Genomic DNA, 72,089 nt, shown 5'->3' on the forward strand with positions numbered 1-72,089 from the left:
CAAGAAATGCCAAGAGCAAACCAGGGTTCAAAGCAAAGGGTGACTCTTTTTAAACTGTTTTACTCTAAACAAATTTTTAGTTATTCCGAGTTTATTTTTGTTAGTTAGGTTCCATATGGCATTCGTAGTTTTGATGCCTTCAGTGAAACTACAATGCAAATAATCTTGGAAATAAAGAAAAAAAAAAACATACAAGAAAAAGTGTCTTCAAACTTTTGACTGTTAGTGTAGTTGTAAATGTAATTTACATTTGTAAAAAGCAAAATGTTACAATTAGTCAACTGTCTATGTATAGTATGTAATTATGTATTGTATATTATTAGTATATTAGTGAATGTGCTTTTGGGCTGTGAAGGCTGTATGCAACATTACTGGAAATGAAACAATAGAACACAGTAGCACAGTTTTGAACTGACCATTTATTTCAAGTGAATAGCATATGGGTACAAAGTTTCTACAAAGCTAGAAAATATCTACCTTACCATACTTGTAGCCATGAGGGAGGGGTTACAAAGCGAAGATCAGACCCTGTGCAGTACCAACACACACACCACTAGGCGGGGATTCTTCTAAAGATACTCTCACAAAATTGGATAAACATTAGTATATCAAATATACACAGCATCTGTAATAAAGGTTATTGTCACTTTTATACAAAGCACCATAGAAACCCTCTAGTGCACACACAGGCTGCACTGGGTCCGAATATTCAAGGCCATTTTGGATTTGTGATTACAGACAGGACTTGAACGCCACATTGAGGATTTCAGAAAAGCAGATAAATATGCAGCGGGCACAGACAAAACAGTAACAATACAACAAGGAAATATCGACAACTTCAAAAACAGTTTCACTTTTAAACAGAAAATTAGAGCATCGCAAAAAGATGTAACTGTTGGTGGCTGTCTACATGCTGAATGAGATCTGTATGTTTTAAGACCATTGCTATTAAGGAGTCATTTTATTTTATATTCGGTGCTGATTATCTTCATATTAACACATCATTGCAAATTCATAGTGCCCTTTTCCTCTGTTGATAAAACAATACTTTTTTATAGTGCTTTGAAATGCACAAAACTCTCATACATTTTGTCAAGAATAACCTTACTAACATGACATACTAACTTGATTTTTTACCCAATCTTCAGTGTGGCAAGATGTTACTGCAGTATTGTTTTGGCATTCATTAGCATCCTATTCATAACCTATATAGCTACTTAACACTGTACACAAATCTGATCATATTTTCAAGTAAAAAAAATCTTGAATGGTCAATTGTGATGTAAATGACCCCTTAATAGCAGTATGTAGTGCCAGTGTTTTTAGGTTTAGTGATTTAAAAATGGGAGTCTTTGGTCGGGCAGGTGAAGATAAGAGTCCAGGCTGTCAGCTCAGTCCACTGTGAGTCCCAGCTCTGTGTTAGCTGACGCGATCATGTGACCTCACCACAAACTCCTGCTGCTGCGTGGACCTTTCCAAGAACAACCAAAGCTCGGATTTAGTAGAAACTTCCCCCAAACCACAAACAAATCCAAGAGGAAATTCACGGCTTTGGGGTGGACCGCACTTGTCCACCAGAGGGCCTCAAAGAGCACTTGTAATTTCAACTAAACTTGTGCTTAACATCAAATCTGCTCAGGCTTATGTTTTTCACACACAGAACACATAAGGCTGGCCCCAACACAAACCAATTAGCATGACATTTGTAAAAATTATCTTAGCACTTAAAACATGTACATTTGTCGAATATGTTTTTTAGAATCCCAAAATGACTGCTCCCCTTCAAAGGCACTTCATGCAGCTGAAGCATGTCTGCTTTTTGGTAATTGATAAAAGAAGTCTGTTTGTTTATTTATTTATTTTATTTATTTATTTATTATCAGAATTTGTATTGTTCTTTATATAATAATCTATCAGTTCAAGCTTTGTACTCTTCTTAATTTGTTTTTAGAGAAGGATGGTTAAATTCTGTTTTGGGCAAATTATTAGTGATCTGTATATACAGTATGTTAAAGCTTTATTTCTGTCTGGCATATAAAGTTGATTCATCGATACGCGGTGACTTGTGTCTGTTCTAAATGGGCCTTTCATATTTTTTGACATGTATTTTCCCATCTAAAACAATTTGAATGATACCTGAATTGTTTTTAAATCTCTTAATTACATTATTTTAGATATCTTATTAGAATTAAAATATAGTCTATATGCAACTACTGATAATCCTGTTCAGATGCTTCAATAATTTCAACATACAAGAGGCGGGTAAAATGCGATTCATCTCTTTGGGACAGTCCTCCTTTTTGTGTTAGAAGACACACATTAGTTTCTGTACAAAATCACTGCAGATAGTAGTGTTACTTCTTCTGAATATTGGTGAAACACAGGGTCTGAACTTCAGTGTCCATAGACAGGTTTTTACGCACACACACATACATATATTAGGCCAGTCATGTTTTTCCAATCACCTGAGAGGAAATTCCCAAATAGGACCAAGCCCCAGTGCACCATCATTGAAAGCAAAAATACAAAATGGTTGCAGATTTTGGGGGTGGTGATGTTTTGGACATGTTTGAGTTGCGAATCCTCTTGGTCGATTTGATAGTTTTGCCATCCTGCCATGTCCACCACTCAAACAGGACTATAGGGCAGCGTTAAACAAGGCAGCTGGTTCCTTCACTAAAGTATTTGGCTGAAAGACTCTTCAGAAGGCCATCGTTGAAACATGGGATGGGGTAAGTTTGTGTTATTCCTTGACCAGGCGGTAAATGTGGTGTTGAGCTCCATGTTCATTGTTGGACACTTCGAAAACACAGGCCATGCACAGCAGCGTCTCCTGGGTCTCTCTGTTACTCACCACCTGGGAAAAGCAAGTAAATACTGTTACTAATCAGAATATCCAGGTTGTATTCCTTGTATACACACTTTTATTGCTATTTGCACTTGACAATGACAAACCTGTTCCATTTTGAGGTCAATAGAAGTTTTTTTATATACTTAAAGGTGCATTGTGTAACTTTTCTGGTGACCTGTTTTTCCTGAGGAGATGTGATTGCTTGGTCTGGATTGTTTCAAACCAGATCAATTTACAGGTCAGATCTGTGGGAAGGCAACCCCATACACAGTCAAAATGCCTGGTTTCTGAGGTTTTTGTTCAATAAAACCATCTGTAATTGAATAAATGTAAGGTAGAGCTGTTTAATGTCACACTATGGAACACTCTAGGCAGAGTAATGACATCCATAGAAACAAGTAGGTGACGGACAAAACCAAAAAGTTACATGGTGCACCTTTAATAATTTGCAGTAACATTACTTTTGTTAAACACAGTAGAGGTGTAGATATGGTATGGGAGGGCGTCAGGTTTGTGCCTGATGAAAGCTAGCATCTGTTGGGTGATGTCAAATATAGACAGAGAAAAAAAGGATTTTCACATGTTTAATCCACACATATGGGCCTTGGATGAATCCTGTTAATCTCCTTTTATCATGTGAATGTGGCACTGTATATTGTGTAGCTTTTAAGAGATATATTACCGGAAAAACAGTGACTTCCCATTTTCTAACTGATAAACAGACTGCTCTAAGCTGTATTTTATCTCATTTTTTACATGTAAGAAAATATTTTGCTCTAACAACTTTTAGAACTAAAAGAGGACAAATCCAAGTCTAAACTGGTGTGTACCCATGTCTACAGAAGTTCTAAATGAGCACAAAAAAGAGGACAAAACATTTCCGTGATCTCAAATGAATCATGCAACTGCAGAGGACCCAAAGTTCATCAAACGCAGTAACATAAGGGCAGGCAATTAATCACATTCATTTAATCAATTCATGTTTTTAATAATCAAAATTTGCAAAATCATAAAATCGAGGATTATTATAAAATGGCTTTACTCTGACTTTCTTACTTGTTATGCATGTTATTGTGCAAGTTTAAAAAAATAGTCTCATTCTAATTTAAACCATTAAAATTAGATGACATATCTATTCAAATATAATTGAGGCAGAATAAAATTAAAATGCAAAGAGCGTCCCTATTTGAAGGATTATAGTCACTGCTCTGCTCGTACATTTTTTTGGCCATGTCACCCAGCTCAAAAACTACTACTCGTACCACAATTTAAGACACACTAGCTTAGCATATACTTTTAAAAAAACAAAACTGCTTAAACTACATTAATAGTTTCCTTACCAGCAGAATAGTGAAGTTCTCAAGCACACTGTTCATCATGTACTTCTCGGGCAGGTGCTTGAGTTTGTGGATGAAGTTGATCATGTATTCACACATCGGGGAGCGGCTGATTCTGTACACGAAGCGGCCATTTTCAAAGCGGGCGTACTCCGTCTAAAATAAAACAACTTAGTATCTACAGACCCTTGTGGTACCTAGACCTGTCAAGATAATTACTATATCGACTTATCGTTCAATATATGAAACCTGGGGCAATATATTTTAAAAACTGGTTGACTGGAATTATCTTACATTATTTTTATTGTGTCAGTGATCTAAAGTAATTTGAAAGGTGCATTGTGTAACCTTTCTGGTGGAGGGTCCATCAAATGCTTTTCTCCATGGAAATGTTATTGGTTTGTCTTGAATGTTTCACAGTATGCTAATTAAACCTTCCTATTTACATGGAGACCAAACCAGACCCAGTTACAGGCCAGATCTGTGGAGTGGCGACCCCACTCACAGCCAGAAAATGTTTACTTAGATAAAATGTATTATTATTTATATTTTGGGGTATTTTTGAGCTATAAAACCATCTGTTATTCAATAGGCAGAGGTGTCTAATATCACACTATGGAACATTCCAGGCAGGAAAAAAGACATCCATAGAAACAAACAGCTGATGGATAGCAACCAAGAAGTTACAAATCACACCTTTAATATTATCATTTATTGTTATATTTCTCTGTACCAATATATTGTGTGTCAAAAGTTGTTATCGTGACAGGCCTAGTGGCACCTGGACCATATGATGTGTAGTTGTAGAGACCATACCTCCACTTTTTCCACCACCTGTTTGCCAAAGGAGCAGACCTTGGTGGAGCAGGTGATGGTCATATTTTCGGAGCTCTCGTACTGACTGGTGACGCCATAGAAGGCTGCTGGGTCGTCCTGTACGTTATAGTTCAGATCCGCCTGGAGACAACACAGCACAAGAATTATTAGTGACATGTTTTGATCACTCTTTTGTCTGGGACTCCACTGTGAATTGGACAATTTTTATGTCAGATATCCTTTCTGTCGCAAAGATGACAAGTAAATTATATTATAGTAAAATATTGTGACTGTACCGAACTCCCCACCTTCAAGAAATTGCTCAAAACCCATCGATGTAGAACCACTTCTAATGCCTAACCTGCTTTTATAATCATGCCTATATTTTGTCTGATTACCTTGATTTTATGTATGCCCTCATTGGAATTGTGTTCATTGTGTTTAGGAAAGCATTATATAAATAAAATGTATTATTATTGTCTTGTATGAGGTGTGAGATACACCATATGTTGAAAAAATTATAATATAAAAATTGTTGTTTTGGAGATTTTCAAAGGATGCAAAAAGAGCTGTTAAGAAATAAGCAAACTCATACAGCAATATGGAGCAGAAAATATAAACTGCCTTAATATCCTTGTGTGAATGTAAGTCTGTCATAATTGTTTATTTTTTACATTTAAGTTATTACTACTACTAGAAGAACTACTAGGGCTGTTACAATTAATATCTCATCAATTACAAAAAATACCTAAATAATCAAAATTATTGCTAACATTAACTCTTATGTGTGTTCAGTGCACACCTTGAGTAGAAAAATTGCTCATGGATTGTATCTTTTTATTAGTAGGTTTATTCCTGTGAGATAAGTTTTATAAAGTTTGTCCTCTTCATTTAAAACGCACTGACTTTGTTTATGCAAATAATCATTTGATTAGCCATGATTTCAGTTATTATTTAAATAATCATGATTATTAGGGATGTAAAGATATCCAAAGCTCTCGGTACGATATTATCACGATGTGCATCTCACGATATGATATTTTTGTGATATTTTGGAAAGGCTGATATTGGAAAGACTGATATTGGATGGGACACTTTTTTGCTTTTAAAATACCCCGACAAGATTTTGGTGTGAATTATTACTGTCATATCGCATGAATTCAAGTAAAAACATATTTCTTCATGTTGTCTGCGCTGAAATGAATCACGGGATATGTAGTTCCCAGTGTTTATTAGCTATTGCTATTATAAAACCACACATTTAAGCAAAGGAACTTGTAATTCGATATATTGTGACAGCCCACGATATTACTGTGAGGCTTTTGACAATACGATATCATGATATTTTGGTTATTGTTACATCCCTAATGATTATTATTTTGTCCATAATCAAGTAGCCCAAACTACTATGATGTTTCTTATTACATGTCTTGTACATTACAGGTGCCTTACTCCCATAGCTCCATGTTTATCCAGAGGAGTATTGATGTTAGCGGCTAAGAGCTGTATTCGTGTGATCAGAAGCGCTCTAGTGCAGAGGGAGGTGTGTGAGGTGTGAAGAAAGAGCAGTGAGGTGCGATGTACAGGTGAGGCCCGTGAGTCAGGGGCCGAGCAGGTGTTCAAACAAAGCACAGCGCAGACACCTTTACTTCCCAGGTGATGCACACACACACACACACACACACACACACACACACGCATTATGCACACAACAATACAAAGAAGCAGAGGGAGAATGAACGGAAAGAAGGGACTGAAAAGAGGAAAGGCCCTTAGTCACAAAGTTCCCAAAGCAATAGGAGGAAAATGTTTTGACCTGGCATCTGGAAAAATGACTTCTACCAGAAAGAAGTGAGCAGTCAAAGTCACAGTTGACAACAATGACAGTGAAGTCACATTTACAAGCGTTTCATCACAAATCATTCAAAGTAACAAGGTATTTTAGACTTTCTTATAACAAAATGTCTTATAAAATATTCTGAATTCCAACAAAGCAACTACACGTGGGCATACATTGCACACTGCACTGCATATACATGTTGTTATGGTAATTACAACATTTTATTCTGAGGCTGTACAAAATGAGAATATTACCAAAATTTTTTTTTTTTTAACTATTGCTGAGTAGATGATAGCTTGAACAAAATATTTTGGGGCTCAGTATGTATCATGGGGGGAGATTTGATTGGTTCAGCTGCAAAAGGTTGAATAAGTTATATGTCTAATTATTAGTACATTCATGATTTTTGAATAACGCTGTCTATTTAAAATTTTACTGAGATTATCTTGCATTATCTTTATTCTATGATTTATCACAGTATATCTCTGTAGCAATAAACTGTGCTTCTTTTTTTTTTATTGTGAGGTGATATTCCTGTACTTGTGTTTGATTTTACAGTTCATTAAGATTTTGTGCAATACTCAAAAGCAACTAAAATATACAGAAGCACATTGGAGCATGTTTCTATAAAAAAAAAGTATATGAAACTTGTCATTATTGTCCATGCCTACAGGAGACGTTATGCTGTTTGTTAAATAGGTAGTCTGGTACAGTTTTTCAGCTCTGGGGAGGTAAACAAACACTTCTAATGGTAATTGTGTAGAACTCCAAAGAATTGACATTGCTCTCTGGTTATTTTGAGCAAGTGTATATATTATTTTAAATGGAGCTCAATGGGATTCTTCAGCCTTCAGCATTGTACTTCCTTTTCACAATATATGAACCGAACAAAGCTCTTTGTAAACATCCTATTGATATTTTGCATTGACCTCAAACTGCTGGTGTTGTACATGGTCACACACATTATCAAACACAGACAAAAAAGATTGTCTGAAAACTCAACTCAAGAAAAAATACTAAATGAATTGAAACAGCACATTTTCAGGAGTCTGTGATCAATATGAGTGTTCATGGTCCAGTTTAGGAGTTTGATTTTCAACAAAAAGGTGAGAGTGACTAAATGAAATAGCTTGTGACTGAAATTTTACAAGTGAGAGACTTAGTTTAACAGCACAAATCAGCTCACCTGTTATAGTACCAACTAAGTCAGTTCTTTATGGTCATATTGTGTTCAAACAAAGCTCAGTTTAAAGACTAATTTGAGTAACAGTGCTTCAGTTTCAGTAGCGCCTTCATTTAGCATCACATCCTCAGGGAATGTTGATGATAAACATCAGCTGCAAAGTATCAATATATTTCCATTTGCTTGTTTATATGATAACAGAAATATAGTGGTATGTGTCAGTATTTTGTGCAATGCTCACCCAAAACTTGATCAGGTAGAATGCGTTCTGTGGGCCTTTGCTGAATAGCTCCTTCAGGCCTCCTTTCTTCTCAGGGAACTTATCGTAGATTTGTCTGATGTCCACGCACTCCAGTAGGGGGTCGCTGTAGCTCGGGCTCGACTGGCTGATGTGCACAAACAGGTGCTTGTTGTACTGAGGAGAGAGAGAGAGAGAGAGTTAAGAGTGGGAAATGAGATGTACTGTATATCTATAATAGTCAGTTGGTTTTTAAATTTTATAAGGACCCTTGAATCTCAAATAAAGTTTAAATAAAGTAAATATTAATGTTATAGTTGGGCCCGGTCAAGCAGAAGTAAACAGCAAGGCCAAAAATTCAAGTTAATGCATCTGATATAAAAATGTATTCAACAGATACATATGTACTCTAGTTTATGAAACTGTTTACCTTTTTTCTGTACCATTTTTGGTTCTAAAGTTACATACGTTTTAAACATACCATGTATGCAACATGGAACAAAAATTATTTCCCAAATTTCAAAGACCTGCAAATCATGTAAATAAATTCATGTATTTCATCATATCTTGTGTTATTCGATCTTTGAACTGTTGATGAAGGTATACGATTTAAAAAACAATTTTTTAAAAAATGTATTTAAAACGAAAAAAATTTGCATATATTGCACTATATTGACATATTTTATAGAAATAGTTACCTTTCATTTTGAAGTAATATTAAAGTATTCGGAAGAAAAAAGCTGACAAATTATGCAAAATCCTGCACCTTCTACTTGCTTGCACAATTTTCCCTCCATTACTTTTCCCTCCGTTACCATGACCTTTCTTAATAAAAAATCTCATTACTCAAAAAGTAAGAGGTTTTTCAACCTAATCTTGTACCATATGGTAGAAAACTATATTGAAGCAAATATTCAAACCAGTTTGTTAAGGATATGTAAGTGAGAACCGCTAGTTATCACTGTTTGTATTTATTGCCCAAAAAGTGCTGCATATTTCATTCCCTCTGTTACCAACATGTGTTTTTTAATTTTTTGTCAGCAACTTGAAAGAATATCACAGGTTTAACTTTACCCTGTTGGAGTGTTAACTCTTTCCTACATTCTAATACCTTACTTATTTCAATAGTCCCTCTAGTTTCTGAATAAGAGCTATTTGAATATAAAAAATCTGCCTCCCTGTTTCCCTCCGTTACCGCTTGACCGGACCCAGTTGTTTCCTTTTCTCATTTACCCTCTTAAAGTTGTATACACGTATTGAGTGATTCGTGCATGTGTGAGAAATCACTTATTTTCAAGCCGTCATATTGCTGGTAAACTCCTATTTTCACTGCCATTGGTATACACTGCCCTGTACTCTCTTCATTCTCCTTTTTTTTTTTTTTCTTAATCGGTGCTACACATAGGATTTGGCTGTGTCATGTAGTAATTTTGGTAAAAATGGGTAAAAAAAATCTGCTTCTCACTAGTGTGATCTGCAGCTATCTATCAGAGTTGCCAATTCATGGTTGTGATGACGTTTACAGCGACGTAAGCTCCCAATGGGCACAACAGTTTTCTAACAGTCAGCGGGCTTGTTTCTTTTATTAAATCGTTTTAGATGAATATTGCAATTTAAAATGTGCAAATTACAACATAATGATCTATGGGTGTTGCAGATTATAACTATATGCAGGCTCAAGCACACCATGTCTTTTTTAACTGTATGTATGTATGTATGTATGTATGTATGTATGTATGTATGTATGGATGGATGGATGGATGTGTGTGTGTGTGTATGTATGTCTATTCCTCAATATATAAATGCAAATAAGCAATAAATGGATATTGTCTTACACATAAAGCTGTGGTTCTCAAATGGTGATGAAAATGGTCTGTATAATTTATTCAAGTAGTTTGAAAAAGAAAATTATTCAAGAGCCAAACTTATAAAAATCCATGACAGGCAGTATACATTATCACCAGTATACAACACTGATATTTAACAGTCCAGCATCTTGTTTGTATTTACACTAAAGAAGCGGTGCGCTGCTATAAAAGAGTATAGGTTGTTCACTGTCCGCACAAAGAGCTACAAGATGAATGGCAGCTGTCGGCGGGTGAGGCTGAGCGATGACACTGAGCTGGGTACTGGCGGGATGACTGATAGACTGGGCCCAGCCGAGATAGAGCTTTACAAAGGTTATCCACACTCAGGGCTGCTCCGCTCTACAATCCTATCTGTCATCTGTGTTTACACCATAAACCAGTGTCCATTGTGTGTCTGTGTGTGTATGTGCTGGTCCTTACAGCCTCCTGCTCCCTCTGACTCTCCAGGAACGAGGAGAACTCCACCAGTCGGAGTTTGTTGGTGCCGATGGAGCGGCCCTGCCACGCTGGCTCTCTGTGCGTCTGGGCGGCAGCGGGAGGTTCGTAGCCTGCACCATGGTCAACACATTAGCAAGCTTTCAGTTTTTCATCGCTGTCTATTTCACTTTTTCACTATTTGCATTGTGCAAATTTTCTGGTGGAAGGTCTGTCTCCGTGGAGATGTTATTGCTTTGCCTGGAATGTTCCATGGTATGACTTTAAACATATACATCTAGCATTTACTTATTACAGGTGTTTCTTTTGCTTAAAAATACAATAATTCCTTCTGTGAATAGGAGCGACTCTAGACAAAGCAATAACATTTCCATGGAGACAAGCAGGTGGCAGACTCTCCACTAGAAATGTTACGCAGTGAATGAAAAAATATTTGGCAAGACTTACAATATTCAAAATCTGAACTGCTTTTGTAAGTAAGTAAATTATATTTGCATAGCACTTTTCACAGATTAAAATCACAAACGCAACATAGAGCACACGTTATGAAATAGATAATGAAGTTGTTTCATGTGTAAAAAGCACATCACATCATCATCAGCAACATTTCAGATGCCATTAAACAACTCCCCCTATTGGTAAAACTGAGTAAAGGCATTTCCTTCACACATTACCTAAATACAAAGTTGTCTGCTTTAAGATTGTACCGTACAAGAAATGTTCCCAAAATTTAGCAAAAAGGTTAAAACGGCACAATTGTATTGAGTTTTTCATCATCAGTCTAAAATCAAATATATTTTTAAAGTAAAATAGTAAAAGTAAAAGTAAATCATAAACCACAAAAACTATTCTAAATCTACAATACTGTAAAAACCATGAGCTGTAATAAATAAACACCAGAATGAAACAGTGTAGTACTTAGTTTGTAAATATAAGTCACAGAAGTTATTAACTCATATAAATATTAACCCCAAAAATATACTGCTCCAGCTTTCATATATTAATTCATATATTAATTATCATGATATGCCTACAAAAAGTCTGGCTAACTCTGTTCAGCTTCAATGCTACTAATGTATCTGACCACATACTAAAATGAAACCCCATTGCTTGCGCCCTAAAGCCATAACTCACAAATAATGACATCACCTTTGCTACAGAGTCTTATTCCTCTGTCTATATTCACTACCACAGACCAGGATCCTGCTGCTCACACAATAAACCTCCCCATAGAAGACCTGCCGCCCTAATGGCTGCCCACAGTACTGCGTGTTCACTCCACAGAAAGGAGATAATGATGATCCAGTGGTCCTGCTCACCTGGGATGGTGGTGGTCCCTGCTGTCTGAACGGGGTAGGCTTGCTGTGAGAAGGGCTTGATGCTGTGAGAGTAGCAGACAGACACAGGCGTTACAAAGAAAGCAGTGGTGACATTATACTCTACAGTCTTTTAAAGTCAGACGGGGACAGTGGCGACGGCGCAGGGGTCAAGAGACACTGAATCGAGTAAAGCAGACCTGCTCTATTTCCTATCATTATCATTTTCTCCATCAGCTCACCGCAAGCTCATCTCCACCATTGAGCTGGAGTGTATAAGAGAGATACAGAACAATGCAGCTACACTGAAGCGTCGCTGGCTATTGACTTGTCATAGAGTTAAAGGCAGCAGGGTAGTGGCCGTAAAATGAGAAATTACTTCATTTTAAAGAAATCATGTGGGATCTGTGAAAAATAAGTAATGTCTCACTTTTTAGGACAAAGGTTTTTACTATAGCCTCATGTTTTTAGTGTGTTGTTTTGGCAGCTTGTTTGTTAAAGGTACATCTGTAACTTTTCTTGTGGAGGGTCCGTCACCTGTTTCTCTCCATGGAGATGTTGCCTGGAATGTTCCACAGTATGGTATTACACTTATTTATCTCTATGGTGACAGCAGGTGACACCACGGGGCCAAGTTACATGTCAGATCGGTGGAGAGGAGCGCTCACTCACAGTAACAATGCACATTTTTATAAAAATTTAAAAAAAACATGTTATTGAGTGAATGTAAGAAGGAAATTATAGCTAATATTAATTTCAATTTGTATATATATATTTTTGGCTGTTCTGCAGCATTGTGAGATACTGCCAAATACAAATGCAGGCCACAAGGGGTCAGTAAAGGCAAATATGTTTATGGTGACTGTAATTTAGTCCTAAACAAGAAGACCACTTGGATACCATTGCAATATGCAGCCAACGCCAAAGTCTCAATGCTTCTATTAATTAGTTTTTATTTATTTATAATTAATTCATTGGTGTATTTACAAAATTAGACTAGAGCAGATTGAGTAGTACAAAAGAAAAAAATACCACACACTATTTATCTACGATCTTCCTCTATCTGTGTAAATAAAAGGTCAATGTGACTCACTCTTCTGCAGTGGAGCTGGACTGTCCTCCGGGGATCATGCCCTGCCACAGCTGTAATTGAATACACACATACATTAGCTTAGCGACACGTGGCTAGGACAGAGCAGCTGTATGTGTGCAGGTGTAAGTAGAGGTGGGTGTAGAGGTGAATGTGTATGTATGTGAGAAGGTGAAGGTGGAGGTGAAGGTGGAGGTGAAGGTGGAGGTGAAGGTGGAGGTGAGTGTGGAGGTGAGTGTGGAGGTGGGGTTACCTGTGTGTTGCCGGGGAAGCTGGCCCTGACTATGCCGGGCAGGAGTTTACTGTGGATGGCTGTGGCTGAGACGATCTGGGCAGACGACATGGAGGAGATGCTCTGAAGGGCCTTCTCCTTTGCACTCTGGTCCTGTTGTCAAAAATAATGACCAATCATTATTAGCAACTTGTATTATAATTTTCTTGATATTGAATACATGTACATGTATAGTTATGTATTACAATTCAGAACACTTGCACAGACAATAAAGTGTTCAGTAATTAATTAAAAATGGGGATGTCACTATCTGGTGTATTATTATCGGAATTAAATTATCTTAAAATAGTTGTGACAGTTTAAACCTATATCCCAAAGCTATATTATCCATTTTAAAACTGTATTTTGTATGTGGCTGTCACATTAACTTTACTTTAACATTCAGATAGCTGGATTTAATGAAGCTGGATAGATTAATAAAGCTGGACTATATACAATAGGAGACATAAAGACACGATGGAAATGAAGGAAAGATTTCATTATTGTTTGGCCTTGGTTTAAAAAAAATGTGAATTTTTACACAAAAACTTTATATTGTAATACAACCCTAATTACAAATCTTTTCGACAGTTGTCAATAAAAACAATGAAGATAAAAATATGTTTCCTGTTGTGGCAGATACCAGAATAATCATTGGACACAGTGACAGGTGTCCAGACAGAGCCTGTCCTGACAGCAGCCCTGCCCCTGCCAATGACACGCACTGACACAAACCAGTCAAACATGAGGACATATACACTAATGTATTTGGGCTGGGTACGACCATATTAGATGCAAATATGCAACTAAACCTCCAGCAGCAGAAGCCACAGCACTGCAGCTCTGTCTGCTGAAGAAACACTAATTGGCAGTTTCACTCAGTTTAATTGGCACAGAGTAATACCTCCTCCTGGGAGAGATAATAACATTATACAAGGGCTGACATGAATGGAGTTTTATTATAAAAAATATTATAATGTGCTGGGTTTTAACCAATAACTTCACTCTTTGGCATTTCATTTAAGGACAGGCCTCGATAATTAAGGGTTAGACTTAAGGTGAGAAAAGTGCAAGATCCAGAAGTGGATCCACAATTGGTATTATAATGAGGCATTTTAGATATCTGAGAGATAATTTACACCAGATATTTGATTGTGGAATATGGAACAAGGAAAAATAAAATAGCAATTTAAAAAAAAAAATTTATCCCTAGGTTCCTTCTCATCGTAATCTAAGGTCTATCAGTATCAATTTACTGACCCAGCCAACAGACTACAGCTGCTTAGACCTGTTGCCCAGCTCCCATTCCCCTTGATAATTATGTGTGCCTGGACAATAGGGCTATATAGAGCATTTCATAGCTATCAAATGCTTAACTGCACTGTGTTATGTAATCCTCTATTAGCCATAGAGATACAGTTGCAAAGAAGCCGTCTTGAAGAACCATCTGTCATTTGTTTTATGACGGCAAACATCACCGCAGTCCGGCTCTGTGCTCCCATTCAGCTTTCCGAGCACTCTTCCCGGAAAACAAGCGCTCCTTTGTTGCTTTACACGAAGTTAATTACAACCAACAGAGAGGAGCGAGAGAGGGAGCGAGGGAGGAGGAGAGAGATTAATAGACTGGGAACAAATGAATGGGATGTATAGACATAAGAGGATGACAGGAAGACGGGGAGGGGCCCATAGGAGGTGGAGCTGTGTCTAAAAATCTAAACAGGGCTAATTAGACACCTAGGATACAAGGACCGCTGTGACAGGCATCCATCCAAGCCAGGAGTTAACAAGCAAGCAGTGGGTTCAGGCTGCTCTTGAGCCAGTACCACATTCACTCATTAAGTTTCCATCTGGTATTAAAGCAGGCCACATACTGAACAGTAACTAGGCTTTTGCCCTAATTCTTGCCTAGGCGACAATCCATGAACAGCGGTAATTATTGTAAGGGTTGTGCAGATTATCTACAAACATGTTGTTGTGGGCTGAGTCGCTAATAGAGAAAGCTACTTGTGCTAATGAGGAATCGGTGGTTGGTGCTGGCCAGAAGCTGTAGTGTATTCACGTTGTTATGGAGAATACATGGCTTCAAAACTTGTAGTCTTATTATAAACCTATTCTATCAAATCATTACTAATTACATAAATGCTGTATTTTGACTGACTAGCATAATTATTACATTCAATTATGCTGCCAGTCAAAAGTTTGGACACGCCCTCTCATTCAATTATTTTTTTTAATGAGTATTACTTTATACATTAAGTAGAAAATAAATGCTTAAAGTCTTCAAAGTTGCCATCCTTTGTTTTGTTTATATTTAGTTATTTAACTTTACTTGAGACAAAAGTCCATATGTCTTTCCTGTGTTTCTAAAATGTAGAAAGTAGTATATATATATATATATATATATATATATATATATATATATATATATATATACATACACATATATATTGAATAAGAGGGTCTGTCCAAAATTTTGACCGGTAAAGTACATCTTGTGAACATGTAATAATCAAAAATACCAATATTTTATATCAAATATTATTGCTGTTATTGTCTTTTTTCCATGTATTTTACCATCTGAGCAACATTTACTTTTCAGAGCATTTAACTGTGTTGCAAAGATGTTGATGGTTAATTTTTTTTTTTTTTTTTTCAATCATTATGATCTGGTGTAGCTGGCACTTTTGACAGTATGCTTATCTACAGCTGCCATTAACCAAGTTTCAAGTTTTTAATCAACTAATACTTCTAGTAAACAAACAAACAAGCAGGTCATTCACATTCACAGCTAATGTGACTGACAATAAATTTGCTTCTAAAATACAGCCACAAACTGGCTTAAATAACAGTATATAGAACTGAATCATTTGGATATTAATTTGCAATAAACTTTTTGGCAACATACCACCACCACATTCACATTGAGCTGGTGTATTTGGCACTCAAAGTATCTGTTTACCACATTCACCATTAGCCAAACTCCACTAATCAACTCCAAATGCACAAACATGACTTCCTGTTCGTGGAAATGGGAGTAAACACTTTAAATGCCCGAGGCTCTCTCTTCACACTTCCTTACCTTTAGTTTGGACTGAAATTCCCGGGATTTTCTTCTGGCTAAGACCTGGATGTGACTGGATACCTGGAAGAAAGCAGCAGTGAGGGAGAAGGGAAGAAGAGGAGGGGAGAGGAGACAGGACCAAACACTGAGTTGCCATGGTTATGAAAGGCGGCTGCCACACAAGGAGGGCACACACACACTTGTCCTGACAACAGCGCGGAGACAATATATGACATCTTCAGAGCAACAATGATAGACAGCTGGAAACACGGGGCAAATACTGTCTCCCACATTACAAGGCCAGGTAAAAATACATTATGACAGTTTATAATATCTTTTTCAAAATGCTCTTGGATCCTGTTAAATTGTAGGTATAAAATGCAACATCATAAGACATGCAGTTTATTTGTATATACAGTAAAAGGGATAAGAAGGAAATGTTACTCTTTTATTTAGTTTGAAATATAGTAAATGTCTGATGCTTTTTAAATGTCCTATTTTAAGCTATTTTATAATGTTGTTACCTCCTCAAAAACATACCTAGATTTGTGGGGGTTTTTTTGATTCACACATGTCTGACTAACCCTTTATTATTAGTCTGTCTACATCTCCAAAGCTCATAATGCTCTGTTCCACCTTGTGATGTCATGAAGTATTAGTTATCAAGTTCCTTTTACCTTTTCCTCAGTCAAGAGTGGCAGTTCCATAGCTGAACTTATCCAGTGATTATAATGAAGATGTATGAAGTTAAAAATACAGTGGAGCACTTCCTGTATTACTACGACATCACAGGGTGTAACAGTGTGTTTTCCGTTTGAGAGAAGAACTGAAATGTGGAGAGTTTGTGTGTTAAATGTGTGTGAACAAACAAAACACATTGATGAGGAAACAACATTATAGTCTAGATCAGAAAACAGAGTAATATGGGCCCTTTAAATAGTTGGATACTTTGATACTGTGTGAAACATTTGCTTTAAAATATAGTATTTGTATAAAATATGCACAGTAGTGAAGTCACTCATCTTATTGTACAGTCTTTCTCATAAGGGGCAGTGTGCAGCACACTCTTCACAGGTACATTATATCAGTATGACATTTGATGGCTGCAGCAGACAGACTGAGTGTGATTGGATGTCACTGTCCTCCATAGTTACCTGTTTCCTCGTGCGCGTTTTGCCCGTCCGCAGCTTGATGTATCTGGCTATCAGCTCGTTCCGACCTGAGGGAGAACGATAGAAGAACCGAATTGAACATTAATAATGCTGCTCTCAAACCCTCCAATAAAAAGCAGTGATTTCAAGCAGACAATCACAGCACAAATCATATGACCTGGCAAACAACTTAGCGCCTGATTTAGCGCTGTTGACCCCGCGACCCCGTGACGTGCCGTTTCACAGAGCAGCGCTGTAATCACCACTGCCCCTGTAGAGCCCCCCCATACACACACACACACATATACACACACAAGCCTGAATACACAGAGAGCAACAATACCGGCATTCACGCAGACTGACCGTCCCCTGATTAGAGGACCCAGCAGGCCAGCTGTACCCATGCTTATGAGAGCGCACAGGGACGAGCGCGCACCCACACACACACACTTCCACTGCTGAATAATTCAAGCCATTCAATAGGGAGCAGAGCAGACTCAGCATGACCTGGCGAGTATAGATTAGTGAGCTGCAGAGAGACAGGAGAGAGACGAGTAAAAGAGCCAGGCCACAAAACCTGACGCTAGCACAAAGCATGAGGGTCCATATGTAGCGCTGGTTAGCAGGCGTGGACAAATCTGCACCTTAGTAGTGTCGTATATGTTGCAATGGATCAAGAATTGTAAGAAGAAAAAGTTTGCAATAACTTTTGCATGGGACTGCTTAGAGAGGCACCCATGTTAAATAAAATTAAAATGACTACTTTTTATGCCAGTCCAAAGCCTGGATAAATGTAGAAAATATAACAAAATGCAAATATCACAAAGGGATTACTCAAATTTAGCCTAAAAAGTAATTTATATGTCAACATAACAAACCCTAAATATTAGAAATGCAGCGTATCACTATTCCTTGTAACAGTATGTCAGTAGCATGATGTTACAGTAACATGACTAAGACGACACCATTGTTTTCACAAGAATGAATATACAGCACAGCAGGTGTCAGGGTACAAATAAACCCAGGGGCATTTCAAGGCTACGTGCTTCCTGCTGTTCAAGTACCCGGCTGTGGCTGGATTCTGTTGCCATTGGTGAAAATGTGTGTGTTTTTTTTTTCATCCCAGCGATCACATTGCATCAAACAAAAGACAAAAAGTAATTGTCCAGCATTTGGATTCGTTCATTGTATTCCCCTGGGAAACCCGCTGCTGAAGAGCACATCCAGAGCACTAAACCTAACTGAAGTCATTTGTGTACATTCACAGTTCTACATGTGTTTATTTTCTGAATGCTGCTGATGAGCCTGTTGTGGCTCTCATGCTACATTTACTTTGGTTTGGTTTGTGTTTTCACTGCGTTCTGTTCCGACCGAGTGGAAAACCAAAGTCAGGCCAGCTGGCCAACTGATGGTCAAGATCAGCACAAAGCCAAAACCTCTACTCCGCTCTCCCCCCTGCATCCCCTCCTCCCCCTCTCCCTCCCCAAACCACTCAGAACAATGGCCCTGACTAACAGCAGATGGTCAGTGTGTCCCACTCTCGCTCAGATAGGGGGCTTACACCGATAACATCTCCAGCTCCCGTGCAGGTGTTTTCCTCCTAGCAGTCTGACGCTGCCACTGTCAGCGCACACATCTCGTGCACGCTCACTCGCCACGTGCACGCCCGCACTTGTCTGTACGTGCATTAGTGCCAGCACACACTGGGCCCTGGCTGCTGAGGCTGACATCTGACTCCAGAGGGGCCAGCTGGTCTTTCTAGGAGGCTTAACGGTGAATTATCATCCTTCACTAACCCCGCAGCACACAGCCCTCCCTCACTCTTTCCAAAACTGTGGTGCACACACACAGACACAGGCTCCCGCTCTCTGTCCATGCTCTGGTCTGCTTGTTCTGTTCTGGCTCTTCCCTCTCTGTCCCTCTCTGTGAATGCCCCCCTCCTCTGGGCTCAGTCAAAGACTTCAAGGCCAAAGTCAGATGGTCATTAAGCGTGACACCCCCGCCCCCGCACAGCCATGCACATGGACAGGGCTTGTTTTGGATAAAGATACTTGCTGTTGGACACATTTCTTTTAGGCAGAAGTACCCGGCTGTGGCTGGATTCTGCAGACACCTGCCTCACAGGGCAGTAGAGCAAGAGGACTCTCTGGACTGAACTGAAACATCTGAGCAATTGTCATAACGATATATACATCGATATGCATTGATGTATTTTGACATGAGCTGTGAAATTTAAGTGATGCTCTAACTAGGTGCAACATAAAGACATTACTTCTTCTATATTATCATATTGCAAATCAGCAAATTGTAATGAAATATCAATCACAGACTTCTATACCGAACAGTACTGTAATTGTCCATGTATGTAATGTAATGTATCAGTAGTATATTGCATAGACAGAATTCAAGATGTATTTTAGATCTAAAATACTGTGTTAGGATTTGCAATTTAACCGAGGGCATTAAGACTGTAGAAAAAGCTGAATAATTAAACCAGAGCCTTTCAGACTATGCTGTTTAGTTAGCAGGTTTGTGACATAATAAAACCCCATGGAGACAGGATATTCTGTTACTTGCAGAAGGCAGGAGAGGCTCTTTCTCTGTCTATCTGTCTGTCTGTCTCATATGAATATTGTTCAGCTTAAAGGACATCCTGGTGCAGATTAGTTGGTGGCAGGTTGTATACATTTTAATAATGGAATTAGTGAACAAGGTAATCTCAAAGCAGCTGTGGATCCTAAATGCATGTTTCATTCTCAATGTTTTTCATTACATTTCCTTAAAGCATGTTTTAATTACAGAGTAATCTTCTGTGTAGATCATGCCAGTCTTTAATTTATTGAGTAGACGCCTGTTTACAAATGGTGCATTAAATATGAATGTGTAATTAGTCCATTATCTTTAGACGTGGGTTTTCACAACTAAACATGGTTTTAATAAGCCTTATCTGGAGCGCAGGCTTCAGGGGGCCATGGGAATGTGTGTGTGATGCTTTCAGCCTTTTCTCAAACACAGAGTGGCATCAGGTTAGATTCAACAAAAGGATGTTTTGCATTAGCCTGCGGTGAATAGCAATACATTTAATACATTTTATCAGACTGATAAGAGTGTACACAACTTAAGAGCTGTGTGGGCTGATCTGACATTAAGTACTGCATTACTACAATAAAGTAACATAATAATTATCTTATGGGCACCTATTTCTCAAAGCTGGACAATTGTACTTAGGCTACATGGCAGTATATATTACATTATTATAGTAAAATTATTGTGTTTAAGTTTGCAAATGTAGATGTTAACAGCAGTAAGAGTCAGAGATGAGACGTGAAATTAGCTGTAGGAATAATCATAGTACTGGTAGCCTACTTTCCAGAGTTCTAAAACGTGCAATATATCAAATCTAAATGAACACATTTGCCATAGCAATAAGCCTCAAGATGCAGGAGTGATCTTTTGTATCCCATGTTAAGCCTTCACACAATATTAATGTATCATGTATTCTGGCTGTGTTAGATCATAGCTAGCTCGATACCAATTAAGTGACTTTCCTATGCTTCCAGAAAATCTATATGCAGTTTATGTGTGTGTGGGGGACCAAGACACCAGTTCTTTATACCTCTACCTTTGCCTGGGATAATAGCACTATTTTTCATCTTTTCATGCCGCTCCTTTTATACACGTCCATTTGAGATTTTCACCTACGAGTATACACCGGCATTTTCCTTCTTTTTCTATTTGTAGTCCATTTTCCTGCTGTATTTTTAGACAAATCCGCATCCCAAAGCCCTAGATATGTACCACTGTATCAGAAGACTCACCTGCCAGTCATTTTGGCTTCAATGTAAGTCAGGAGCGGCACCATTAAAGACACCAGGCTTACTTTTAATAGCTGTGTATCAGGGTGGCTTTTAAGTAATCCTGCCACATGCCCCTTTCTGAGCAATAATGAATAGGTCTTCTTCAGAGTCAATGGAAACAGCAGGCAACAGTGAAGTCTTCTCTGCTTTGGTAAGTCTCAATGAAAAGAAGTGATAGTTGTAATAACTGCTTTGTACAGATGTTAGTGAAGTTAAACCTGGTGTTGAACTATGTTAGGGGTCTGGGATGGGCAATGTGGACAGGGCTGGCAAACCGCACTGACTAAAGCAATGAAACATGGGGCATAAAGAAAGAGAGAAGAGATGCCTTTTAGTGCACTTTTTTAGTGAATCGGCAATCGACCTCAAATCTTCAGCACAGTGTTTTGTTTTGTTTTGGCATACCTCCTGCCTAAGAGTACACTCAAGCTTTATTTGAAAACTTGAATGCAAATAGATAACTGCTCAAAATGAGACTGCATAGCCCTCTTGAAGGTTTGTGGAAAAAATGACCGTAGGTGAGTTTGGCGTTATTTTAAATGACATAATCTGGCAAAAATAATTAAAATCTGCCCTACATATCAGCCCAAAAATATCGTCAGAGTTTATCGGCCATCCTTTTCTCTAAATTCTAAACAATTGCTATAGGTATTGGCCATGAAAAAACATTTTGTTCGATCTCTAAAGAAAACTATTTACATGATACAGTATATGTTGTGTCTAAATATATAATATAGGTTGATAAATTTGATAAATCCATCACAAACTAAATTATTATAATGAATTTTGGATTTGCTTGGCTCTAAAACTTTATTTTAATCATTTGGGACATTTAAGAATCAAGCATTGCAATGACCAAATGCGTAATGACGTACAAATACATATATACACTAAACAGTGCCAAACACTGTGCCCATATAAATGAAGAGGGTTGAGAGAGGAAAGGCATCTGTCGCAGGCCCAATATGTAACAAAACTTCGAAGCTGATATTTTGCTGACTTGAGAAAGAAAAAATCTGCAAGTCTTTTAGGAGGTATGCTAAATAAATGTCAGTTTCTTCCATTCGAATAAAAATCACTATTTCTACATTTTAATTAAATTTGCGCCCCAAACCTCCAAAGGGGCATGTAGGAAATGGCTTGAGACTGGCGTAGCATTGTGTAGAGTGCATGTAAAGTGTGAAAACAAAAAAAGGTTTGAAAAAAGGCAGAGTGAGGAGTGAAAGAAGACAAGGGAGGGCGGCGCAGCTGGTGGCAGCCAGAGCACCATCTGTTCAACACTCTATTAGTTCACACACAAATACAGCACACTCAGACATACAGCTCTCATTCCACTGCTTCTTATGGTCCTTCTGTATTGTCTCTGTAACAACTCTGTGTCACTCTGGTACTAGGGACTTCCACATAAACCACTGTATTATAATCATGATCATTCAGCTGCATAAAGGTGCATTGTGTAACTTTTCTGGTGGAGGGTCCGTCCAATTCTTTTCTCCGTGGAGATATTGACGCTTTGTCTGTTTCATAGTATGATAAAACCAGACTAAGATACAGGTCAGTGGACTGTTTAAAGTCATATTGTGGAACATTCCAGGCAGAGCAATGACATCTCCATAGGAATAAGAAGGTGATCCTCTACCAGAAAAGTTACACAATGCACCTTTAAGTTAACAGAAACAAAAGCTGAAGTTTTCCACTAACTTTCTCTGTCACTGTTCCTGTATCCTCTATCACTGACTCTCATCAATCATGTAGCTAAGCTCATATAGAAAGAAATCTAAGCAATTGCATATATTATTTTGAAGGCTAGAGATGAAGACCAAATATTACCATAGTGATCAATGTAATGTGGATTTCAGATTATTCCAACTAGGGGTGTGCAAAAATATTGATATATCATGATACCAAATTTGCTGATACAGTACTATTATTGTGTGGGCTGCTGTATTGATATACACTACATGAGTAGTTTTTTTGTATGTTTTAGCAATTTTTTTGTGATCACACTACAGTTTTGTTGTTCATTTAATAGAAGGAAAATTGTTTATGCATGCAATTGACATATTCACTGTTTTGATGATGGATATCATTTTAACTTTGCACAAGTAGTGGTTTAACAAAGAAATATTGTTACTAAATTAGTATTTGGTTCTTGTAAAACAGCAATATATCACAGAGATTTTATGTGTGATATACTGCTTATCGCAGGTATCACCATATCGTAATAATATCATATCATGAGCCATGTATTGTTTATTGTATCAAATCGTGAGGGGACAAGTGATTCCCAGCTCTAATTCCAACTGCATCACACTAATATTGCAGAACAAAACCATATTATAACATTTCAAAGGCATTTCAAACAACTTTGCAACTCTAAATATAGTCAGGCATTTAGTAAATCCTACTGAAAGTCACCGTAAGCCCATACAAACCCATATAGTGGGCTGTGTCACTTTAACACACTGAAGTCCCCCCTGAAGTAACTTCCAACGGTCATGCATGTCCAATACAATACAGTGGAAATGATTAATGATGAATACATTATCATTATTAGGGGCCCGGTACTTCAAAGACATCACGCAAGGGCTTACTACTGTGTGGAGGACCAGGAAGTAGGAGGAAAAATGGGATGGGCTGGTTAACAAATGCACCTGGCTTTATGTAACAAATAACTAAAAGCTACTAAACAAAAATGGCAACAACTATTTTATAATAATTTAAATCACAGAATTTCCTGTTAGAAGTATTTCTGTAATTAACTGGACAACTGTATATTGTTCATTAACCTATCCATAATTTTCAGACTGATGAAAAGCAGGACCGCTGCCATAGCAATTAACACAATATTCTCTCTTTTTAATGTTTTGAGTTTGACTTTCTTTCTTGCAAAGCAGGGTTTTTATGCAGTTATACAGTTAAATAGCTACACACATATAATTGAAGGCAGTTCACAATTTCTTAATAATAGAATATGAAAATGTGAAGAGCTTCCTCTGTTTGTAAGATTAAGATTGTGATCATCCAGTCTGTGCAAAATAAAATTTAGGTTTTATTTTTTGGCCATATCGCCCAACGCTAGGCAAAGTAAAAAATTAAGGAAATAAAGGACGTGGTATTGATATAATATTAGTTGCTAAAGTTAAAATGTACAAATAAAGTTCAGACTTCATGATCCTGAAAGTCACTCACCATACATCTTGCCTTCGTCTGACAGTATGATCTTCCTCCGTCCACAGGGGGGGTAGATGGCCAACGCCTCCTGAAAGCTTTGCTCGATATCGGGGCTCCACACTCCCTCCGGGTCCCCGTCCATGGTCTTGTCTCCTCCAGAGTCACTGAGTCTGTCCATGTCCTCACCTGGACTCTCACTGCCGCTCCAGCTGCTGCGCTCCATGCTGGCTGCTAACAGGTGCTAACAGTAAGATAGTAAGTGTCTATTTCAGATCCAAAGGGAAACGCAGGGGGGCATTCAGGACGAGGGCAGAACAGACGAAGGCGGTGGGTTTGTCCAGCAGATGTGGTCAGAAGAACACTTTCCAAACGTCTGAAAATCTGAAATGAAACAGAATACACAATAAGCACTGTAATTTAGCTCTATCAGTTTACAAATGTGTTACAGCGTTGGATTGAAAAGTAAGACATCTCCTGGGGCATTTGATTCATTTTTCTTTTACTACCCATCTCAAGATTGTACCTTTGGCTATCTAGGCCTGTCATGATAATTACTTTATCAACCTATAGTACATTTTTGGTTATGTTTTTGGCTATACAATATGATTTGAGCTGTAGAAGGTTGAATTAATAATTTGTATGACTCATTACAGATGCAAACTAAGTATTAAAGAGTTTCATTCTGGTGTTTATTTATTGCAGCTCATTACTTTTTAACAATATTGTAGATTTAGAAAAGGTTTTGTGGTTTAAATCTGCTCTTGGATGCATCAGTGGCATAAATTAGTTTCAATATTATCGTTTAAAGTCTGTAATTTCTTCTATCATGCTTAAAAAAAATTTTTGTTTTTTTCTTTCCCCATTACTAAGAAGTGAAATAACTACCACAAATCTCCCAAACAGTTAACCATTTATCATTGTTTTTCACTCCAGCCAATGTGACGCCTCATTTCAGGTATTGTTTTGTGTATTTCCCTTGTAGATTTTTAACTTAGCATCAATTATACCTGGTTACCAACCACCACATGGAAATCTTGCTTCTTTTCATGTAGAAAATTGCCTGTTTTTAAAGCCATGTGATAGCAGTGCTACATCTCATCCACATAAGAGCAGCCATGGAGCACTACTACACGTGTGTACAAGCGGACAGAAAATGGAAAAGGCTGAAGGGTTTGCCAGCTGCTGACAATTCTTGTAAAATCCCCCACGGTAAACAGCAGGGCCGGAGTGGCACAAACACGCGGAGTTACTGTGCCAGCTCCTTGGGCGAACACATGTCATTTTGTCTGCTCGTCTACAGTTCACACTTCCCGTGGACAGTCCGCCAAGCCCCTGCTCTCACTGTGGAGATGTAAGCCTCATTTTTACACTCTCGCACCACAACCCAGGCATGTAAATTAGCAGGCAGATTTTTGGACACATTTAAACCTTGTTCCAGCAGCACAGCAAATAGTGAGTGAGCCAATGACTCACAATCGCATGGATCTGTTGCTTGGACCGAGGCTTGCCCTGTGCTTGTTCTATTCCTTTTCCGTTTCCTCTGCTGGCAGCTTTTTCCTTTCAAGCTGAGAGTCATTTGCCCAACACAGAGAACCACCTTCAAGACTGGGTTTTTCCTGCTCCACAAAGACATCCATAATAATAAAGTAGAAAAGATGTAAAGAGTGATTTCTACATGTTTTATGTTTCACACACTAAACATACATCTTAACTTAAAGGTGAACTGTGTAACTGTTCTGGAGGGTCCAAAATCTGGAGATATTTTGTGGATGTTCCACAGTATGGCATTACATGTATTTATCTCCACAGAAACAGCAGGTGACATCATCGTATGTGCATGTAGACAAGCTAGTGGCAGACCCTCCACAGTTACACTGCACACCTTTAAGACAAATGTTTATGTTCAAGTGCAAGTTGCCTTTGCGCAGTATACTTTATTTGAAATGTTTTTTGAATCACGGTTCTTTAGGTTTTTCACACATTGTTTCTTATTTATTTATTTATTTACTACAGTGACTCATTGTACATTCTTTTACCCTGACGTTGTGTTCGTTGATATTGCTTATTTCTCCAGTTGAGTCAAAGTCTCAAAGACCTCTCCCAGAGCAAAAGTTGGCACACCAACAATGAATGTCACAATCAAGGCTAAATGTTTTTTTCACATTTAATTAAAGAAGGTAAGAAAGCTATTGGTAAAATTTTAGAATTTAGATAAAATACCCAATTGAGTGTTATCAGTTATTAATGATTTTAACACTGTGTAAGTTGTGTGATCCTCTGTGTTTTGTTGTTATTGTTTTTTTAATATAGTTTTTGTCTATTTTATTCTTTTTAGTATGAGTGTAACGGTACACGTATTCATGCCAAACCGTATAGGACGCTTGGTTCAGTGTAGGGCAGTGCACAAGTGAATTCACGCAATTTGTGTGTGTTTACATTCCACCACTACATGTGCAGCTACACGGAAGGCTCGGTTCTTTAATATTCACAAGGAAACTAGTCCATGATTGGGGTGGCAGTGTTTCCCACAGTGCTTTATAGTTAGGGCGGCCGCCTTGACAACAATTGTCCCCCCCCCACCTTGACTATGCCCCTCCGAACCACTTGAATCCTTGCAAAACTACGGTTGTCGCGCCCCGGTCCTCACACTCGCCTTTCACCAGCACGGAATCTCCGCCCCCCCTCCCCCAAAACCCGCGACCTCTGGCCCTAGCCAAAGGGTATTTTCAACCACTGGGGACATTGTAACTGCCAGCAGATCTGCACTTACTGCAGACAATGTGGTTTTTCTGGCCAAAAATATGAAGATTGAGTAAGACTTCATCCTGGTTAGTGCTGCACTTTACTTTTGAAAAAGTTTTGTTTACTGTTTACAAGGAATTTATTTTTTATAATATTTAATACATTTGTTGCTTCTTTGAGAATATTGTATTTAACTTATTAGTATTACCAAGCAGCACTTTGCATTTATTTTATTTTCCCGTTTGTATAATGTTAAAACAAACTGCTGGTTTAATAAACACACAAATAAACAACATGCAAATGGTTTTGCATTTTGTTCCCATACTGTAACGAAAATGAACCGAACCGTGACCTCAAAACCGAGCTACATACCAAACTGTGGTTTTTGTGTACCGTTACACCCCTGCTTTTTAGTAATCCTTTTATTTATTGACTTTTTTATCTATTGTTTTTTTTTTTTTGTTAATTTTGTCCAGAACATAATTCTGCAGAGTTAAATGTTTTACATTGTTATGTGTAGCACTCTGGAAACGGTCTTGTTTATAAAATGTACTACACTGATAAAGATGAATTGGAATGTCTAATATCAAATTAGAAATTTAAATAGAAATCTTCAAGGACTAGCTACACTTGTATGGAATAGAAAACAAACTAAAAACAGAACAGCTGTTGCTGTATGTATTACTGTATTCTTCCTTTTATATCACACATCAGATGCACAATACATATATGTATACATATTAATGTATATATGTTGGTAATGGTAAGACTTACATGTATTTGTCTGCCTCCTAATGTTAGAGCCTTGGCAGGAGTCTGTGCTGAAACATTAGTGACCTCCCATGTACAAGATGTGAATTCCCGCAGTCTCTTTTCTATCTGCAGAAGCGCTACCGCACCATTTATTAATCAAGGTGAAACATCTTTCATGCACTAAACTTTGCCGGCGATGGCTATTATACTGAAGCGCTCTGCATGGGCCTGCAATAAAATGGTGAATACTGTAGGGCTACACAATGGCATTCATAAAAGACGATAAACTTGAACTTTAAATATCACAGCCATATTAAATTGAATGGCCATAAGCAAACAGAGACTAACCTTCGTTCTGATATGATTTTATAAGATTTTAGATGGCACAACGCATGTACAAGAGATAAGTAATGTGTTCATATGTATGACTAGGTCTATGTGGACACACTGGAGTAAACCACTGGACCCTGGTCATGACTATTTCTCATCTAGAGCATAATTAGACCTAACTCACTGTGGATAATAACTTTTATATAACAAATTTTACAATATTTTATAGATAATTACTATTAACTTTTAATTATTGTTACAATTAATTTATAATTCAGTATGGCAAATTACACAAGAAGCTAATTGAATTGACATGTAGGTCTGTCATGATAAATACTGTATTGTTCAATATATGAAATGATAGATGATAGAACAATATCAGTATTTATTGTGAGTGCATTTTCTTTGCACTACTGGAATTTCTTGGTTATTTTTTGGCTAAATGATCAGATCTAAGCCATAAAAGGTTGAATAAATAACTTCTATGACTCATTACAGATACAAACTATATTAAAGTGTTTCATTCAGCTTTGTATTTCTTTATTGAAGTTCATGGTTTTTAACAATATTGTAGATTTAGAATAGTTTTTGTGGTTTAAATCTGTTATTGTTATTGTGTCAGTGGCTATATTTACTTTAGCAATATGTCTTTCTTTAAAATGTGTTATCGTGCCTAATGACATGACCGGAAAAAAATTTGTCATGCAATATTGTCCTGAAAAATATCATGTCGTCAGTGCAAAGCAAATTAAGAAACTACTACACCTACAATCTCAACAAACTCTGAGCTGTTTCCTGTTTCTCTCACAGCCCACAGCAGATGGACGCTGGAGACGCATTAGTCACACGGGCATCAGCTCTGTGGACTGCAGGGGTGGGCTACAGCCGTGCCCCTGGTGCCCCTCTCCACTCTCTCACCCCCTCCCCTACCCCCACCACTCTCTGTGAGGCCCGGGACCCTCCAGCCAGGACAGCAGGCTCGGCGGCGGCGGTGCCAGCCCCAAGAGAGGCCACTCAGGGCAGGTCGCCACAGTCCGGCAGCTGCCCTGGACTCCACGGCTGTGTGTGTGTGTGTGTGAGGTGCTTTTCTTCATGTGCCACTGCTCTCTCACATGCCCTTCACTCATGCCAGCTACATACAGGGGTTCTCTGTATTGAAGTCTTGAGCTGAAGTCGAAATTCAACCTGAAGATTGAATTTCGAACCTTGTTTTGCATAACCAGGCTGTCTCAATCATCTCTTAAAAATGCACAAAGTAACTTTTCGGGTGTGTGGTCCCACTGGAGATTTTATTACGTTGAATGTTAGACAGTTTGCCATTTTCTGTCAATCTTTCTATATTTTCTATCTTGCATCATCATCATCAATTATTTTAAGTTTTTTTTTTTTTTGCTAAAATAAAACAAAACAAAATTTAAAAAAAAAAAAAAACGAAGCACTGAAAAACAAGCATTCTCTCTAGCATTCTCCACAGATCTGAACATGTAACTTGACCTTTTTAACTTGAAATACTGATGTTAAATGCCATACTGTGGAACATCCTAGGCAAAGCAATCTCCATGGAGACAACCAAGCGCTGAACTCTCCACCAGAAAAGTTACATACTGCACTTTTAATCTTACCTCACTCATTTGTAGTTGGTTTGACTGCTCATATTTATCTTGCATTTTGGCATTATAGTCCTTGTTTAGACTCAGCAGCCTTACAGATATGTGTGTGAACCCGCGGGGGCTGTGCTTAACAACTTGAGTGCGTTATCATGGCTGAGGCAGTACTTTCGCTCCTTCCCTGTTGGACCACTCCACGGCATCTGTTTCAACTGCTTCCAACATGAGCGCCGCACACATGGGTTTTATACAAGAGGATTTTCTTATAATCCTCAAAGCAAACATTGTTCCACTTGACAATGTTCTGCCATGTTCTAATGGTACCTCCAGGCACATAAGGATTTATACTGCGTTTGAGGTAATAATAACTCATGTTTTCTGCTTATGTATGATGATCAAGAATTTTGAGCTGAAGCAATGTGATGTATTGTTTAAAGGAGCAACTTTTCTGGTGGAGGGTCTGCTACCTGCTTGTCCCCATGGAGATGTTATTGCTTTCCCTAGAATGTTTCACGGTATGACATTAAACATATCCAGCTAGCATTTTTAAGGTGCATTGTGTTATGTTTTCTGGTTGAGGGCCTGTCAAATGCTTTCTCCATAGAGATGTTATTGCTTTGTCTGGAATGCTTCACAGTACAGGTATGGTATTAAACCTTTCTATCATCATGGGGACCAAACCAGACAATGTTACAGGTCAGATCTTTGGAGAGCCAACTTCTCTCACAGTCAGCATACCTATGTATTTTTTAGCTATAAAACCACCTGTAATTGAATACATTTAAGACAGAGCTGTTTAATGTCCTACTGTGGAACATTTCAGACAGCACAGTGACATATCCATAGAAACAAGCAGGTGTCGAACCCCCAACTAAAATGTTACACAGAGCACCTCTAATTACGAGTGTTTCTATTGCTCAAAATACTAGGGCTGGGTATCATTAAGAAGTTGATGATACGATACATACCTCGATACATAGGCCACGATACAATACATATCTCGATACAGTGCACTTTCGATTCAATATGATATATTTCAAAGCGATTCAATACAGTTCAATAAAAAATAAAGGCTAAATCATGGCTGTGATACTAAAAGTGTTTGTTAAACCACTTCTTGTGCAAAGTTAATATGAAATACACCCATTTTACTCATCAAAACAGTAAAAATGTCAAATGTGTCGCATAAAAGAGTTTTGTTCCTCAAAACAAACAACAAAACTGCAGCCCTGTAACAAAATAATTTTGAAAAATATAACAAAAAATACTCTTGGCGATATATCGATACAGCAGCCCATGATATCGATACTGTATCATGACATTAAACAATACGATATATTGATATTTTGATATTTTTGCACACCCCTACAAAATACAATCATTCCTTCTGTGAATAGGGGCGACTCTCCACAGATCTAAATTTTAATGTAGAGTAGCGCTGTAAACTGCTTGACTCCCTCGTGATATAGGTCTAATCTATACTGTGGACAAAGCACTAACATTTCCATGGAGACAAGCAGCTGGTGAACCCTCCACTAGAAATGTTACGCAGTGGTAAATAGTGTATGTAACATGACATGTCATGGACACATCCCATACAAGGTAAAATCTCTCATGTTATTCAAAATCTCTAAATATATTCAGCAGTATATGATTGTGAGTGCAAAAACGCTTGCCCCTTAACCAACCTGGTCACTATGGTAACACAGTTTGTCAAATGTACACAAAGGTCTTAATGCTTTAAAGTACTAGGAAATTTATTGAGAAGAAGCAGAAGAAAAGTTCAAGCTATGTCCTCAGCTTGGCCCTATCTTAAAGGTCTCTGTGGAGAGTCCGTCACATGCTTGTCTCCATGGAGATGCTATTGCTTTGTCTGGAATGTTTTACAGCATGATATTACACCTTTCTATCTTCATGGAGACCAAAATAGGCTAAGCTACAGGTCAGATCAGTGGAGTTACAAGCTCACAGTCAGAATTCCTGTTTTTCTAGGTATATTTGAGCTATAAAATCACCTGCAATTGAATAAATGTAAGGTAGAGCTATTTAATGTCATACTGTGGAACATTCCAGGCAGAGCAATGACATATCCATAGAAACAACAGGTGGCAGACCCCCAACCAAAAAGTTGCATAGTGTACCTTTAAGTCTTCTTATTGGTTAGGTTGCTCAGTTTCCCATTAATAGAATAGGATACGGTGGCCCCCAGTAGTCAAAAATTCTACCCCATAGTCTAAAAAGAACATGGACTAGAACTGGACTAACGAAATCACTGTTTCGTCATTAACATTAAAGTAACTATACTGTTTAAAAAGACTGCTTAACTCTGACATACATGCAGTAAGTGACATCTAAAGGTACATTGTGTTACTTCTCTGGTGGAGGGTCTGTCACATGCTTTTCTCCATGGAGATGTTATTGCTTTCTCTGCAATGTTTCACAGTACGGCATTAAACATTTCTATCATCATGTAGACCAAACCAAACCAAATTACAGGTCACATGTGTGGAGAGGCAACCCCGCTCACAGTCAGAATGCCTGTTTTTTTTTTCAGTTATAAAACCACCAGTAATTGAATAAATGTAGGCAGAGCTGTTTAATCTCATTCTGTGGATTATTCTAGACAGAGCAGTAACATATCCAAACAAACAGGTGGCAGACCCCCAACCACAGAGTTACATAATGCACCTTCAAACTCCACAAACTGTATGAAAGAAAATGATTAATGTAGAAAGTATTTGTGGCACCATAGTCTGAATGAAATCTATGGGATATACCGATTGCTGCTGAACACTGAGTTGTTGACAAATATTCCTTTCAGCGGTCAGCCCTTCACACTTGTACAGATGAGCTGAGGTTTGAGAGAGCTCACTCCTCACTCACTGCAGCCATATTGTGGTCTCGGATCACAGCGGCAGAGGTCAGGTCAGGACACAAGTTTCTGACCACAACTCAAACATGCAAAGTATGCTCCATCCATGCATTAAGTCCTTCTCACACCTCAACGTACTGGTGAGTGCTCAGATCCGAATGCCTCAGGGCTGGGAGTGCCACAGCCGTTGCACTTAGGTAAAGAAGGCTCTGAACAAACATGAGGAACACTGAAATGAAAACCACTGAGTCAAATGCGGGTGTTCTTGTGAATTCACTTGATGCTGCCAAAATATTACCATAATTAAAGAGTATCTCACAGCAAACTTCCTAATTAAGATGTTTAAATGCTCTATATTATGCACAATTGATTCTTGTGAGCTTTAAACTATGTTGTATTGTTACCTCATCAAAAACAGACCTGGAGTTATGTTTTGTTTCATTCACACATGTTTGAGTAATCCTTTATTATTAGTCTGTCTACATGTAAAAAGCTCAAAATGCTCTGGTCCACTTTGTGATGTCATGTAGTGATAGTTTTGAAGTTAACAGCTACCTTTTACCTTTTGTTCAGCAGAGATGGGCAATTCCAGGCCTGAAATTATCCAAATAATTCAAGTGAAGGTCTATACACACAGTGGAGCACTTCCTGTATTAGCACATGGCATCACAAGTGTTTTCTGTTTGAGAGAAAAACTCAAATATGCCTAAATATGCAGTGTTTGTGTGTTAAACATATGTGAATGAAACAAAACAAAACTTGGAACACTTTTGATGAGTAAACAACAACTATAACATAGAAAAACATAATATGGGTCCTTTAAACAAATGGTGGTCTTTGGAGTATGAACTACTTTTAAATATCCACATTTCCAAATAATAATCTTTTTAATATCCTATATATCGAGATGTCTACAGTCTCTAATAGAACCCCTTACTTGCTTCTCATATTATAATACCTGTACACATATTAATTAATGTCCATATGATCCCATTCTTATAAATCCATTACAAACGTCTTCCTTGTGGACAAAAAGGTGCACTTTTGTAAACACTCTGTCCTGATTTTTGAAGCTGGTTGTCAAACAAAGACTTATTCATGAAAATCAGTGAAAGGCATCAGTGGTTGAAAAGAAACCAGATTCTCCCATTCTTCCTGCTCACACACAACACACAGACTTGGTGAGGACTGAGCAGTGAAGAGGCTATAATTCACAACATGCTCCACTCATTATTTGCCCATCTCTCCTTCAGAAGCATTACCATTTATGCACACACTTCGTAATTGGTCAGAGATTGCAGTGATACAGTGAAGTGCTTATTTCCTCCTACAAATGTGATGGTAAAAGGTTTGGCTAGCAGCTCAATAGTTCTTACCTTCTTCTTCTCCTTCCTGTTCGTTTTGCTCTTGTGGTGAGGCATTGTGTGGTGCATGGGAGTCTACAGCACTGAGACTGTCTATGATATGAGTGAGCTCAGATACAAACAGGCTTACAGAGGTTACAGTGGTACCAACACCAGTTAATAGGTGTAAAGTCAGGATCACCGTGAGCCCCAGCCTCACGTGGATTTGCCTCTCATCTCACAGGGACAATTTAAAGGTTAGGAGTTACAGTCTGCTGAACGCGGATTAACTGTGATGTAGGGCTACGCGATATGGGGAGAAAAAAGAACCATGATCTTTTTTTTTTTTTGATTCAATCTTCTTCCTTTCATATTGAAAACAGATGAAGATGGTGAAGATGTATGGAGTTTAAGAACATAGTGGAGCACTTCCTGTATTGACACATGGATTTTTGGCATAAAAAACTGTGTCAGGATCACTACAGTTTTTATTTTGTGTTGATAGGGCCAATAATTTCAGGGGAAAATCCTCACATTTAAAGTTTAGATAATAATGTATTCAGCCTAAATACATGTGTGCGTGTTACCGATAGCGGCAGACACACGTTAGAAACCGCTAAAAACACACGTGTGATTTCCAAGTGCTAAATAAGGACTTAAGTTTCACTGATAAACGCTAAGAAAATAGTCGTTTACTTTCTGTAACTTGGATTAGAAAGATGAGAAGCACCAGAGGAGAGAAAGAGGAGAAAAGGTGAAGAACTGGATCAAAGAGGGAGAAGGAGTGGGGCAGACAGCACCACACACCAAGGCAGATGGACAGACACTGGACTTATAGTCATATTGTGCAGATTTAAGTCAAAACCTGTGAAACGTGAGGACTCATGAGGAAACAAAGAGCTGTGCTGTGGCCCTGACTGTTTTTTCCAAAACAAGACAGCGTTAAATCCTCGCCAGCACCACGAGCTCTCAAACCTGTTAACCCGATTAAAATGCGCATGCCTTATCATCGAGATCGACCAAAGTTGAGATCACAATCGATCTTATGATTTTTGGCACAGCCCAACTGTGATGTGTCGAAATTAAAGAAATGAATTATTACACTATTTTCTGATCTATGTTATAATGCTGTTTCCTCATCAAAAGCATAGACAAAACAGTTTTGTTTGTTTCATTCACACATTTAACACACAAAACCTGCATGTTTAGGCTTCTTTATTTCTTTTCGCAAACTGAAAACACTCTGTTCCATCTTGTGATATCTTGTGGTAATACAAGAAGAGCTCCACTTTGTTTTAATGGATTGGATGGTGTATGGATGATTTCAGACCTTCCAGTCTCTATTGAACAAAAGGTAAAAGGTAGCTGTTAATGTGAAAATTACCACTACATGACATCACAAGGAGTAACAGAGCATATTGAGCATTGGAGATATAGACAGACTAATAATAAAGCGTTGCTCAAACATGTATGAATGAAACAAAACACAGCTCCTGGTATGTTAACATGGCTTAAAGCTCACAAGGATCCATTTTGTGTAATATAGGACCTTTAAGAGATGTACAGTCCTGCTAAAAAAATAGAAAATTAAATAATGTGAGAGCAGATATAAGGAAGTCACCATTATACCATCACCAGGCCTGACTGAAATACAGAGGGTTTGGATTAGGAACCAAATGTGTGACTCACTACTCATGTTTTGTTTTCATCTTTTGTAAGCCTGGGGTCAAATTAATTAATAACCTACTTTTTCACAAATCTCAGTTTATTCATTGCAATATTTATTATGCATGTGATTAGAATTGTAGTAGTTTTGCCCGGGCCGGTAACCACAATCACAAAACAACACCAAAACATTCTACTTGTTAAATTAAATTAAGATAGCTCATTAACCAAACTCACTATTTAGTCTGTACAAATGATGTTTGTAAAGAGTTGGTCCACGCTGTTCTCTGTATTTGTGCACTTTTTTATGAATTGACTGGATGGGGGAGTTGTATTTAAATCCTCTTTGGGAACATTATTTTGTTTTGGAGATCCTCACATTAATACAAAACTATCCTGTGCAACAGTTGATATGGGGCATAGCGCGGTGCCTTGATAACAAAAAGAGTACACTGAACTCTGAATGTCCATCCCCCGCAACAATTATGGTCCATTTCTACTGTAGAGCCACTCATATCAAATGAATTAGCCCCAGAGCTCAGTTTCTATCTGGGCTCCATTAAAACTTGGGCCTTGCTTTAGTTAAACTGATGCAGGTGAAAGGGGGCACCGTGTGAATCCAAAAACATGTCCTTGTGAAGCAAAATACTTTTAAGCACCATTATGCTGTATACTTCAATCTTAGGTCATTGTTGATTAAATAGAATCAAGTGTTGATTTGTAAGAAAACTGTTTTTTAAAGGAGCATTGTGTAATTTTCTGGTGGAGGGACTGTCAAATGCTTTTCTCCACTGAGCTGTTACTGGTATTTCTTTGTCTGGAATGTTTCACAATATGGTACTAGACCTTTCTATCTTCACGGAGACCAAACCAGACTATGTTAAAAGATCAGATCTATGGAGAGGCGTCCTCACTCACAGTCAGAATGCCTGTTTTTTAGGAATTCTTGAGCTATAAAACCACCTTAATTGAATAAATACAAGGTAGAGCTGCTTCACGTTATACTGTGAAACATTAAAGGCAGAGCAATGACATATGCATAGAAACAAGCAGGTGATGGACCCTTAAGTCTGTCACATGTTTACAAATTATGTCAAACTGCATCTAAATAGTTCTTATATTTACATTTTGTATGACTGAAACTAAATCCATTCATAAGAAATCCCATGTGTGTACTCCTTGTGCTGGCCAACATACACCAGAAGAACGCAGAAAGGTCAGAACATAGTTGGAGTTTGCTGATACATTGAATAGAGGGCTAATTGTTAGGGATATAACGATGTCCAAATCTCTCGGTACAATATTATCATGATGTGTATCTCACAGTACGATATTTATTGCGATATTTTGGAGAGGCTAATGTAATTGTAGATAGGACACATTTCTGCTTTTAAAACACCTTGACAAGATTTTGGTGTGAATTATTTTTATCATAATACCAAGAATTCAAGTACAAAATTTTTTTTCATATTGTGTGCACTGAAATGAATCATGGTATATGTAGTTCCCTATGTTTATAAGCTGTTTTCCAACTGTAAAACCATGTATTTAAGCAAAGAAACTTGTAATTCGATACATTGTGACAGCCCACAATCTTATTGTGAGGCTTTTATCAATATGATATCATGATATTTCGGTTATCGTTACGTCCCTACTAATGGTATTATTGATAACTAATGAATCCCCATTGACACAAGGTAGAAAGTGCCCATGACAGGTTAGACTACTCAGTTCACTAAAAGGTACAAAGCATCAAAATATATAAGATTTTGCAGACACTGTTACTACATTTTCCCCAGTTTCTTCATTTTACTTCCAGATTGGATTTAGCAGCTGGACTCTAATTTAGGCTGCACAATACAGTATATGTCGGCATCTTTTTGTTTTTTTGTTAAATTAATGTTTCAAGTGTGAGAAATATGCTTTCTTTGCATGTAATTTGTCAATGAATCTTGTAATTTTCAACTTTTTATTTCAACTTCCCAAACTGTAACTTGACTGATGTAAAACTATGATAAATACTGACCACAGGTATTATCCCACCAAGTGAGAAATAATTAGAAAATAAAGCATTTAACCTGATGATATGTAGGCATGTCACGATAATTACTATATTGACAATAATTTTTTGGAGTGAATATTTAATGTGGTACCTTTTCTTTTTATTTCTTTTCTATTATTTTTTTATACTACGATTAGATTTGAGCTGTAGACAGTTGAATAAATTACTTCTAAGACTCATTATAGATACAAACTAACTACTACAGTGTTTTATTCTGCTGTTTATTTATTGTAGTTCATGTTTTTTAGCCATATTACCATATACATCTTATAATATTTGTGTGAGATAATTCCACCTTAGTGTTATTGTGTCAGTGGCAAAAATTTGTTTCAATACTATCATTTATAAACTTACAATACATCGAACTTCAAAATTCGTTATCATGACAGGCCTAGTCACATACACTTTCAGTTCAGTTTGTAAAAAAGTCTGGTTTTGTGTGTATCGAGAATGGAAGTCGAAACACAGTATTTAGCGAGTAAAACATTGTCTTTTGTCGAAGCCTGAACAAAGACTACAGTAGTAATCACTGCAAGGCTTATTTGGGACAGGATTGGGGAGAGGGGAGTGGGGCGGGGGCCTCCGAGGGGCCCTCTACTGTGTTTATCATGTCAACTCCCCAGCTCGGGAAAGTAAGCAAGAAGTAGTTTGAAACCAGACTTCCTGCTGTGGCCAGGAAACATAGGCTTTACTCACGGACTTCCCAGGGAGCATTAGTCACAACGCTTTATCCAATTATGTCACGCTTTTTGTTGGCTGGCTCTTATCATTCCAGCTAGGTGCACACTGTGTCGAGATAACTTTAAAGGTCCTATATTATACAGAACTGGCTGTTGTGAGCTTTAATCTGTTATAATGTTGTTACCTCATCAAAAACACCCGGGGTTGTGTTTTGTTTCATTCCCACATGTTTGACTAACCTTTTATTGTTTTTCTGTGTACATCTCCAAAGCTCATAATGCTCTGTTTCACCTTATGATGTCATGTAGTGGTAGTTTTCATATTAACAGCTCCTTTTACCTTTAGTTTAGTAGATTGGCAATTCCAGGGGTGAAATTATCCAAATTATAGAATGGAGTGATTCCTGTTTTACCACATAACATCACAAAGTAGAACAGAGTGTTTTCAGCTTGAGAGAAGAATTTAGGCTAAAGAATTAAGAATTTAGGCAGGGTTTGTGTGGTATACATGTGTGAATGAAACAAAACACAACTGAGGTATGGTTTTGATAAGGAAACAACATTGTAAGAGATAAAAAAATGGCGTAATCTGGGCCTTTTAACTATCCCCCAGCAACATTTCATAGCAATTTGACAGACTTTGATTTGATCTGTTCTATACTTGAGCAGCAATTGAAAGTAGAAAGTGTGGTGGTAGTTGTTGAAATCTCAGCTTGTTTGGTGCAAGGTGTGTTTTGAGGGGAGACAAATTGAGAATACGGCACTTCTTTCAAATAGCATCTGAACTGGAAAGGAGAAGTCAAAATAGATTTGTTTGTTGAAAATAGAATGCTGGCAAACTGGCACTATACTGTAAAATAAATTATTAACTTAATAGGAGAGGCATATAATGTAATTAAAGGTATATTATGTAACTTTTCTGGTGGAGGGTCCATCAAATGCATTTCTCCATGAGGATTTTATATCTTTCTGGAATCAAATTAAATCAAGTTACAGGTCAGATCTTTGCAGAGGCGACCCCACTCACAGTCAGAATACCTGTTTTTCTGGGTAATTTTGAGCTGTAAAACTACCAGTAATTGAATAAATGTAAGAGCGACCTGTTTAACGTCATACTGTGGAACATTCCAGGCAGAGCAATGACATATCCATAGAAACAAGCAGGTGACTGACCCCCAACCAAGAAGTTACACAGTGCACCTTTAAGTAAAATTTGTTAGACCTGTAAAAGCAGACAGACCACACCAGGGAGTAATGCTGGTGCGCTGTTAGCATGCTAGCTGTTGTTAGTAGTGATGTGGCATGACTCTGGCCTCTGAACGCTGTGACAAATCTATGACTATGTTAGGAAAGTGAGTAATAAGTTTGGACTGCTGAAAACAATTTAACATGAACTACTAGTAGTTCAGTAAAAATCTGTTTTTTATATTAACCCCACACTCTTATGAATTGGGTTTTAATTCTATTAGAAAAACAACAAAGTATCCTGACATCTCCTAAAAAATATATCTGAACATCAAAGGTGCATTGTGTGACTTTTCAGGTGGAGGATCAGACACCTTATTTTGTCCATGGAGTTGTGTTTGCTTTGTCTGGAAAGGTTCATAGTATGGCATTAAACCTTGTATCATCATGAAGATCAAACCAGGCCAAGCTACAGGTCAGATCTGTGGAGAAGAAACCCCACTCACCGTCAATACGCCTGTTTTTGAGCAATAAAACCACTTGTAAGTGAATAAAATTTTAATGCCATACTGTGGAACATTTTAAAAAGGGCAATGACATTTCCATAGTGACAAGAAGGTGACAGACAACGAAGCGAAAAGTTATGAAGTGCACCTTTTAGCCACTACATCACCATTTACCAGCTAAATGTCTAGACATGTTTATTCACTCGATGTGGCTATATGAGTAAGTTAATCTCTTTCTTTTATTGAAGAATTACAAGCTGCCATTGCAATCTGACACTGACTAATGCTCTGTCAGAACAACAGCTGTCATAATTGTTAGCGACATATGCCTAAGTACCAGTCTCACCACCTGTATTGACGCAAATACTTGTAATTCAGCTTCTTATTTCGAAGTTTGAGATAAAGATTGTCCAGAATCCAGTGAAACCGACGGCTGATAATCTCTGCCAACATTTTTGGGCCAATATGTAGAGCTGATTTTGATTATTACTAAAATTTACTACAAAGTTACCCACAACTCTTTTTACCACAAGTCTTCAAAAAATATGTGCAATCTGACTTTGTGCAGTTATATCTTCATATTAAAATAAAGCTTTGTGTGTATTTTGTAGGCAACACTTAGGTGATCAAAACAAAATATCGGCTTGTGCTGGAGATTTAACGCAGATAGCCAATACACTAAAAAGTCAAAATATCGGCCAAATATTGGTCTACCTCTACTCTTAGTAAAACAAAATAAAACTGCACTAATGTGTTGTGAGTTTCCATGACAGCTAAAGCCCCTCACAGAGTAGATCCAGATTGGGCCAGGGCAGCAGAGTCCCCTACAGCCGGGGGGACCCCCTGCCCACCACTCCACTCGTCAGGGCGTCTATTGTTCACCCTGAACCAAAAACAAAGCTAGAACTCCCCCAAGCCGCCCCAACCCACCCCACAGCAGCCTGCCCCACACCCCAAACTCTGCCACCCCCACTGCCCCCTCCCCCGCGCACAGACACATTTCATTACACACAGGCTGGGGTCCCTAAACTTCAACAGCTGAGGAGCAATGGGTGGTTACTGGTAGTAATCTGATTATATGTTTTCTGTTATTGCAGTGGAGTCATAAAAGTGAAGCTGTAATGATTTGGGTTGCACACTTATTCTGTCATAATCTGGCATAAAGTTCTGCGACATTACCAATCTTGACTGTATAATATCTTAACCAGTAGCTGCAAAACTTTAAGTCTAAATGACATAGTTGGGGGAGAGTGTATTTTCTTTTTTAGCCGCTAAAAAGTGGAGCAAAATTATGTTGCCATGTAAAATTGAAATCAGAAGAGCTAAACATTGCTTTCTAATGTGAGAGGTTTTATAAATTGGACTTTCCTGAACAGAAATATCAGCAAATAAAGTTTGAACTTGATTTCAATACAAAGGAAATAAAATTAATATATAGAATGTAAATGTTTCTTAAATCTGCCATGTGGTTTTCTGCTAGTGCATATATAAGTCAAGACCATATAAACTATTTGGTGAAGGTAAAATTTGGTTGTGTTTATCAAATGTATATATACCAGTATTAATATTTACAACCATTTCAGCTAAACACATTTTAACACACACTACCTTTTTAAAGCTACAACATCTCATTGTAACCACTACAAGCATCACCTGTTGCTTCACCCAAACAGCCCATTGGCACAGGGACCAAATTCAAACAAAACACCACAAATTGTAAAACCTCATCATAGATTGTGCAAGAGAAAATTACCACTCGCATTTGTTTGTACCTAATCCCCCTTTGGATACAATCTGAGCAGGACTGAGAGCTCTCGTCCAAAAACAGGCCGACCGCAGATGAAAGCGAGGGCAGAAAAAAAGCATATTGTAACAGACTGTCCGTGGCCGGGGACTAAGCACACATGAGCCATATGGTGGTCCTCAGTGGTACCGCCTGTTGCTGCCGTACCACAAAGGCCCTGCGCGCACAAACACAGCAAATGATCGTTAGTCCGTCAGACAACTACACAGCTACACCAGGAAAAAACGGCTGGGATTTGCATTCTGCACCTCCCATTGGCTTCTCCTCCCCACGCACACACGCAGACGCACACATACACACACATATACACGCGCTGGTGAGTGGCTGGGTCCTACAGGTGCAGCAATACTCCAAACAGATGTCAACGGACTGAGGGAAAGAGGGAGGGGGTGAGAGGAGAGAGAGGAGGGGGTATGTCCAAAGCTTTGTGCGCTACGACTAGAGCAAGCTTGACACACTTCAGGTCTTTAGGATGTGGTTGAACTAAATCTGAAGGTTTACAATGGCATTACAAAGAATCAGGTGTATTTACAGTTTTATGCCATGAACACTGCGATATAACCATTAAAATGACAAACGAAAATATGTAAAAATACTTGTAATTGCCGGTTCAATTAAACAGATAGTGTTTTCTCTCAAATCAATGTTGCAGAATAACTTTTTCATGAATAAAACACAATAGATTAGTCATAAATTTTAAGACAAAAGATCAGTATTCAAAATATTTTTAAGAAAATCAGTTCCTAAGTCAACAGTTTCAAATAATTAACAATATTTTTTCTTTAGTACTAAGCATCTTATTTTTTATGACAACAACACAACAAAAAATGCCTCACCGTTCCCAAACAACTCATGAAATACACAAAATATAATATTATTTCATTATTTAAGCACTAGTCTTCAGAATGTAACTCTAATCTGACATCTTTAAACACTTCTTGTCAACGTAATGTCAAATTGATTGCTTTATTTGACATCAGTGACCCCACACACCAAGGCCTGTCGCACTTATCTAATACTACTATCTAATACTGTACTGTTATCTAGCGTAAACATAAATAGTCCACTGGAAACAATTGAAGTGATTAAAGTGTGTCCATAAGTATCTATAGCACGGAGCTTCTTTCATTTGACATCTGGATAACTGTCCGTGTTAACAGTTCAAACATCACCCTATCATTTCCTTAACACTGGAGCTGGCCGCAGAAGCCTCTTTATGAGCTATAACCCTTTCATTAATATTTAAAAGAAGCATACATAGTTATAAATGTCACATTACTCTATGAGCGATGAAAGCATTAGGCTATCAAAATATAAGTTACTGCACCAAAACAATAAACCAAGTGGAAAAGATATAAATATAAATGATTTTGATTTCACATGTAGGATAACATAGATGTAGACTGACTAATAATATAAAATAACAATTATCATTATAAGTGTGTAAGATATCATACAGTGTTTTGTTATTTTAATAGTGAACAACTTTTAATATAAAATCTACATGTTGTGATTTTGAGCCTTATGAGTTCCAGTGCCCATATTGAAATAAGTTACATTTTTTGTAATCTTTTTTAGACAGGTAATTTAAAATTAGATTTTATACTATAGAAACAACATTTAAGCCTTTTACTGGACTTGTAAACTTCATATTCAACTGCACGCACAGATGTCTATTCTGGGGAGTAGTAGACTTTGCAACGACGGTGCTAAACGCAATAAAGGGGCCAGTCTAAAGCTGGGTTGGGGGGACTGGAGCGCGGTGGACCCTGGGTAAACCACACGCAGTGAGCCTCTGGCCTGGTCCTCCCGCTGGGGCCTGCCTGTGTGTAGGAGAGAGGGAGAAATGCAACAAGTCCCATTCACTCCCAGCTTTGTTTGGAGCGGCTTCCCGGCGCCGTCCTCCCCGTTTCCCGCTTCGCTTTTGTCGGTACGAGACCACTAAAGTGCACCGGATTAATATTTTACAAAACGGCGAGGACTGAAATGAGCGATAGAAAGTAGTGTTGCGACCAGAAGCGGGTTTGTTGTCGGGGTAAAAGGGGGATGAAGTGGAGTGATAGCCGCGATGTTCCGGAGCTCCTAGAAAATACCACTAATAAGCTTGTGTTGAGTAGTTACGCGTCCATGTGCGTTTCCTGAGTGGGATTTCTGCGTGAATACGACTGAAGAGCGCGTAATTTCACTTCAAAACAAGCAAAATAAGAGAGGAAAGCTACAGGCTGAAGTAGGGGGCTCCTCCTTTGGGAACTTACCTCGATTCAAAGCACCTCTTCTCGGATGAATCCTCGCACTTTTTTCCAGAGCGGAGGTAACGCCGGGTCAAACTCCGGTAAAGATGCCCTCGCTCGCCTCGGTTCGGCTCCGGTGAAGGGCTGGAGGGGGGTCGCGGAGTACGTAGAATGCGCAGCCGTCTGTCCAAGGATGAGAAATATGCGCGGAATGGGAGCAGGAATGAAATGAACGCAGAGCGGCAGAGTGGAGTTGAAAGCGGGGCGGGGTGAGATTGCGAGAGGCACTGGCGTCACCCTGGATGGAGGAGGCAGCGCAGGGAGGGGCTGGGGGGTGAGATGGGAGGATGGGTTGTGGTGGTGGAAAAAAGGAGAGAAGAAGGGGGAAGGGGCGGACTGTACTCACAGCGTTTTGATAACAAAAGAAAGGAGCGCAGCCTAAACTCCGCTGAGAGCAACAGGAGACGAGCAGCTGGTCCTCTCCAACAAGTTGCGCACAAACACACGCGCGCACGCACACACACATGCGGCCAGGAAGAGTGCGCAACTTTTACAATGGGAACAGAGCACACAGGGGTTAAAAGTAGACAGGCTTTTTTAAAGGGACAGTTCATAGTTTTTTGTTTTGTATGTTGTTAAGTGGTAAAAAGCTACAGTTCAGAAAGGGGACAGCTATAAAGCAATACATGTTTGCTGTTATATCAGTTAAATTAGGTTATGTCTACAAAGTATTATTGCATTTTTGGGGCATTTTTATGACTCATTATGGTGGAGTTTTTATGAATGGATGATCACATAATGAAAACAACATTGTACTAACTACACTTAACCAAAAATCCGGTGTCTAGTATTGATGGGAATAGGCACATATACCAAAGTAGATTTTTGTGACCTAATCTCTGCTCATACAAAGAAAGTTCACTCAAATCCAAGTAAACCTATCCATATTTGAGGCTTTTAAAGGTTGCATTGTCTTGAAAGTGCCTACACAGACCTAAAGACTAGTATCATGAGCTATATTAAAAGTATCAAAGCCATGTCTTTCTGTCATTATGGTGAATGAATAGAAAAATAGATGGAAATGGTTAGTCAGCATTAACTGAGTCACTGGCAGAGATACAGTCTGTGTTTTGTGGGTGATATACAGGGAGACTGGAGAAGCCCGACTCTCTCCATGATGAATAGGACAGGAAGGAAGGAAAAACAGCACGCACGCCCACATCTGGTTTCACTTTTTCTGCCTCTATCTGCCCTGCTCTCCGCTGTGATCCTGAGTGATCGGGACATTTATTGAGGAGAAAGCTTGAGAGGGCTTTAGAACAGTGATCAGTATATGGTAGTGGAGTTAGCACTTCATAATGACAGTACTGTGAGCCAGAGTTCTTGTCTGGAAAATGTAAAACTAGCAAGTTGAATGAACTCAAGTAGATAAATAACTGCCCCAAACTTGTTAATAAAGGTCAGATCATGTATTTTTATATAAACTTAAATATATTTATTAAAAAGTAGTGGTGGGGCTGGCGATAGGGCAAAATATGTGTGGGTGCTGTACAATTTTAATTCATAAAAAAATATTTTGCAACTCTTCCAGGTACCTCCACTTATTTGTGAGGTCTGCAAAACATTGTCATGGATTCAAGATGAAAATAATAATAATAAAAATAATGATGAAAATAATTAAAATTGATGTGTGTACTGAACTAACAACAACAAAGTAGACTACAAGGCCATTTTCAGATTTGTTTTTCTATAAACAAACAGCACCAAAAAAGGATCTTTAATTTTCAAAGAAATGTTAATGTGTAAACAGTGTTAACGCTCAGACCATTGGCTTAATGTTTAACTGTGATTTCATGTGTGTATCCAACATGAATAATTTAAAAGCCAGTACCAGTAAATTATTATTTTTTTCAATAATATCTTATCTCACTTTTTAAGATTGTCAAATCTAGAAGCCTGTGAAAAGTTTCCCTTATTACATATCGTAACTTGTGTAAACAGCGTAATAGGCCAACAGGAAGCAAAGGTTAAAGGGCCTATTTTCTGATTTATGTTATAATATTGTTACCTCCTTAAAAACATACCCAGAGTCATGTTTTGTTTCATTTACATATAACCCTGCATATTTAGAAAGAGTTTTTCTCTCCAGCAGGAAATACTCTGTTCCATCTTGTGATGACATGTTGTACTACATGAACTGCTCTACCGTGTTTTTAAACACCATACCCCTTCATTATAATCATTTGGATGATTTCAGTCCTGGAATTGCTGTTATCTCCTGAACTAAAGGTAAAAGGGATCTGTTAACTTGAAAACTACTGCTTCTTGACATCACAAGGTGGAACAGAGGATTTTGATGTTTTGGCGATGTAGACAGATTAATAATAATGGGTTCCTCAAATATATATGAAAAAAACAAAACACAACATGTATGTTTTTGCTGAGATAAGAGTATGACAACATGGCTTAAAGTTCACAAGAGCTAATTTTGTATAAGACAGGACCTTTAAGATAACCCTAGCTAACCCTAACCCACATGAACCTAACCAGATTCTATGGCTTCTGCTGAGAGAACACTGTTACGTGGGAGGGCGGAGAGACAAAACCACAGAGCTAATAATCATTTATCAAATTCAAACTAACCTGGAGGGAAAATCAGCTTTCCAGGACCACCCTAAACCCCCCAGGGCCAGCCAGGACCCCCTGTTTCACCAGGCACTGCCCTAACCTGTAAATCTTTGTGCCTCTCTTTCAGATGTGAGCCCCATAAAGGAGGGCTTGTTTACTTGCAGCCGTGCCTATCTCAGGTTTCACCCCTCAGGCACGGCTGCATGGCCCTGTCCCCGGAGGGAGGGGCTGTGACATAAAACAAACACACATATGGGGGGGGGTCAGAGCTTGGGACACCTTCTGTAACCTGACACCAACAGGCTGGACTCCAAATGCATTCCACAGAAAGAGCAGTGATGTGTGTGCATGTGTGTGTGTGTTCATGTATGCGTGTGTGTGTGTGTGTGTGTGTGCGTGCGTTTATGTGAGTGCGTGTGCGTGCTGGCATGAGTGAGTAAACAGGCCCAGGTCAACAGTCTGACCCCCACTCTGACCTCACCTGCTTTACTCATGCTTTATTAACGCTGTCTCGGCTGTAGTGGTAAATCTCCTATAGCAGCACGCTCAACACAACTCAAATGACAAGAATTAAGAATTATACTCAAGCTATTGGAAATTTGAGAGGCAGAGAGGGTCATTATTCAAGGTTCTGCTCAAAAGAAAAATCTACGCACATAATTCATAGGGAAACTATATGAAAATTTCTTGTTATGACACAGTATTTGCTTTATTTAAAATTGAAATGAGTAAACTGTTGAAGTATGAGTTTGAAAGAACAAGAATGCATACTGAGTTGTAAGTGAAAATACCACCCATAAATAAACATTCCTCTGATTCTGTATGGATATCAAGGCCATTAAGGTAATAATGTACTGGGTTTAAAGGTTATACAGTACAAAGAAAGACATTTAAGTGTATATTCTGGCAGGCTGATAAAAATACATGGTATGCCCTCTGCAATATATTTACACTGTCGAAGAGGGTTCATCTGAAAATTTGAGGATTGTGAAATTAGTTCTAAAATATTCTAGGATTTCATGTTAGAAATATAGTGTTATACATTCTTGTCAAATGGAGCTCAACAGTGACAGCCCACTCCAGTTTCAGAAGTAAATTTTCCATTCATTTTTCCCAAAGACTAACTAGTGCCTGCTTGTCTCCATGGAGATGCTATTGCTCTTCCTGGAATGTTCCATGGTATGACATTAAACTTTTCTATCTAGCATTTATTCATTACTGGAGTTTTTATTGTTTAAAAATACGTGAATTTCTTCTGTGAATAGGTGCGACTCTCCACAGATCTGACTTGTAATGTTGTGTAGCTGCTTGTCTTCCTCTTCATAAAAGTGTTTAATCTGTACTGTGGAACATTCTTGACCAAAACAATAAAATTTCCATGGAGACCAGCAGGACTTAAATGTTACACAGTGCATCTTTAAGTCGAAAAAGTACTTTTAAATGTCAAGATGTGGTGAAATGCTTTAATAACTTGGCAATTTATAACATTTCAGAAACAAATTTTTAATAAAAGTATAGGTCTTTAGTTTAGCCATTAGTTATCACATAGCTGTTTTTTGTTCTGTTTTTATTCAGAAAGTCTATGAGAAAAATGAATTGGAACTGGGGTGGGCAGTCACTGTTGAGCTCCATTGTCAAATCTGGAACTGTTAGCATAGTGAAACTAGTAAAACCTGGTATAATGTGTTATTTCTTAATTTTATAATACAAAGAAATAGAAAACTGTCAAACAAAATCAGTATTCACTTTAAATCAGTTTGTGCTTGGTGCTGACATGAGAAAGCATCTGTGTAACTAGTTAGAAGCTCTACCTCTGGATCTTTAATCTTCGTACAAATATGTTTAAAAGCTCTGTCATCAATAATAAGAAGAGTGTGAGCGTGTGGGTTTGGGGTGTGGCTGTATGACTGTGGTCTATGGTGACATGTGTTTTCTGTCAAATCTGGTATGAAGCTGAAATAGTGACATTGATGTAGAGTCTCCCCAGAGCGGACACTGACAGTCTGAAAAGTAAAAACATGCAATACAGCAAACCAATGTGCTGAGTTTTGTCACATAAATCTGCTTCTAATAGTGCACATTTTTCTGAAGGAATTTAAAGAATTTGCCTCTGCAGCATTTCAACAAGTCAATGTGATTCAGTTCAAAGTAACATCACTCTTGGTTTCAAAATGATGTTTGTATTTATAGTTTTAAAGAGGCTGATAGCTTCTGTTATGTTTCTAAAGTAATTATGAACTGTAAACACGTAAAACTCCACAAATTGTTTGTTATTTTCCTAAAAGGTGCACTGTGCAATTTGGCTGGAGTTTCTTTCCATGGAGATGTTGCCTGGTATGTTCCACCACATGGCATTACATTTATTTATCTCTACAACAGGGGACACAATAGGGAAAGGTTAGATGTCGGATCTGTGGAGAGGGGAGCCCACTCACAGTAAGAACGCAAGTCAATACAAACTCATGTTATTGAGTAGATATGTGTAATGATTGATGTTTATTACCGTACTGTAACATTCCCGACAAAGCAATAACGTCTCCATGAAGACAAGCAGATGGCAGATCCTCAACCAGAAAAGTTACACAGTGCACCTTTAATGGTAGAATATGACATTTCTTACAAAATAGCATATTGTGAAAGGGGTGGTTTTCAATTTAAAAGCTACTGTTTACCTTTTATTCAGTAGATCTTGGCAACTCCAGGGCTGAAATCATCCAAATGATTCTAGTGAAGGTGTATGGAGTTTAAAAACACAGTGGAGCACTTCCTGTATTACAACATGACATCACAATGGGGAATAAAGTGTTCTTAAACTGTGCATAATTTGTGTGATAAACATGTGTGACTGAAACAAAACAGAACTCCAGGTATGTTTTTGATGAGGAAACAAGATTATAACAGATCAGAAAATAGTGTAATAAAGGTACAGTGTGTAACTTTCCAGAGACTGTGAGTCACCTGCACAATTCCATAGAAATAGAAAAGTTAAAACTATACTTCGGAGCATTCTCCATGGAGACAGATTTGTACGCCATACTGTTGAAAGGTTATGGCCAAAGGAAAAGGCTGTCCTTCAGGCCAAATAAGAGTCAGGTTTGTGGACATGTAAGCCTTTTCAGAGTAAGAATATATGTTTTTCACCAAAATGAGAATACATCTTTTCATTTTAGGCTAAAAAGTTACATACAGTGGCTTTAAATTTGTTAAATATTTTTCCATTACTATGTTAAACTTGTATTTAATCACTCAGACATTTTTTGAAAAGTAAAATAACTTATAAATGGATAAATAAACATTTTGGAGTGAAGTGATTCCTTATGTGAAAGAAACCAGATGAGTCAAATGAAAAGAAGATGTTCTGACCTTGCTGCTTTCATTAGTCTCTAACGAAGTGCACTGAATAAGTATTTATGTGAGAGTAATTAACAAAATACTTCACTAAATACATTAATTAAACTTTGATCAGAGCATTCATCAGTGTTGTGCTTAAGTGGAGCCTTGAGTTTTATGGCTGTCACTGTCAGAACCTTCGTGTATTCAAACATACTGAACTTGTTGGAGGAGGTTATGGCTTGACCTCCAGTGGAGAGTGTGCATATGGCTGTTTACAGATTATTATAGCGTTTGCAAATGAGAAATCTGTTGTACCAGTTTCATTTACTGATATTTGGCAAAAAATGAAAGTACAAGCGTCAAGTCAGATTAAACATAAAATTTGCCTCCATGTCCTAGTGGAGCTCAGCAGTCATCAGTCATCCCCTTGTCCCCCTAAAGGTACAATATGTAACTTTTTGGTCACCTTCTTGTTTCTATGGATATATACATTGCTTTGCCTGGAATGTTCCACACTATGACATTAAACAGCTCTACCTTACTTTGATTAAATTATTGGTGGTTTTATAGTTCAAAAATACCTTAAAAAAAAAAAACAAAAAAAACAGACATTCTGATGAAGGGTGTGCATTGCCTTGAGTCTCACGATACGATACATATCATGATTCACATGACACAATTCAATATATCACGATATATATCCCGATACTAAAACAATGGATGATATATTGCGATTTATCAATAATTAAATCTAATAATACAGTCAACTACACCTTCAAGTGAGCACAATTGTAAGAAATATAATTCTTTTTTTTTTTAACTCATGAGAACAGTGAATGTAACAAATCAATCTTTGTGAAAAATATTATTTAAAAAATTGATTAGGATCCATTTTGAATCGATTCGAGAATTGTGCAATGAACTATCACGATATATCACTGAATCGATTTTTTCTTACACTCTTAATTCTGATTGCGAGTGGGGTTGCCTCTCCACAGATCTGACCTGTAACTGGGTCTGGTTTGGTCTCTATAAAGTTAGAAATGTTTAATACCAAACTGTGAAACATTCCAGACAAAACAATAACATTAAAAAAAAGCATTTAACAGACCCTCCACCAGAAAAGTTACACAGTGCACCTTTAAATAATTTAATATAAAAAATTTGAATGCTTGCAGAGACAAAATCAGTAAGTGGTGACTAATGAGCACAAGATCTATAATTTTATTCAAAATCTGTTTCTGAAGCTTTGTAAACCTCAAACTTATTAAAGCATTTCGCTGAATCTTGCGTTTTATTTTATTTATTTATTTTTTTATTTTAGTTTTTTATTTTTTTATTTTTCAATTATATAAAACAAAACAAAACAGAAAAACAAACACAGAGGAGAAGAGTGCCGTTACAATCGTTCAATGAAATATCAATCAAGATGTGTGTACGCAATTAATTTTCAGATAAAGTCCGATCTGATAGGTTTCACATACTCAGTCCATTTCGTCCATGTTTCATAGAATAAGTCCCTTTGGTTGAATCTTGCGTTTTAAATGTGTGTTTTGTTTTGGTTTTTTTTCTCAGTGATGTCTCTGAACTATTTATTTTTGAAATTTTCTAAAAATCTATGGGAAAAATGAATGGAAAATTTACTTCTGGAACTGGAATGGGCTGGTCACTGTTGAGCTCCATAAAAGCTGATCCAAATCTGCTTGAATCTGGTTACAAATGTTGCACAGGCCATTCACCAAACACACAAACCACAAACTCCAGTGACGTCAGTGATAATAAAATGTACCAGATACCCAGACACAATAATACTCATTCAAACTAAAACCAAAAGTCAAACTAAAGCAAAAAAGCTATTATCTCATGGTCAAGGAGAATTATAAGATTAACTATCATGCATTACTTTAATATAACCACATAACCAACTATTAACGACTGTTCTATATCACTACGTTACAGGTAAAAAAATGAACTACAGTTAGGAGGGACGAGCTTCAACTAAAACAGAATTAATTCCTTTGACATCCATGAACAGCCAAAAGAACAATTTTCAGTTTATGGGACCATGGAATAACAGAATTAAACAGAACAACACACTGCTCCTTGTTGTTTAATCCTTACTTAATACAGTTCATAGAGAATTATGTTCACTAATTAGACTTAAAATTAATGACAACAAACAGTGCAACAAAATTAAAGCTGTTTGTAATTCTATGTCATGTGTCTTTTGTTATAATATAATGCAAGTTGATGTAAAAGTATTCAGGATATAGTACTCTGATTGGACCATGTAACAGAATATTTTGCGAAATACTCATAATATTCAACTAAATACATTTTCAAAGTATTCTTCCCATCACTGAATGTACAGCAACAAAATTAAGACTAAACGAGGACTAAACCAGAGTCTACATTAGGACTTAACTGGGCTCAAACCAGCGTTAAACAAGTGCAAGTGTGAAGATAGTCAATGTGCCCCCCAGCTTTGATTTAAATAGTTTTACCATATGACAATACATTTCTAAAAGGCCATAATATTTATTTATAGACTAATACCTCTATTAATCTCCATTTTGGATCTGAGTTATTGCTTTGGAGTTTTCATTCATCGTACTGTCCTTGAGCAGTCTGACCACAGGGACAGCAATCCATATGTGAAAAGCATTTCTAGAGCTATTTCCTGTTGTGTCCTGGATCCCCCTTTTCTGGGAACCATGGATACAAAGAAGTACAATTTTAAAAGGCTTGTATTACATTATTTTCCAATCTATGTTAAAATGTTTTTTTCTCATCAGAATTGTGCCTGGAGTTGTGTTTTTATTCATTTACATATGTTTAAACACACAAATCCTGCATATTTTCTGCGTTGGAGTTCTTCTCAACACTCTGTTCCACTACGTTGTGATGTCATGTGGTAATACAAGAAGTGCTCTACTGTGTTTTTAAACTCCATACACCTTCACTAGAATCATTTGGATAATTTTAACCCTGGAATTTCCAATCTCTACTGAAGAAAAGGTGAAAGGTAGCTGTCAACTTGAAAACTGCTGCTTTGTGACATCACAAGTGGGAACAGAGCATTTGGACATGTAGACAGACTAATAAAAAATTCAAACATGTGTAAATGAAACAAAACACAACTCTGAGCTTGTTTTTGATGAGGTAATGACTAGGGTTGGGTATCATGAAGAAGTTGCCGATACGATACATACCTCGATACAGTACACTTTTCGATTCGATTCGATACGATATATTTCAAATCGATTCAGTACAGTTCAGCAAAAAACAATGGCAAAAAACTCATATCAGTGATACTAAAAGTCTTTGTTAAACCACTTCTTGTGTAAAGTTCATATGAAACACAAACATTTTACTCAACAAAACTGTAAAAATGTCAAATGTGTCTCATAAACAAGTTTCCTTCTTCTAAACAAACAACAAAACTGTAGTGCTGTAACAAATTAATTAAGTAAAATATACCAAAAAATACTTGTGGCCCACGATATCGATACTGTATCATCACATTAAATGATACGATATATCGATATTTTTGCACACTATAGTAATGACACTATAACATCATTTAAAGCACACACGTGTCAATTTTGTGTAATATAAGATCTTAAAGAATAGAAATAGATTTTGTTGTTATCATTTGTTTTTATATATTGCAGAAGCAGAATGATTTGTACTGGATTGTGGATACTGCAAAAACACTCACTGATTACACTGTGAGTAGCTTGAGGTCCTCATGTGAGAGCCAGGCCGGTCACATGTCGCTGCTGCCTTATTTGGCCCGCTGTTCTGTTTCTATTATAACTGTGGTCATGTGATCAGGTATTGGCAGATCCATATGTTTTGTGTTGACCGGGTCGACAGAGATGAGCTTTGAGCGCACTGAAGACGGATGAGGCCATTCCTCTGGTGAGCTGCATGTAACACAAGATCTGTACAACAACAAAGCATGAATCTCAGCAAATGTAATGTAATAATGCGAGTCTTATTGATGTTTGTTTGTCTCATCGCATAACTGCTTATTTACTGTCAGGGGCTGGATCACTATATCTGGTAAATGCAGAGTGGAAGACAGTTAAAGGGCCCACATTACACTATTTTCTCATCTATGTTATAATGTCTCTTCAAAAACATTCCTAGAGTTTTGTTACGTTCACACATATTTAACACACAAACCCTGCATTTTTAGGCCATTATTCTCTTAAACTGAAAACACTTTGTTCCACCTTGTGATGTCATGTGGTAATACAGGAAGTGCTTCATGGTTTTAAACTCCATGCACTTTCACTAGAATCATGTGGGTGATTTCAGGTGATTTCAACCACGGAATTGCCATTCTCTTACTTAACATAATTTGAAAACTACAGCTTCATGACATCACAAGGTGTAACAGAGCATTTTGCGCTTTGGAGATGTAGACAGATTTATAATAAAGTTACTCAAACATGTGCGAATGAAACAAAACTCAACTCCAGGTATATTTTTGATGAGGTTACAGCATTATAACAGGGCTAAAAGCTCACAAGAGTAAATTGTATGTAATATAAGACTTTTAAATGCAAAGGAAATGTTCAAATTTTCTTTAAGTTGCAGCACATGATAGATTATTGTCAGTTCACTTGAAATTTTGCTGGTGGTGATCATGTCATGCTTCTTTCCATGATGAGTTCAGTGCCTCGCCTGTCATATTATACAGTATAGCATTAAATGTTCTACGGATCTAGGATTTTATATCATAGGTGTTTTTTATGCTTGAAAATTACCTTGAAAAATCCATATATCTTCCGGGCTGTGGGTAGGCTTTCCAAAGAGATGTTATTGCTTTCCCTGAAATGTTCCACACTGCAGTAAGGCATTAAACCTCCATGGAAACAATCAGGTGATACCATCAGGCTGAGTTACCGGTCAGACCACTGGAGAGGCAACGCTGCAGTAAGAATGCATATTTTTCAAGGGAATTTTTAGCAATAAAACTAAATTATTACAGATTGTTCTCAAATGCATCAGAGATTATAACTGATCACAAACATAAACAGCAAATAGATCGCCCCTGTGCTGAGGCATAACACTACACACAAGCATGTTGGGGCAGCTCCTCCATTACTGTAGTGTCTTCAATCAAAGGAATGCAGCCCTGTGCCCCCACGTGACCCCGTCCGTCCCGAGCGACAATGCACCAGTAATGTAATAAGTGTGATGTAACAAGGTAATATGGAGCTCACTGGATTGTTCCCTGGTGAAGGGGAGCAGAGGAAATGGTGATGAGATTGTAGCCTCTCCCTGAGGATGTGTTGAGAGCATCGCAGAGGCCGGTCATGGATCTAGTTACACATGTTGTACAGACCATTCACCAAACATACAGGGTTGACCACAAACTCCAGTCATAGCACTTATAATACAATCGTACCAAATATCATATTTTATTTGAGTAATGGAAGGACCTTGATCAAGACAAATAACTTTAGTCAAAATACCAGACATCCAACAGAAAATTTTAAAATATTGTTTTGTTTGCTATGAATACAATTTAACACAGTAAATACTTTTGACTGTCCGATTTTTGTAAGAACAATTTAAAACACAGCTCTTGTGTTTTGCCCCTCTCATTAGACTTAAATTAATGAATTAAATTAATGACAACAAACAACAAACAACAAAGCTTGTTTATAATTCTATGTGATGTGTCTTTCACTATAATATAATGCAAGGCCTTTTAAAAGTATTCCAAGTATTCAGAAGATAGTACTCTGCTGGGACCATGTAACAGAATGTGTTACATGGTTGACCACAAACTCCAGTCATACCACGTATTGTACCAGATATCATATTTTATTTTTTTAATGGAACGACCTTGATCAAAACAAATAGCTTTACTCAAACTACCCAGAGGTGCTACTGAATAAAGGAAATTTAAAAAAATATAGATTTCTTTGCTATTAATAAAATTTAACACAGTATATATGTAGTATACCTTTGAAAAGCAGACAAACCTTGAAATGCACACGGTCTTAAAACCGTCATTTAAGTTTATACAGTTTGCTAGCATCGTAAACACAATATACAGCTAAATGAATCAAAAAACTCTGAAAAGACTTTCTTTTGCACTGTGCTTCTGTATTAACAAAGAGCTGCAATACCACAGTTTAATTACACGCGCCTCTGTGGAATGTGAAAAGATGTCTGCAGTCACTGTGGGGTCAGAACAATTCAGAAAGCCTTCACAGCACTTTTCTAATCATTGCTCAGAGTTTATTAAAAAGTAAACGCTCGTCTTGTCTTCTTGTCATGGATGAATTGGAACCAATCTGAACCCTATTTGAGTTTTGTTGGAAAAAAATATTTTTAAAGGTAAAAATAACAATGGCCCAAGATGAGAGAATAATAGATTTATTGAAAGCGCTGCATTAAAACAAATCGATGTAAAAGAATAAGAGGGAATGTGCTGGCAGCTGATGGCTGAGTGCATTTGTGGCTTTTATGTTTCTGATGAAAAACATGAATAAACACAGACTATATTTTAGGTTAGATTTTAGGTTATTATGAGAACTGCTGACTGGATGTACCTCGAGGAATGTGATACAAGATGATGTAGTGCACCAATCTGGAAACAGTATGATCACCTGCACATTATTGCAGATGTTAAACATACACATACAATAGGAATGCTAAAACCGCTTTAACTCATACTTGTGGCTCGTCTGTTGGATCAGACAACATGGATAACGTTCAGTATTCATAAACATCATGGGTTCTCCCTTTCACTTCACAATAACACAAACACTTAAAGTGAATTTGAATAAAAATCTGCTCAAATCTTTATGCCCACACCATGTGTTATTTCACCTGTAAGTGTTACTAAAGTTTGATGAGCATTCTGAGAGACGTTTGTCTTTTGGAGTTAAACTAAAAGTTGGAATATAATACATACACACATATACAATTTGGTCAAATATTTGAAATGTTCAAGGAAGACATAGAGAATGCATAAATCATGATCAACAGTAAAAAGCAATATAATGTACAATAAATACAAATAGCATGTCCTCTTTTGGTTAAAAAAACAAGTGTTGTAGTTTTATAAAAATCCCCTTTATAACACTGAATGGAAGTAAGACATCTCATATTTATATAAAACAATATCCAAGGATTGGCTTAAGTCTTAAAGGGATCTCGACGCAATTCCAACGCCACATAACTATTTATGGCACAAGCAAGTCCTTAAAGGAAACCAAATAGCAAAATAACATTACGACAAACACAGACAAACATGAAAATGGTGTTTTCAGCTCTGCGCTTCCCTCTGATGTTGCAGAGTGCTCAGTCCACATTTCTGTAGCGGGTGAACAGGTTGTAGAGGACACGCAGTGTGGACTTCAGATCACAGTTCACAATATCTGGAAACAAGAGAACAATATGAGAATTATGTTATGTATCTTCACATGCTACGAGAACAATTGAAAAAGCTTCATGGAACAAATTATAGCTGTAACTGTGTAATTTTGTATTAAAGACAAGTATATATACACTTTAATAACACATTACAGGCTTGACAAAGCACTACAGTGTAGTCATCATTCACTATACACTTGGTGTTAAGCTATTGTTGTAGCCTCAGCTGCTCTGGGGAAGACTGATGGAAGCGAGGCTGCCAATCTGCACAGTCTCCGACCACCACTGGAACTCACACATTAATTTTATACAATTTACTCTGAGTACACTTCTATAAGCAATTTTGTGAATTAAGTGTGTTTTTGTTTTTCTTGCAGCAAGATTATTTTATGTTCCATTGACAAATCCTTCTAGACAAGTCAAAATGTACTTGAAATAATTATAAATAAATAATAAAGATGAAATACTTTTAATAAAGATCATGATTTTGATAACCGATCCTGCATCTGTACTTTTATGTACTGGTGTAATGTGAGTGAGCGCCCCCTGTTGACCCATGTGTGTCTTACCCTCTGGCCGTGGCTTGGGCCTCTCCAGTCCCCCGTCCTGCATCAGCTCAAAGGAGAAGGACACATTGTGGACCTGCAGACAGGGCAGAGCATGTCAGCTGCTCCCTGTGTACTCACTCAATACAAGTCTATACAACACACACCCTGTTTATGAGATAAGTGATAAGAGCACGTGGAAACCAAAGCCCAAATGCACTCAGGTGGATTTGCTGCAGTGACGGTAAATACAGACTCCAGCCTTTAGCAGCTGTTCAAATATCGGTCTGTCCATTTATCAGGAGACAGACCCACATTGTCACCAACCAAAAAGAAACTAAAAGAGATCTAATGTGTTCTTTTACTGTAGCTAATGCATTACAGTGTTCTGTCACACTGTTTTCCACTGTTTCCATATTTGATTTATATTACAGACACACAGACGACATTAGAGCGGCACAATATAATCATGTTCACAATATTGGAAAAACGTAGTGATCATATCTTGCAGAGATGGATTAGAACTAGGGTAGGGTCATATGGGAAAACTTTATTATTATATCATGTTTTTTTTTTTTTCCTTTTTTATAATTACAAACAAATAAAAAAGGCTTTCAATATAAAATTCATTAAACCATTTAACACATTTATTCCTCCTATGACTGACCTTGAAGTAAAATATTAATAATTTGAAATGACTGGATTTTGATTTAATTTAAGGTAAATAAAGTAACAATAATTGTAGTCAGGCCGTGTTTGTAAATGAGAATTCTCCAACATTTTACCTGGTTAAATAAAGGTTAAATAAATACATAAATAAGGATCATACTACTTTACTGCTATAACATATATCAAATAACACAATCACCAAATCTGAGACATAAACTCAATGGAGGAGTAAAGGCAACAACAATATATTTCAAAACATATTAAACAACAATTTTATCTATAGTTCAAAAACCTCAGTAGAAATATTTTTACATCAATAAAGGTTAAATAAATATGTACTACTACTTTCCTGCTATAACATTTGAAAGCAGCAAAGTAGTCACTAAATCAGAGACATAAACTCAATGATGTAAAGGCAACAACAACATATTTCAAAACATATAAAGTTTTTGAACTCTTGATTGAAAATTGTTGTTAAATATCAAACTTCAGCAGAAAAAAAATTAACATCCCAACATGGAACAATAAGAATGCAATATTACTGTCTAGAATAGTGTTTCCACAGAACTTAATCTTTCTACAGACGACAGCTCTACCATGGAAACTGTGCTTCAATGAAACGCGAGACTGGTGTTTATTGAAAACAGAGCAGCAGCAAAACCCTTTCAGACAATCACTTAAAGGTAGAATTATATAGATATTGCACTAAAATAGGAGAACTCCTGATGTGTGTAACCACTCTGATTGGAAGTGAAAAAGTAGAGAGAGAAAAATAAAACATTTTCAAAGATGTTTTGAGCCATGTGTGATATCAGTGCGCGCCCCTGCTGAGAAGAGCTAACAGTTACCTCGTATAGGGACAAGTATGACCTTACAGACAGTGTATATACAGCACTAAGAGGAAACAGAGGATGTGTCTTTTTCTTTCAACAAAAGAAAAATTCATTTGCAAACACAGGTAAGTGCCACTTGTAATCGGAAGCTTGTAGTTTACTTTTAGTGCAGTAATATTTTCAAAAGCCAAATATATTTTACTACTATAAAAATATTATTCCATCACTGTTGTATTGCATAGTAAATGATCTAAAGCTTCACTAAAGTAACAATCACTTTACATTTCACATTTCACAAAAGAGGTAAAATCAATACACAAGCCATTGTGAATCATGAGGAGCAGCATCTCACACAATACCCTGTCAGACAAAGATAACATCAGACAACACAACAAGTCAGAAGCTTGGACACAACATCTCATTCAATGATGTAGAAAGTAGTAAAGAAGTTTAAAAAATAGTGAACGTGTAGGTGTGTCTAAATTTTTGACTGGTACTGTATAATATCATTAATTTCTCAGTTCCCCCTCAGACCACAAGACTAAACTACATACAGAATGCTTATTAATACTTTCTGATGTAAATTGGCTTTACATTGATTCTCTCTGTAAATGCTGCAGTGAGCCTCATCCTTTTGGTGTTAAAATATCCGTACTAACCTACTTTACATGATCCTGGTGTTTTTACTTCACTATTTTGTCTGTAAATAAATTTCTATTCCTCATATGAAACTCTACTCCAAATTTGCTCCTGTAAATGCTAGCCCCGTAAGTTTCATTTGACTGGAGCTGAATATACGTCACATTCCCTTAGTCCACTTAAAAGATTAAAAGCTCTTTAATGTCCATTTAACCAAATATGTCTCTGCAAAAACTCTGCTTAAGAAGTTGTATGTTTCTTTTGTAATTACGCTCGGACCTAGTTCCCCTAACCTGCCACAATAATGTAATGTCACAGGGGCATGGCAGCATAGATTTTATATGAGATCCTTTCACCCTACACTAACCAGTAATGCACAGCAAGGAAACAGTACTAATGGGGCTGTAATAGGAATGTGCTTTTACTTTAGCTGAGATGCGACAGGACCATCATATGTGGACCTCTCACACAGTGTAATGGAGTGCAGCCCTGAGCCTCTTTAGCGAGTAGTGTGCACAGATTACAGATGCCCAGGGGCTGCCTCTGCTCCTCAGGGCAACAGAGGGGACACTGTGGCCGTACTGTCCATTCTGTTTAGAGGACTGGCAAAAGAAGAGTGGCCAAGACCCAAACAAAAGGTTACTGTGGTGTCTGAGTGTAGTGCCTGTTCAGGATGATATACAGTAGAGCCACGGGATTCAATGGGGCCTGGATTGGAGAGGATAGATGCTCAGAGGTAGGGACGTCTGTCTGTTTTCAGTTATTTGATAATCAGGTCATGATATAGTCTTAAAGGTGCACTACACAACTTTTCTGGTGCCTACTTGTTATTGCTTTGCCTAAAATATTCTATGGTATGACATTAAACATATCCATCTAGCATTTATTCATTACGGGTGTTTCTATTGCTCAAAAACACATTAATTCCTTCTGTGAATGGGGGCGTCTCTCCACAGATCTGAGCTGTAATGTAGTGTAGTGCTGTAACCTGCTTGTCTCCCTCGAGATAAACAGAGGTTTAGTCTAAACTGCGGAACATTCTAGACAAAGCACTAACATTTACATGGAGATAAGCAGGTGGCAGATCCTCCACTAAAAAGGATACACTGTGCACCTTTAAGAACAAAACATGATCCCTTATTATCTATACCTAAAAGTAAACCATTTCAATTTGATATATGCATCAACACAGTAGGTCTACATGTAAATATCTTTTTATATGCATTCTGTTTGTGTCACAATAACTGGACTAAGCTCAATTTCATACAAGAGGAACAGTGATCTGTAAAGTAAAGTAAACAGGATTTTCCGATAACTCAATATTGTGATGCTGAGGAGTGTGTGTTAGGAGCAAACAGTCAATGCCAAATACAAATAATCATCCCATGGCAAACTGAACAAAACTTCCATCTTTCTAGTGCAAGTGTATATAAAAAAAAGTAGAAAGAAACAAGACATACTTCTACTAAGTAACTATGTGTATTATACTGCTTTTTGTTATATTTTTACTTTTAAAAGGTTGCAACATTTTACCTTTTGATCAAAATTCTCAGGCGTCAGAAAGAAGTTGTAAAGCGGCACAAAGTATCCCTCCAACAGCCCCATCAAAAGTACCAGATAAACACCATCTGCAAACTGCAAAACCAAAAATCTAAGTTATTTCTGGAAATATACAGTAAATGGTATTATAAAATGTTGTCATTGATAAAATAGTTTTCATTAGATGCTTCTTTACGTATATTTTTGTGTAGTTAACAATGGTACCTGTGTATCCAACTCTGACACCTCGAGGTTGAGCTTGTTCAGATGTTTGTTGACAAATGTGATTAGCGTCTGAAACAAAATAAGAGGTTCATCATTATCATCATATTTATTCTTTTATTTGTGTATGAACAAAACAGAATTATTATATAAAACAATTACTGAATTAAAAGAATCTGTCCTTGTCATATCTATTGTCATATGTGTGTAGCTGTTAAGTGTTTACCTTTAAATCTACAAGAGCTATTTTAAATCTGCATGTTAAAAAACTCTATAAAAACCTTTACAAGAGTCAGGTTCAGTAGGTGATAATGTGAGCGGACGTTTTTGTACCTTTTTGACCACGTTGAGTTTGTCGGGCGCGTGGTCAAAGAGAGTGTCAAAGGCATCACGCTCTGTGGAGAAATGTATTGCATGTCCATTATTCACAAAAAAAACTTCACAATGCAACAAAGCAACTCCTGGTGAAAGCACTTACCGTGCCTGCCAGAGAAAGCCCTGCAAAAGAGGGGAAAAAGACCAAATATTATACTTAACTGTTGACAATTTTGCAGCTAAATTTAATATAACAATAAAAATGTAAGTACAACCCAATGATGTGCAAATGTAATAAAATTGTAGTTTTGTTTGTTTAGGGAGAACTGTGATATTTAGTTTATAGCTCAATCAATTGAATGGCTTTTTGTGACATGTTGTGTCCCCCAAATAGAGTGCCTGCATAATTTCAGATCCAAAGGCCAACATATTATTGTGATTTTATGAAATTGACTACATATGGTTTCTTTTCACACAGCCTTCCCAATGACCCTAACCCCTTTCATGGATTAAAACCACAACAATTCAATCACAAAGGAATGTATCAGGATTATGCTGCACAGTCATTCACAATAGTCGTCGAGAGGATGTCATAATTTGATTAACAATAAAAGCACATGGGAAAGGTGTGGAAATGACATTCTCAAAAACACTGCTGGGGACTGACACAATGAGGCCGATTCAATGGCTCTGTTCTGCTATTCTATGGAAAGGCTCTATTATTACATGACAATGTTCACACTCTGGACAGCAGTGCTTCTTGGAAAGACTCAGGTGCTGGTGGAGGGGTGGAGGAGGCCTCCCCCGAGGAGCAGATATCGCAGCGGGCCCGGTGGCGGCAAATGGCAGGGGGACAGGCTCTGCTCCCCCACCAACATGAACAGTAACATGCACAGTAACAGGCGGTCATGGTGTAATCTAGGATGGCAAACGCAGGCAGGTCCGGGCAGCGGTCCTAGTGCTCTGGTAATAACCGGATTTCCACTGTGACTGAATCGCGCGTGTGTGTCAACAGTGTATCCATGGTAAAAGATGTGTGTGCTGTTGGCCTCTGGTTATCTCTCACTGCTGCTGCCTCTCAGGATGTGTGTGTATGTGTGCCATCACATGATTCAATACAATGGTTGTCTATTCAGAAATTGCATAAATTACTGGTTTTGACAATAGATAAACCAAAATTATTCCCTAAATTTAGATAGAATAATGGTGTTATGGTTGTTGCATTATTAAGCAATTCTAAACAATTCAAACCAAATTCATACTTAAATGCTGAACTAATGTTTATAATAATTTTAGACCCACCATTTGGTTTTTTTCTAAACAATTTCACTTAAGGTGTTAGTGTGCATTCATAACATGCATTAAAAAAGAATCACTGTTTTACTTTATTAATAATTGTAATTATAAAAAACACAGCATGAAATAAAACAGAGATGAGCTAATGTTCAGACCCTTCCTCTAAGGTCACTCTGCTCTGATTAGTCAAATGGACCACTCTGTTGTGATTGGGTTGCCTTGGAAAAGCATGTGCTCTAGAAATCATTTTCAGATTATTAGTTACTATTTAGTCAGTATATTAAAAAAGCTTCACTCCATATAGGATGGAAATGGGGTACAGTGAAAAAAAAGTTAAATGAAAAAGCATTATGTTAAAAAGAAAAGGAAAACAATTACTTTATATAATCATGATAAAATCTAAAAAGTCTTTTGCTGTATATTTTGTATTCGATGGATTGCTGCTCACCACAGTAAATTGTAAAGGTAAATAATTTACATTTGCATTGAAATGTGATTGCACACACTGTGTTTTAAGTTTTTTTTAAATGTGTCAATCCAGGAGAAAACTAATTGCAATGACCTTAATATTTAAAAAAGGTTCTATTGTACAAAATTGACTCTTGTGAGCTTTAAGCCATGTTATAAGCCTGTTACGTCATCAAAAACATACCTGGAGTTGTGTTTTGTTTCATTCACACATCCTGGTTTCTTAGTCTGTCCAAGGATGAAAATGCTCTGCTCTACCTTGTGATGTCATGAAGCCTTTTATCTTTTGTTGAACAGAGATTGGCAATTCCAGGGCTGAAATTATGCAAGTGATTCTAGTGAAGGTGTATGGAGTTTAGAAACACAGTGGAGCACTTCCTGTATTACCACATGACATTACAAGGCAGAACAGAGTGTTTTCTGTTTGAGAAATAACTCAAGCCTAAATACGCAGGGTTTGTGCGTTAAATGTGTGAATGAAGCAAAATAAAACTGCAGGTATGTTTTTGATGAGAAAACATGATTATAACATAGATCAGAAAATAGCATAACTTGGGCCCTTAGTATGTAATCCAAAACTAAATCAAATGAAAAATTGCAAATTAGATTCCCTCTGCTCCACTCCTCATCTTGAGCACTATGGACTCAGTAAGAGCATTTTTGTATGCTAATAGTCCAGTTCCATGCTGAAGGCTGTCTCCAGACCCAAGGCCCTGCACTGAATGCCGCCCAGGCAACATCAACTCTTTTTACAGCACTTTCCTTGAGTTTCCTAGTAAAAAGCAGACTATGTGAATAATATGAATACTTTTCTCTATTACCCAAGCAATAAATGCAGTGTGATAAATATTAAAGGCATCATCGGGTCACGTATTCACTCATCAAAGCCCAGCTCTGCCTTTGTTTCCTATGGTCCACTTCTCTGCAAACTTGAGTGGCGCTCTTTTATCCGCTTGCCTCCAATGGACAACACCGGACAATACATTCTTGAATACACTTGATTATAATTTAAATATTTTACTGCGGCACAGATACAGCATCTTCAGTAGCCCTGGTGATCTGTGCCATTTGTATGAAATATCAAAAGAAACATCTCTAAAGCTTCAATTTGGTCAGACTCAAAGAAAAATCTAGCCAATTAGTCCATGTCTGAATGTGGGTGACTCGTGTCCAAGGATAGGTATTCAAAGGGCTTGTGAAGACAACCTTATGAGAGGTGTTTATCACATGATGTCTGATTAAGCAACAAAAATAGGCAGTGACATGATTTCTGCTGCTTTCACCGATACTGGTTTTGGGGCAAGACCTCTGGTGTATTCCCAGAATGACATAAAATGATGGGATCTTTGACACTTGTTTTGGATCAGGTATTGCAAATCAAGGCTAGATGTTATGATATTATTAGTGTAGTATTGTAAGTCTGTCCATTTTCTCAGTGGGATTTGAATATAGAACATTTTTGGCCCAGGTGTGGATACATTAAAGGTCCTATATCGTGCTATTTTCTGATCTCTGTAATAATGTTATTTTTACATCGAAAACATACCCGGAGTTGTGATGTGTTTCATTCACACATTTGTTCTTTTAACACAAGTTCTGCATATTAAGGCTCAGTTCATCTCTCGAACAGAAAAGACATCACACCTTGTGATGTCATGTAGTAATACAGGAAGTGCTCTACCCTGCTCAATACGCCTTCACTATTTGGATCATTTCAGCCGCGGAATTGCCCATTTTTACTGAACAAAAGGTAAAAAGTAGCTATTAACTTGAAAATGACTGCATCATGACATTATAAAGTGTAACAGAGCATTTTGAGCTTTGGAAATGTACAGACTAATAATTAAGGATTACTCAAATATGTGAGAATGTAACAAAACACAAACATACCTTTTGAGAAGGTAACAACATTATAACATGGCTTAAAGCTCACAAGAGTCATTTTGCTTAATACGGGAATTTTAAATTACTAAAAACAACAGTGTCAATGTCCTTAATGAAACTCATGTCAGGGTGGACAATACAGACAAAAAAGCTTATTTTTATTTTTTTTATGATATTCAGACAATATTCATGCATTTTCTAAAAGTACTAGTAAATGCTTTGGTTATTTGTCTAAACTTTAAAATGTGACTTACTCTGTGTTCCCAGTGATCTCTTCCTGGATCTGTCTGGACTGAAGGATGCCCTCCCGTTTCTTTAAAAAAAAAAAAAAAAATTATATCCAAGTTTAATACACAAATGAGCTGTTTGAACCCTGTGGAGTATCTCACCTGTACGACCACCACCTGAATAGACACATGGTCAGGTAATCTGATGGGCGCCCTGAAGTGTTGAGACAGCGCCACCAGCAGGTGCAAAATAGCCACAATGCTTTTGGCATGGACCGCTAACAAAAGTCAAGAAAGACAAAGATAATTCAATTCAAAATGTGAAACCAACTCAATAATACACACTTTAGTTATTTTAATTAGGGCTATACAATTAATAAAATTTTAATGAAGATCAAGATTTCGTAATTCCCAAGTATCACTACTAGGCCTAGGTATTTTTGATCTAAAGATCTAAAATAAATCCTGTGTGTAAAAGCATTTGGGTTGGATCAGAGTCCAGAAGAAATCTGACTGTTTTTTAAATGCTGTTTATTTGTTAATTATTTTTATTTGTTTTTAAAAATACAAAATAAAATTTAATACAAATGTTAAAATGATCAATCAATAGGAGGATTAAAAAATCTGGATTAATCATAACTCCCATCCCTCTGATTATGTTAATGATGCTAAACAATTGAGTATAAAGACTGAAAGTATAAAGAAGTACCAACTCCCTACTTTGTGTCACTCAAGTAATGACACTCCAGTTGTGGTAATAAGTATTCTTTTGATTCGCTAAAATGTGACCACCCCTTCTCCTCTACAATGCTGTTTACGCATGAGATCTTAAGAACATTATTGCAGTGTGACATTTAAGAGTGTTAGGAAATGTAAAAGTGGCTCAGAGCGCATCTTCACTCATCTAAACCACGCGAGCGAACAGATAGGATTTACCTTTGGATAAACAAAACAATCAGGATCAATTAAGTGTCTACAGCGGGCCTTTGATTGTCTCCCGTGGCAATGGCGAATCACCAAGAGCTAGCTAAAAGCCTTCATAAAACCTATTAGCTCCTCGCCGCATAAGAGGATCCAAATAAGTTACATCAGGATGAGTGTTTTTCTGAGGCCTGGTGAATGGGGGGATGAAAGCTACGCGAGACAAAGGAGAATTGATTAAAAGCAAACTCTTCAAATAAAAAGCAAAGCAAAAAAATCAATTATATTCGATGTTATTCACAACGCTCTTTAGCATTTCTGAAGACGAGACCCCGGAAAGGAGACCTCTCAAGGACGAACATATACTATAGATGCATTATAGAATTCATATCATCATCCGAGCGTGTCAACATCTGATATGGCAAGACAAGAGCATTTGCCCATATATGTTAGTAATAACGCGACTGAAAGCTTGGTAGAAATTAGGCTCGTGTCATTAAAGAGAGGAGAGGTGGAGATGTGTATTGACAAGCTCCACAGCTACATTACCTGTTGACAATCTAAAAGCTCACAGCTCAATAAGAATAATGGTCATCTATTGCAAGACAAAGTACGATCAAGCAGAAATCCGTTAAGTGGACATCTGAGTAAGCACTGGCATATGCCGAGCAGCAGGAGAGGTGGAAGTCAGTCTAAAGAGCCTCAAGAGCGCCACTCAAAACATAAAAAATATCTGTCAAGATGATAGAGACGCAAGAATAAAGCTTTTACCAGTCTCCTCTGAAAAGTAGGTTTAGCATGATTATTATATCATTATTAAATATTGAACATAAGTACTAATGCTACTAATGTGGTTCATACAGCTGAAAAACATCATATTGTCAGTGATGAATCAGGAGGCAGGTGTTGCTTTCAATAAGAAGAAAGTAAGAAGCAAGTAACACGTAAATTTACTAGTAAGTGCAACTTCAGCAGTAATGATCTCAACACCTCGCCTCCTCAACCTCAAGCAGTGGTTCTACAACTTTTCAGTACCACCTAAGAAAATATTTTGCCTTTCAAGTACGACCACATGTAAACCAGGTCTTCAACAGGACTAAACTAGATTTAAAATAGCACTACACACTATAACATTTGAACTACAACAAACCTTGGACATTGCATGCCACAAGTAGGATCCTGGATATAAGCTGTTAGTTGGCGTGTACTGCTGCAGTGAGCCTTGTCATTTTGGTCTTAAAATGTTTTTGTATTAACCTGCTCTACATGATCGTGGTGTTTTAATTTTACTATTTTGTTCATAAATACATTTCTATTCCTAATATGAAACTTGGCTCCAGATTTTTCCTTACAACTGCTAGCCTCGTGAGCTTCATTTGACTGGAACTGAACTCTATGGGAAACATCATACTCCCTTTGTCCAAGTCTTTATACAGTACAGATATACATGGCCTGCATACCACAATTTGAGAAACACTGGCCTAAAGTTTCATACATCTTTATTTACAATTACCTCTGAGGAAAACTGATGTTTAATGATATATAAAAATACTTAAAACGCTTTTCTACTTTCCACAGCAGTTATTCTTCAGTGTGATTCTCCCAAAGTCAAATAAATATTAAAATATGTCTCACAGTCGACGTTCCAGCGGATGTTTCTTGTGGACAGTTTGAGGGAGTCGTTGATTCGTTCCAACACAGTCTGCAGCTTCTGCTTCTGAGCGATCTCCGACTGCGTCACCTCTGCCACATTCAGCTTTTCACCCTCCAGTTTTTCTACAGTAAAAGACATATAATATATATTCAGTACAATCAAACATGGACCTGATTTCTTCCCATGAACTAGTACTTGAGTAAAATTTGTCTTGCTCCAGTACAACTATATTGTATAAGCAGCTCTTGAGGCCAGAATAAATGAGCTGTGTACGAAATGATCAGGAAGTGTGTGATTGGCATGCTAGTTGTTGTCAGATTTAACATGAAACTCTGCTCTGGTCTCAGAAAGTAGAGAAAAGCACATAACCTTGCCCTGTTGTGTCACTTTCACCTCTGTAGAGATAAATAAGTATAATATCATATTGTGGAACATTCCAGGAAGGTTTCAGACCCTCCAGCAGAAAAGTTACACAATGCGCCTTTAAGACAGTAAAAATCAGGTACAGAGCCTTTAACTGTTGTCATTTTCTCACCAAAAAGCTTCTGCAGCACCTGTCCGTCATATAAATCTTCAGCCAGGTCTTTCACAATGATCCTCTCTCCCACTAGAACGTCATTGATCCAGTCGATCAGCACCTGGAAGGAAAGAAAAAGGAAAAAACAGTTTTAATGTAAAGGGCTTGTCTGTAGTTTAGTTGTGCTTAATGTTGTATTCACTTGCCTTCATGAGCTCCTGTAGTTTCCGGTCATTCTTGGAGTTGGGGTCTACCATAGTCCGCACCTCATTCTCCTCTGAAATTCAGTACAGAAATGTGAAGTAGACATTATGGGTAAATTTAAAAAAACATTGAATCTTTCTAAGCTAACAACATCTTAACCGGTTTCCTCCACTACTTTTATACAAGTGTACAAGACAAGTGTATACATTTTTATAGAATAGTCTTAAATGATTGAACAAAACACACACTTCAAATTTATGTCAGTGCATAATGTGAACCAATATCTGTCAACGATTCCATCAACAATAATATTCTATTGATAATTTGCAGTGACATAATGCTGGGGGTGTTCTAACTGTACCTCTTCTGGCAAAATGTAAGTGCAAAAACTGCCAACATATTTTAATATAGTCTGAAAACAATTAATATAAGCATTCATGGTCCTGTTTAGGTGTTTCAACAAAAAGGTAAGAGTGACTGACTGAAAAAACTGCTAGTTAGCTTGTGACGGTAATTTTACGTTTCAGAGTCTTGTTTAAGCACACAAATCAGCAGTTAGTTCCAACCAAGTCAGCTCTTTCTGGTCAGACTGTGTCAAAATAAAACTAAAACCAACTGTGATAACTGTTAGATGATCAAATATAATAACCTGTTTCAAACACATTTATTTTAAAAACATGAATTTCTTCAAATATACAAACTGAAAGTGGTAGATGAAGTGAGCCTATAATGCTTGAACAGTGTATCTGGATGGTGGCACAGGGATCACAGGCAGGAAAAGCCTATGAGCTCTCCACAAAAGGATTTGGCAGCTCAAGCAGCATGTTGACTTTGGGCTAAAATGTACTTGTCCGATAATAAAGCCAGCTCATGTACCGTCACTGCAAACGCCAGGCAGCCAAAGTGCCATTTCTGCCATAACCAGAGGACACTGAACTAAAGCATTAAATTACTTTGTTTCTTTGCATCGCTTTCATCGATTTATCCTCAATGCTGCGTGCAAATGATTCTTTTGTAACTAAATATATAGCAATCAAACTATTGTATTGTGGTGTTAAATGAGTGATTCACTGACTATTTAGGGAAATAAAAACTATTGGGTGGTCAAAAATGAAATAAATATTTTTTTTTTCCATTGAGAGAAACACGCATTTATGTTGTGTGTTTACCAAGCATAGTGTCCTCAGGGTCCAGCTCGTAGTGGGAGGGGCTTAGAGGAAGGTTGATGGCATTTATCCCTTCCTCCTGGAGATCTGAAACTGAAAAGACAAGCATACACAAAATACATTATTGATTAGTACAAATTTTCTCTATTTCTTTCTATTTCTAAAAAAAACCCCACAAAAAACAGCAATGGCGTTATATATAAGTGGCCTTTTACACATATACATTACATCTGAGAAAAAAAAGTTATGATTTATATGAATGAAAATGTAAATTAAATGTAACTACAACTTTACTTCAATTTGTGAGCCTTGCTATACCTTTTAGAAATACTGATATCGGAAAATATTGGTCATGCTGATAAGATATCGCAATTGCCTTGAAGGTGCATTGTGTAATTTTTCTAGTGGATGATCAAATGCTTTTCTCCATGGAGATGATACTGCTTTGAGTGAAATGTTTCACAGTATGGTATTAAACCTTTCTATCTTCATGAAGATCAAACCAGACCAAGATACAGGTCAGATCTGTGGAGAGGCAACCCCGCTCACAGTCAGAATGCCTGTTTTTCTACGTATTTTTGAGCAATAAAATCACCTGTAATTGAATTAGTGTAAGGTGGAGCTGTTTAATGTCATACTGTGGAACAAGCAAGTGACGAACTCCACCAGAGAAGTTGCAGAATACAACTTTAAAGCAAATCCTGGACCATCCCTAAAAAATGTATAGTTTCCAATTGCTCACTATTTCTGGTACACATCTACATATTTAGGTAATGAGGTTTTTTAATATTTTTTTAGAAACTGAGTGACACAGAGTTTAACTTTGAACAGTTTGTCTCACATTTGGATTATTTCTCATAACAAATTGGTCACTGACAAAATGTGGTGTTTATTTAAAGCTGGGTGGCGATGCAAATGAGGTACTGAACTCGGATCAACAAGTCAACACCAGATCTGCATGTGTCGTACGCGTCAGGAGAACACCACACAATTAAAAGTTGACAAACAAAGTTATTTACAGCGGGTAGCACAGTGCGGCTCATATTTTAATTGGTTAAAAGGTGCACACGGGGCAGGGGGCACAGACACAGAAACACCTCAGTGAAGACCTCCAGCGTGGATTGGATGCCTCCTTAAATGTCCCCTTGATTCCACAAACAACCATTAGCAGCATCACTGTGGAGCGCTACTTGACGTCAGACACAAACAGTGTGCTGCTGTTTCCTGCCTCACAGCGGGCTTTACAGACTCCCAGCATGCCGTTCTGCGCAGTGTGTCAGATACCTCCGAAGGTTTGATCTAAGCATGGCTCTGTGTGTATGTGTGTATGTGTGTGTATGTGTGTGTGTATGTGTGT

The 72,089-nt window shown here is 37.5% G+C and overlaps 2 protein-coding genes across 2 annotated transcripts in view; both read right to left on the reverse strand.

Moving 5' to 3' along the window:
- Nucleotides 1–400: 400 nt before the first annotated feature.
- On the reverse strand, nt 401–44,470 carry tead1a (TEA domain family member 1a). Its single transcript, XM_020934940.2, has 12 exons — nt 44,293–44,470; nt 24,507–24,869; nt 17,461–17,525; nt 16,325–16,387; nt 13,228–13,359; nt 12,978–13,027; nt 11,888–11,949; nt 10,554–10,681; nt 8,269–8,442; nt 5,005–5,145; nt 4,192–4,344; nt 401–2,857 (listed from the first exon to the last, which is right to left on the reverse strand). Exons 2-12 carry the CDS (start codon nt 24,709–24,711, stop codon nt 2,744–2,746), a joined length of 1,287 nt encoding a protein of 428 aa, XP_020790599.1. The 5' UTR covers nt 24,712–24,869; nt 44,293–44,470; the 3' UTR covers nt 401–2,743.
- A 12,145-nt stretch (nt 44,471–56,615) lies between these two features.
- The window catches only part of parvaa (parvin, alpha a), a 21,847-nt gene continuing 6,373 nt past the window's right edge, over nt 56,616–72,089 (reverse strand). Inside the window, exons 2-13 of the mRNA XM_020934862.2 lie at nt 70,736–70,825; nt 69,569–69,639; nt 69,381–69,483; nt 68,827–68,967; nt 66,433–66,548; nt 66,298–66,356; nt 62,559–62,578; nt 62,414–62,475; nt 62,084–62,152; nt 61,853–61,954; nt 58,203–58,275; nt 56,616–57,638 (exon numbers count right to left, since the gene is read on the reverse strand). Of these exons, the coding sequence (XP_020790521.1) occupies nt 57,562–57,638; nt 58,203–58,275; nt 61,853–61,954; nt 62,084–62,152; nt 62,414–62,475; nt 62,559–62,578; nt 66,298–66,356; nt 66,433–66,548; nt 68,827–68,967; nt 69,381–69,483; nt 69,569–69,639; nt 70,736–70,825 (983 nt within the window). The 3' untranslated portion in view covers nt 56,616–57,561. The remainder of the gene's footprint in view (nt 57,639–58,202; nt 58,276–61,852; nt 61,955–62,083; nt 62,153–62,413; nt 62,476–62,558; nt 62,579–66,297; nt 66,357–66,432; nt 66,549–68,826; nt 68,968–69,380; nt 69,484–69,568; nt 69,640–70,735; nt 70,826–72,089) is intronic.

The sequence above is a fragment of the Boleophthalmus pectinirostris genome, unplaced genomic scaffold (assembly GCF_026225935.1).
Source record: "Boleophthalmus pectinirostris isolate CB_2022bp ecotype Guang Dong unplaced genomic scaffold, ASM2622593v1 HiC_scaffold_2, whole genome shotgun sequence".
Taxonomy (NCBI): Eukaryota; Metazoa; Chordata; class Actinopteri; order Gobiiformes; family Gobiidae; genus Boleophthalmus; species Boleophthalmus pectinirostris.

Bases quoted from the DNA above. Each gene is read 5' to 3' on its own strand.
- tead1a (XM_020934940.2), bottom strand. From the start codon at position 24,711: ATGGAGCGCAGCAGCTGGAGCGGCAGTGAGAGTCCAGGTGAGGACATG. The intron at 13,028-13,227 runs GTAACCCCACCT...ATTCAATTACAG, and splicing joins GCTTCCCCGGCAACACACAG to CTGTGGCAGGGCATGATCCC. The intron at 5,146-8,268 runs GTGAGCATTGCA...TGTTGTCTCCAG, and splicing joins TCTACCTGATCAAGTTTTGG to GCGGATCTGAACTATAACGT.